Source organism: Arachis hypogaea, chromosome 13 (genome assembly GCF_003086295.3).
Source record: "Arachis hypogaea cultivar Tifrunner chromosome 13, arahy.Tifrunner.gnm2.J5K5, whole genome shotgun sequence".
NCBI classification, from domain to species: Eukaryota; Viridiplantae; Streptophyta; class Magnoliopsida; order Fabales; family Fabaceae; genus Arachis; species Arachis hypogaea.
In genome coordinates, this window is record NC_092048.1 from 33,875,360 (window position 1) to 33,947,448 (window position 72,089).

Sequence of the window (72,089 nt, forward strand, 5' to 3'; positions counted from 1 at the left end):
ATTCAAACTTTGAGTTCTAGAATCATATCTTGTGATTTCTTGTGAATCAAGTCATTAATTGTGATTTTAAAAATCAAATCTTTTTCAAAAACTAATTTCAAAAATATCTTCTTATCTTATCTTTTTCAAAAATTTGATTTCAAAATATCTTTTCTAACTTCCTAACTTCTTATCTTTTCAAAATTTGTTTCAACTAACTAACTAACTTTTTGTTTGTTTCTTACCTTTTTCAAAACTACCTAACTAACTCTCTCTCTCTAATTTTCGAAAATATCTCCCCCCTTTTTTTCAAAATTTCTTTTTAATTATTTTAATTTTTTATTTTTATTTTCGAAAATTACTAACACTTTTCAAAAATTATTTTCGAAAATCACTAACTCTTTTTTCAAAAATTATTTTCGAAAATCCTCTTTCTCCCTCATCTCCTTCTAATTACTTATTCATCTACTAACACTTCTCTTCATCTCACATCACTGCTCCTATCCTTACCCTTGTGTTTGGATTCTTCATTCTTCTTCACCCCTATTCCTTTTCTTCTTCTACTAACAATAAGGAACCTCTTTACTGTGACATAGAGGATTCCTCTTCTTTTCTTGTTCTCTTCTCTTTCTTATGAGCAGGAACAAAGAAAAAGGCATTCTTGTTGAAGCTGATCCAGAACCTGAAAGGACTCTGAAGAGGAAACTAAGAGAAGCTAAATTACAACAATCCAGAGACAACCTTATTGAAAATTTCGAACAAGTAAAGGAGATGGCAGCCGAACCCAACAACAATAATGCAAGGAGAATGCTTGGTGACTTTACTGCACCTAATTCCAATTTACATGGAAGAATCATCTCCATTCCTGCCATTAGAGCAAACAACTTTGAGCTGAAACCTCAGCTAGTTTCTCTGATGCAGCAGAACTGCAAGTTTCATGGACTTCCATCTGAAGATCTTTTTCAGTTCTTAACTAAATTCTTGCAGATCTGTGATACTGTTAAGACTAATAGAGTAGATCCTGAAGTCTACAGGCTCATGCTTTTCCCTTTTGCTGTAAGAGACAGAGCTAGAGTGTGGTTGGACTCTCAACCCAGAGATAGCCTGAACTCTTGGGATAAGCTGGTCACGGCTTTCTTAGCCAAGTTCTTTCCTCCTCAAAAGCTGAGCAAGCTTAGAGCTGATGTTCAAACCTTCAGACAGAAAGAAGGTGAATCCATCTATGAAGCTTGGGAAAGATACAAGCAGCTGACCAAAAAGTGTCCTTCTGACATGCTTTCAGAATGGACCATCCTGAATATATTCTATGATGGTTTATCTGAGCTATCAAAGATGTCATTGGATACTTCTGCAGGTGGATCCATTCACCTAAAGAAAACGCCTGTAGAAGCTCAAGAACTCATTGACATGGTTGCTAATAACCAGTTTATGTACACTTCTGAGAGGAATCCTGTGAGTAACGGGACGCCTATGAAGAAGGGAGTTCTTGAAATTGATACTCTGAATGCCATATTGGCTCAGAATAAAATATTGACTCAGCAAGTCAATATGATTTCTCAGAGTCTGAATGGAATGCAAGCTGCATCCAACAGTACTCAAAAGGCATCTTCTGAGGAGGAAGCTTATGATCCTGAGAACCCTGCAATAGCAGAGTTAAAATACATGGGTGAACCATATGGAAACACCTACAATCCATCATGGAGAAATCACCCAAATCTCTCATGGAAGGATCAAAAGCCTCAACAAGGCTTTAATAATGGTGGAAGAAACATGTTTAGCAATAGCAAGCCTTTTCCATCATCCACTCAGCAACAGACAGAGAATTCTGAGCAGAATCTATCTAGCTTAGCAAATTTAGTCTCTGATCTATCTAAGGCCACTGTGAGTTTCATGAATGAAACAAGGTCTTCCATTAGAAATTTGGAAGCACAAGTGGGCCAGCTGAGTAAAAGGATCACTGAAATCCCTCCTAGTACTCTCCCAAGCAATACAGAAAAGAATCCAAAAGGAGAGTGCAAGGCCATTGAATTAATTACCATGGCCGAATCCACAAGAGAGGAGAAGGACGTGAATCCCAATGAGGAAAACTTCCTGGGACGTCCAGTGATCAATAAGGAGCTTCCCTCTGAGGAACCTAAGGAATCTGAGACTCATCTAGAGACCATAGAGATTCCATTGAACCTTCTTATGCCATTCATGAGCTCTGATGAGTATTCCTCTTCTGAAGAGAATGAGGATGTTACTGAAGAGCAAGCTGCCAAGTTCATTGGTGCAATCATGAAGCTAAATGCCAAATTATTTGGTATTGAAACTTGGGAAGATGAACCTCCCTTGTTCACCAATGAACTAAGTGATCTGGATCAACTGACATTGCCTCAGAAGAGACAGGATCTTGGAAAGTTCATAATACCTTGTACCATAGGCACCATGATCTTTAAGGCTCTGTGTGACCTTGGTTCAGGAATAAACCTCATGTCCCTCTCTGTAATAGAGAAACTGGGAATATATAGGGTGCAAGCTGCTAAAATCTCATTAGAGATGGCAGACAATTCAAGAAAACAGGCTTATGGACAAGTAGAGGACGTGTTAGTAAAGGTTGAAGGCCTTTACATCCCTGCTGATTTCATAGTCCTGGATACTGGAAAGGAAGAGGATGAATCCATCATCCTAGGAAGACCTTTCCTAGCCACAGCAAGAGCTGTGATTGATGTGGATAGAGGAGAATTAATCCTTCAATTAAATAAGGACAACCTTGTGTTTACAACTCAAGGATCTCTCTCTGCATCCATGGAGAGGAAGCAGAAAAAGCTTCTTTCAAAGCAGAGTCAACCAAAGCCCCCACAGTCAAACTCTAAGTTTGGTGTTGGGAGGCCACAACCAAACTCTAAGTTTAGTGTCAAACCCCCATATCCAAACTCTAAGTTTGGTGTTGGGAGGTTTCAACAAAGCTCTGCACATCTGTGAGGCTCCATGAGAGCCCACTGTCAAGCTATTGACATTAAAGAAGCGCTTGTTGGGAGGCAACCCAATGTTTATTTATCTAATTTTATTTTTGTTTTTCATATTTTCTTAGGTTCATGATCATGTGGAGTCACAAAATAAACGAAAAATTTAGAAACAGAATCAAAAACAGCGGAAGAAAAATCGCACCCTGGAGAAGAGCTGGCGCTGAACGCCCAGAACAAGCATGGTTCTGGCGTTCAACGCCAGAAATGGGCAACAAATGGGCGTTGAACGCCCAAAATGGGCACCAACCTGGCGCTGAACGCCCAGAGTTGTGTGCAAGGGCATTTTACATGCCTAATTTGGTGCAAGGTTGTAAATCCTTGAACACCTCAGGATCTGTGGACCCCACAGGATCACCTCAGGATCTGTGGACCCCACAGGATCCCCACTACCTCCACTCACTCTCTTCTCACCCCTCTTTCACACAATCCCATAAACACTCTTCCCCAAAACCCTTCACCTATCACCTCCATCTCTCTTCCCTATTAACCCTTCACCACTCACATCCACCAACTCTTCCCCATAAACCTACCTCATAAACTCCACCTACCTTCAAAATTCAAATCAATTTACCACCCAAACCCACCCATATGGCCGAACCTTAACCCCCCTCCCTTCCCTATATAAAGCCTTCCATTCTTCTTCATTTTCACATAACACAACCCTCTCTTTTCCATCTTGGCCGAAACACACCTCCCCCCTCTTCTCCATATTTTCTTCTTCTTCTTCATCTAATTCTTTCTTTTCTTGCTCGAGGGCGAGCAATATTCTAAGTTTGGTGTGGTAAAAGCATAAGCTTTTTGTTTTTCCATTACCATTGATGGCACCTAAGACCAGAGAATCCTCTAGAAAAGGGAAAGGGAAGACAAAAGCTTCCACCTCCGAGTCATGGGAGATGGAAAGATTCATCTCCAAAGCTCATCAAGACCACTTCTATGATGTTGTGGCCAAGAAGAAGGTGATCCCTGAGGTCCCTTTCAAACTCAAGAGGCGCAGGAAGCTCATCACCATGAGATCCCGGAAATGCCTCATATGCATTTTCCTCCACAAAACTATTGGGAGCAAATCAACACCTCCTTAGGAGAATTAAGTTCCAACATGGGACAACTAAGGGTGGAACATCAAGAGCACTCCATCATCCTTCATGAAATAAGAGAAGATCAAAAAGCAATGAGGGAGGAACAACAAAGACAAGGAAGAGACATAGAAGAGCTCAAGGACATCATTGGTTCCTCAAGAAGGAAACGCCACCCTCACTAAGGTGGATTCATTCCTTGTTCTTATTTCTTCTGTTTTTCGTTTTCTATGTTATGTGCTTATCTATGTTTGTGTCTTCATTACATGATCATTAGTAGTTAGTAACTATGTCTTAAAGTTATGAATGTCCTATGAATCCATCACCTCTCTTAAATGAAAAATGTTTTAATTCAAAAGAACAAGAAGTACATGAGTTTTGAATTTATCCTTGAACTTAGCTTAATTATATTGATGTGGTGACAATGCTTCTTGTTTTCTGAATGTATGCTTGAACAGTGCATATGTCTTTTGAAGTTGTTGTTTAAGAATGTTAAATATGTTGGCTCTTGAAAGAATGATGACCAGGAGACATGTTATTTGATAATCTGAAAAAAATCATAAAAATGATTCTTGAAGCAAGAAAAAGCAGCAAAGAACAAAGCTTGCAGAAAAAAAATAGGCAAAAAAAAATAGAAAGAAAAAGAAAAAGCAAGCAGAAAAAGCCAAAAGCTCTTAAAACCAAGAGGCAAGAGCAAAAAGCCAATAACCCTTAAAACCAAAAGGCAAGGAAAAATAAAAAGGATCCCAAGGCTTTGAGCATCAGTGGATAGGAGGGCCTAAAGGAATAAAATCCTGGTCTAAGCGGCTAAACCAAGTTGTCCCTAACCATGTGCTTGTGGCGTGAAGGTGTCAAGTGAAAACTTGAGACTGAGCAGTTAAAGTCAAGGTCCAAAGCAAAAAAAAAGAGTGTGCTTAAGAACCCTGGACACCTCTAATTGGGGACTTTAGCAAAGCTGAGTCACAATCTGAAAAGGTTCACCCAATTATGTGTCTGTGGCATTTATGTATCCGGTGGTAATACTGGAAAACAAAGTGCTTAGGGCCACGGCCAAGACTCATAAAGAAGCTGTGTTCAAGAATCATCATACTGAACTAGGAGAATCAATAACACTATCTGAACTCTGAGTTCCTATAGAAGCCAATCATTCTGAACTTCAATGGATAAAGTGAGATGCCAAAACTATTCAAGAGGCAAAAAGCTACAAGTCCCGCTCATCTGATTGGAGCTATGTTTCATTGATAGTTTGGAATTTATAGTATATTCTCTTCTTTTTATCCTATTTGATTTTCAGTTGCTTGGGGACAAGCAACAATTTAAGTTTGGTGTTGTGATGAGCGGATAATTTATACGCTTTTTGACATTGTTTTTAGTATGTTTTTAGTAGAATCTAGTTACTTTTAGGAATGTTTTCATTAGTTTTTATGTTAAATTCACATTTCTGGACTTTACTATGAGTTTGTGTGTTATTCTGTGATTTCAGGTATTTTCTGGCTGAAATTGAGGGACTTGAGCAAAAATCAGATTCAGAGGTTGAAGAAGGACTGCTGATGCTGTTGGATTCTGACCTCCCTGCACTCAAAATAGATTTTCTGGCGCTAAAGAACTCAAAATGGCGTGCTTCCAATTGCATTGGAAAGTAGACATCCAGGGCTTTCCAGCAATATATAATAGTCCATACTTTGCCAAATTTTAGATGACGCAAACTGGCGTTCAACGCCAGCTCTCTGCCCAATTCTGCCGTCCAGCGCCAGAAACAAGTTGCAAAGTGGAGTTCAACGCCCAAACTGGCACAAAAGCTGGCGTTCAACTCCAAGAATGACCTCTCCACGTGTAGACTTCAAGCTCAGCCCAAGCATACACCAAGTGGGCCCCGGAAGTGGATTTATGCATCAATTACTTACTTCTGTAAACCCTAGTGACTAGTTTATTATAAATAGAACCTTTTTATCATTGTATTTGGAGTCTTGGTTACTCCGGTTCCCCTCTAGGGCCGAGACCAATGAACTTCATCATTACTTATGTATTTTCAATGGTAGAGTTTCTGCACTCCATAGATTAAGGTGTTGAGCTCTGCTGTTCCTCAAAGATTAATGCAAAGTACTACTGTTTTCTATTCAATTCATCTTATTTCGCTTCTAAGATATTCATTCGCACTTCAACCTGAATGTGATGAACGTGACAATCATCATCATTCCCTATGAACGCGTGCCTGACAACCACTTCCGTTCTACATTAGATTGAATGAGTATCTCTTAGATCTCTTAATCGGAATCTTCGTGGTATAAGCTAGATTGATGGCGGCATTCATGAGAGTCCGAAAAGTCTAAACCTTGTCCGTGGTATTCCGAGTAGGACTCTGGGATTGAATGACTGTGACGAACTCCAAACTCGCGAGTGCTGGGCGTAGTGACAGACGCAAAAGGATAGTAAATTCTATTCCAGTATGATCGAGAACCTCCAAGATGATTAGCCATGCAGTGACAGCGTATCGGACCATTTTCACAGAGAGGAATAGGATGCAACCAACGACAAAAGGTGATGCCTCCAGACGATTAGCCGTGCTGTGACAGAGCATTTGGACCATTTTCCTGAGAGGATTGAAAGTAGCCATTGGTACCGGTGACATCCTTACATAAAGCCAGCCATAGAAAGGAGTAAGACTGACTGGATGAAGACAGCAGGAAAGCGGAGGTTCAGAGGAACGAATGCATCTCCATACGCTTATATGAAATTCTCACCAATGATTTACATAAGTATTTCTATCCTTCTTTTATTATTAAATTTCGAAAACTACATAACTATTTTATACCCGCCTGACTGAGATTTACAAGGAGACCATAGCTTGCTTCATACCAACAATCTCCGTGGGATTCGACCCTTACTCACGTAAGGTATTACTTGGACGACCCAGTGCACTTGCTGGTTAGTTATGCAAAGTTGTGAAGATATGTACTAATTCACAACCTGAGTAACAATTTCGCATACCAGGTTGCGACCTGCATCTGAAAAATAACAACATATGGTATGAGAACCAGAGGTTCTCAGTATGGTAACAGTGCCCAATATATAAGATGTAAGGTTCCGAAATACCAAAGGCAATCCTAGAACTTCACATCAATACAGATATTCAAGCTTAACAAAATAAATAACTTAAACCATAAGCCATAAATAGGGTTATCTAAACTTAGGTGATTTCTAACTAATACCAAATCACACCGCTGTATCCCACAACCTTCGCTAACCTACCCTCCATGCGATCCCATCACCACTTCCTACCTAACCTCCTTAACACCAGTTAATCACAGATAATGCAAGCAAGTAAAACACAAGTAGTATACATATATAGCAGGTAAATCAACCAGCATTTATGCATGTTATTCAAATAGGCATAACTCAAGTAATTAAAGGAAGCAAGCATGTAGAAGATGCATATGATGAATGTCTATCCTATTTCGCTCCGTATATCACTTGTTGGTTCAAAATGCCAACCTGACACATCCCCGGGATGTTGCCTTTCTGCCACGACTAGGGTTATAGTGCCCTGCTTACTCTTTTTAGTGCCTAGCACTTTATCTTGTGCTCCGTGAGTTATAGTTCCCGACACACTCTTTCGGGTTATAGTGCCCGAGTTCACTCTGGCGGCAGAAAGGTTATGTGAGCGGGAGACTGCCACAGCCCTCACATCTCAACATAGGCGGGAGACTGCCTCGGCCCCTACGTCAGCACCGCTACCTTGACAAGCGGGAGACTGCCACAGCTCTTGCCCCAGGTGCATAGTGTCTTACCAAAACAATTCGTATCACGTGAGCGGGAGACTGCCACAGCCCTCACATCCGAACGTAGGCGGGAGACTGTCACAGCCCTACGACGGAGAACAATGCATATTACAATCACATACTCAATCTCAGAGGTCACTGATCATAGCACAAGTCTGCTTATACTCATCTCATTAACCATAATCATTCATGTTTCTCAAGTCATGATCACCTCAACACTCTGCCCAAACACTCCAGCTATTCCATCCATAGAACTTCCCAAACCTAAATCACCGTCTTTTAAACTCAACCAAAAATACCCCTTTTTATTAACTTATTATTTTCTCCCTTGATTCAAAGCCTAAAATACTAGGAAAAATGTTTGGGTGAAAAACAGGGATTGTGCATATGCACAGGGTTGTGTGCGTACGCACGCACCAAAAGGCTTTTCCGACCTGTGCGTATGCGTGATATTGTGTGTACACATAACTTGAAACACCCACTCCGTGATGTGCGTACGCACAGAAGTGTGTGTGGACACACATGACAGATTTTCAAATTTTCTGCAATATCACAGAATTCAAATTTTTTACCCTAACTTTTGACGTTCATAACTTTCTCTACAAAATTCCATTTTTCTCAAACTTTATATCATTTTAAAGATCTTTAAATCATATTTAATTTGAAATAAAAACCACTCAATTTCAAAACTCGAGACTCAAGTTGTGATCTGTCGAAGTTAGTTAAAAACAAGTTTTACCCAAAAAGCACCAACCCTCAAATTATCCAAATTCTTGACCCTAAACCAAGAGTTTATAACCCAAAACAACACTCAAGTCACATCCACACCCTTTCATTCATCTCAACAACATATCACCTCCCTAAACCATCCAAGTATTCCACAATATATTATCAAAACCCATAATCATCATCAACCAACAACAACATCAACAATCAATACAAATCCTCATTAACATCAATAATCATCACCAAACAATATCTAACATTAACCAAATCCATCATAATCTAATATCTAACATTAACCAAGTTCATCATAATCTTTATTCCTCAAATTTAACCTCATAACACTCACATCCTTCACCAATTGTCATCAACATCAACATCAATATTCATACTTCTCATCAATTAACCTTAACATTAACAATCATTATCAATATTCATATTACCACAATCATCATAAACACTTATCAACATTAACTAACATCATAATATATCATTAATTCTATCCTATCCTAAGGTCCACTAGCCTAAGTGTCCAGAAACATTATATATTACATAGAGGAAACCGAAACCATACCTTGGCCGATTCCCTAAAAGCACAAATATCTAAAGCTTGATTCCAACAAGATCAACAAGCCTCAAGCACCAACACCACTTCTAAAACTCACCAACTATCAAGCTATACACATATAATATACCAAAAATCAACACTATGGCTGACCAAAGCATCAAACCACAAGAGTTTGAAGAGACTTACATTATCCAACGATATTAGGAGCAAAATCCAACAATATTCCAATGCTAGATCACCCCTAAACAACTAAAACACAAAAGTCTACTAAAAAACAAAACTCAAAAATGGGAAAATGTTAGGGCAGGAAACTGGAGTGTGAGTTTTGAGTTCCTACCTAAAAATATTAGTTAGAAATGATGGGCTTAGCGAGAGCTTCGCGTGGCCGCAAACGGCTTGTCAATTGGAGCTCCGTAGCTCAAGTTGTGGCCAAATGAAGGAGAAGATGAATAGTAACTTCTCTTCTCTTCTCCCTTCACTTCCAGCGCCCCCTTTCTTTGTTTCTAGGGTAAATTGAGCTGAATGCTCATTAATTGACACTTATATATGTTGGGCTTGGGCCCAATTTAGGCCCGGTCTAACCCGTTAGCATTTTAGGTCTGTTTGGCCCACTTTGGGCCAAAACCTTTAAGATTAGTGCCCGGTTTTCAATTCTAAATTATTTTTGTCCTTTCAAAACTATAAATTGAATTTTCAAATTCTTATTTTTCTCAATACACGGTACCGAACAGACTAGAGCCGATACTGTCGACTTAAGTACTGGTACGCATTTTTACAAAATTTTCCGTAAAAGATACATTTTTCCACTCAGAAAAATTCATTGAATTCAAATTTTACCTTTTTAGTTTCAAAATATCATTTTTATATTTTTGAACCTATTCTAGGCAGTTAAAATTATTGTTTTATTAAAGTGGTTATTCCGGTTCTTACAAAGTGCATCGGGTCGTACCAAATAATACCTCAGGTGAGTGAGGGTCGATCCCACGAGGATTGATGGACTGACCAACGATAGTCGAGTGACTCACTTGGTCAGACAAGCAGAAAATGGTGTTTTGAGGTTCAAAAGCATTAATCATTAATTCAGAGATTAAGTAAGTAGACAATGAATTTAGTGTGAAATATGTGAGCAGGTAGTTAAGGTTTCAGAGATGCTTATTCTTCTGGATTAATATTTCTTACCAACTAATTTAATTCTACAAGATTCATTTCATGAAAAATTGTAATCGACTAAACCCTAATTCCTTAGTGATTTAGTCTCCTCTAACCCAATCAACCACCAATTTCTTAGGTTCAATTCTAGTTTATTAGCCGCAGAAACGCTAATTATCCAAATATTAGAGGATTATATATTACATATCCCGTTAAGTCAAAGCAATTATTAGTTCAGGAGGAATTTACTTTCAAGCTAGTATTCAAGTGAGATAACTTTTCCAAGAATCAACAAGAATTCATGTAGAATACGAGTTATTTTCCAATACACTCAAATTCATAAGATGAAAAACGAAAGTAATCCTTGAATTTAAATCAATACATTAGTTAAAATAGAGTGGCAATAATATTAATCCATAGAATAAACAGAGTTCCTAACCTTAACCAAGGAGGTTTAGTTGCTCATGACACAGAGAGAAAACTAGGGTTCAAAAGTGTGAAAGTATGGAATGAGGTCCAAGAGAAGAGCCCCCGAAGGGCTAAATCTTTTCTCTTTTATATCTAACCTAATTTTATTTCAAAATAAAATAAAATAATCACTACTAAATCCCAAAAAATTGTGTTTGGGAATAAAAATAATTAAAATAAAATAAAATAAGAAAAATATGACCCAAATCTAACTAATGAAGCCCTTTCCTTAAAGTTGGGTCCGCACTACTGGAACTCTGGCGTTTAGTTCCCCTGGAGGCAGTAAGCTTCTAGTTGTTGCTGTCTTCCTGGCGCTAAACGCCGGGTTGGTTACGAGGCACCTGGCGCTAAACACCGAGTCTGGCATTTAACGCCGTGATTTCATAAGAGAAGTATAAACTATTATATATCGTTAGAAAGCTCTGGAAGTTGGCTTTCGAATGTTGCTAAAACGGGGTCAATTGGATCTCTATAACCCAAGTTATGCTCATTGGAGTGCGAGGAGGTCAGGGTTGACAACATCCACTTTCTTCCTTTTTCTTCTGCATGAACTCTGTCAAACTCACCCGAATCTTTTCTGAAATTAATAAAACCACAATGCGCCTTAAAGTAGCATCCAAATAGGCTTCAAACACTAAAATCTAAATAAAACTCAATAAATTCATATCTAAAATAATAAGAAAATACAGAAAAAATGCTCACGCATCACCCTGCCTTGGAGGAGTCTCTAGATGTTTGGCCCAGCGTGTCATGCCCTTGTGTTAAGGTGTTGCATGCCAAGCTTCTTTGGTTTAGGTATGAGGGTGTGTTGCACGCCTAGTGTTCTTCCTCCTAGGAAGTGCTCTTCCATCATGATTCCCTTTGCTTATGCTTTTCTTCTCTTTTTCTATAATTTCCTACACATACCAAAGATCAAAGCAACTTAAAGAAACATTGATTAAAGCAGAAATTTTTTTTAATTATAACAAGAAAATCACTAGCTTTATTCAAGAAAATAACTAAAGATGCTCATGCATCACAACACCAAACTTAAGATCTTACTTTTTTCCAAGCAAGAAAAGAATTATGCACAAAGGAATCTTCTAAATGAAGTGAGTTAAAGAATTGCTTGTGATATTTTAGTGAGTGAAGTGATTAAGTGACAAGGGATAGACTCCGAATTGTGTGATCATGTATGGATTTCAGTGCTTTCTAGGTTTACAATTGAAAGTCTTAGAACTTAGAAATGTCATTCGAATGATATTATAGAGATCTCTTTATAAGTTTTCACCTTGAAAATAGCTTTCCCCCATTTTTTCTTTTATTTTGATAATTATTTTCTTTTCTTAGCTTGCTTCTTTTGGGGGGTTTTATTGCACTTGGCTTTGACTATAAATGTTCTATCTCAAGGCGGCTTTTTAAGATGAGTTTTCAATCGATACTCTCAAACCAGTTAGTTCAAGGTATCGGGTGTTGAAACACCCCTCAAATTTACTTGCTCAAGCCTCTCTCCTTGACACAGTCACACCACAAGCACTTAACTAGGAAAACAACTCTTTGAGTTTTGTTTATTTTTAACCTTCCTAGCCATTGGTGCGCAGAGCCTTGGGCCTTGCTTTTTGATTTTCTTTTCTTGCTGCTTTTTGGTTTTATCGATTTTTGAGAACCTTCATAATACTTCTCTATACTTCATTCCATGTCTTAAAGCTCTCTATGTAAGTTTTCACAAAAATGTAACCTCATGACATATTCACATTATTAGAACCTCCACTTCTCTTAATCTTACTTGCCCCAAAATTTAAAAATTTTCTTCAACTTTTCCATTCAAAAGTTCTTTGATGCATGCTTATAGATATTGGGTACAAGTAATTTCAAACGTAAAGTGAAATGAAGAGGAATAAATCATGATTATTATCTAAGAACAAAAACAGATGCAAGATATGAGAAATAAAAGCTCAAGGATAGAGTTACCTCCCTCTACATAATCTTCTAGGCTATGTAAAGCATAGCCTCCAACACCAAATTTAGAATAGTTACTTGTCCTCAAGCAACAAAAAAAAATAGTGGTGATAGAATTATGAATAATCATGATTATCTAGTGAAAGTAAATAAGTGATGCAAAAGCTTATTCGAAATAAAACAAACAAAATTAAAAACAAAATAAAATTAAAGACAAAATAAAAGGTTACCGATGGTTGGGTTGCCTCCCAACAAGCGCTCTTTTAGTGTCACTAGCTTGACGATTGGTTCTTGCTAAGGTGGAAGATGATCATGGTGCTTCAACTCCTCCCCTCTCACTGTGAATCTTCTCCTTGTATCTTCATCTATGAGCTCAATATGTTCAGAAAAAGAATTTTGTTCACTGTATATGGCTTCAAGGCATGGTGAACTAACATCAGTTTCTCCCCTGGTGAGAAGTCTTCTGTAGGGATCTTCTTGTTTCTCCACCCTCTAGGAACCTTCTTGAGAACTTTCTTCTTGCTTGATGACGCACACCCAATACCTAACTTAGGCTTGGTGCCAGGGGGAGTTTTGTTGATTTCAAAGGGATGCTTAGATTGCAAACTCTTGTTTGCTGCAGCTTTTCTCTTTCTTCTTTTCCTCTCAAGCATGAAAGTAGAACCTTCAGAGTTACTTCATCAGGGGGTTCTTATGGTCTTGGATCAATTGATTCAACCTTCATGCAATTCTCCTTATCACTTGAATGATACATGATTTTAAAAACATGAAAAAGTAAGTGCTCATCATGTATACTCAATATTAATTCACCTTTTTCCACATCTATCAAGGCTCTCCCAGTGGCTAGGAATGGTCTCCCTAGAATGATGGAGGCATTCTCTTCCTTCTCCATGTCAAGAATCACAAAATCTGATGGGAGAAAAAATTTTCCCACTTTGACCAACACATTCTCAACTATTCCATGTGCATACTTCATTGATTTGTCCACTATTTATAGTGCTATCCTTTTTGGTTGCTCTTCTTGGATGTGTAACTTCTTAATCACAAACAAGGGCGTTAATTTGATACTTGCCCTTAAATTACACAAGGCTTTTTCAAAAGTTGTGCTTCCAATGGTGCATGAAATTTGGAAGCTCCCTAGATATTGCATCTTCCTTGACAAATTCCTTTGAATAATTACACTACATTCTTTAGTCATCAGTACAGTTTCATCTCCCTTCAAAAATCTCTTTTTGGATAACAACTCCTTCATGAATTTTACATACAGTGGCATTTATTCTAAAGTTCTATGAATGAAATATAGATGTGAAGCTTTTTGAACACTTCCAAAAAGTTGGAGAATTGTCCATCAAGGTGCTGTTTCGTGAACCTCTGAGGGAAAAAAATTATTAGTTAGTAAGAAGTCATTGTTTCCTTCTCTTTTGGAACTTTAATTATTGGTGTATGAACAATTCCCTCATTCTCTTCTTCTACGTACTCCTTTGGTGTTTCAGTGGGGTTTTCATCCTTTTTGTTAACCACCCTTCCACTCCTCAGGCTAATGGCCTTGCATTCTTCTTTTGGATTGGGTATTGTGTCACTTGAGAAAGTATTGGATGGTCTCTTGGTGAGTTGCTTGACAATTTGTCCCACTTGCTCTTCCAAGTTTTTAATAGATGCACCTTGATTTTGAAAGTTGGCTCTTGTCTCGTCCATGAAACTTTGAGTTTGTTATATGAATGTGGAGGTGGTTTGGGCTATTGTGGTAGTGACTTGAGATAGTTTCTCAATGGTAGTTTCAAGAGAGGAAAATTTAGTTTCTAAAGAAGAAAATTTGGCTTCCACAGAAGAAAGTCTTTGGTGAAGTTGTGGTTGCATGGGCTGGGATTGTTGTTGATGAGGTACAGTGAAGTTCTTTAGCTCTTGATTACCCCAGCTAAAATTGGGATGATTTCTCCATCCAGGATTATAAGTTTTTGAGAAATGGTCATTATGTGGTGGCTTTGAAGAATTTTCCATGTAATTTACTTGTTCCATGGATGCTTGTTCTCCCTGTAGTAACCCACATTCTTCATCCTTGGGAGCTCCTCCACACAAGTTACAACTCACTTATGTAGCCACTACTGAGACTTGCATGTGTCCCAATTACTTTGTGAGTAAGAAAATTTGTTGAGACATCATTTTATTTTGTGCCAAATAGTGTTTAGAGTATCTAACTCCATCACACCTCTCTTCATTATTCTTTCAGAGGAGTACAAATATTGATTGTTAGCCACAATCTCAATCAATTCCAAGGCTTCTTCAATAGTCTTCATATACATGGATCCTCTAGCTGAGGAATCTAATAGATTTTTAGAAGCATGGGTGAGCCCATCATAGAAGATTTGGAGTTGCACCTAATCAACAAACATATTTTGGAAAAACTTTCTCAACATTTCTTTGTACCTTTTCTAAACTTCATAGAAAAATTCTTCATCTTTCTAAATGAAGGTCTAGATATCATGTCTCAACTTTACCAACCTTTATAGTGGGAAAATTTTGTTCAAGAACTTATTGACCAAATTATCGCATGTTGTTATACTCTCCTTTGGTTGAGTTTCGAGTCACTGCTTGACTCGGCCCCTTATAGAGAATGGGAACAACCTCAATCTATAAGCTTCGACAGAGACCCCATTAGATTTGACTGTGTCACATACCTGTAGAAAGTTAGATATGTGCAAATTAGGATCTTCAGAAGGATTCTCACTAAATTGGCAATGTTATTGAACCAAGGAGATGAGTTGAGGCTTCAACTCAAAGTTGTTTGCCTCCATAGTAGGTGCTATAATGCTGCTTCCACAATTTTCAAGAGTAGGTTTTTTGAAAGAGCCAAGAGTTCTTCTAGCATTGATTATGTTGTTGCTATTGTCAGCCATTGTGTCTAACTTCTTAAACTCTTCAATCTCTTCCACTGCCTCAACTTCTTCTCTTTGATCTCTAGATTTTTTCCTTATTCGGAAGAGTGTTCTCTTAATTTCTAGATCAAAGTGGAATGGTTCTTTCTCCTTATTACGTTGCATAAAAACAGAGACAACAAAGAAATTGGAATTTCTAATGCCACAGTGAAAGAAATTCCAGGTGAGGTAAAAATTTAAAAAGACAAAAAAATAAAGGTCTAATATAGGTAATCAATTAACTGGTTTGATGTCAATCTCAGTTAATCCCCGGCAATGGCGCCAAAAACTTGATGCAGAATTTTTCAAAATCACAATTCAGCAAGTGCAATGAATCGTATTAAGTAATACTACGGTGAGTGGGTTATCGTTCCCACGAGGATTAATGGATTAAGAAATAATGATTAATTGACTACTCTAATTACACAAATCAAAATCAGAGGAATGAAGGATTTAAACATGAATAGAGGCAAATAAAATAGAAAACAGTGAGTGAAAACAATAACCGAGAGAATGTTAAGGTTTCAAAGATGTTCACTCTTTAGGAAAACAATCCTTATGCTCATTTATTTGAGGCATGCAGAGATCAATCGCGACAAATCATAAATAGTCAAATTCCAATTTCTTGGCAATTCAATTTCTCTTTAACCTAATTAATCGCTAATTCCTTAGTCAATTATTTAAGTAAAGAGGTGAAGCACAAATCTAATTTAGTTTCAAATAAGATTCAAGAATAATCCTTAGGTTGAATTATATGTCACTTATCCAAACTAGTCCTAAACAATTAAAATTTACAAGAAAGAATTATTTCCAAAAGTTTCTAATCTGAATTTTATATCACTAATTCAAATTAGAGAAATTGAAAATCATAAAGCGCCGCATGCTCTTTGAAATTGCAAGCTTCTCCAAATTCTCTGACTACATCCTTGCAACTTGTTCCTCCCATATCGCAACGACATCGTTAAATTCTCAGCCCATATTGTTGATTGCCTCTCTTTACCTGCATCATTGAGTGTTTATCCACCAACCCTGTTTGCTTCTCCTATTATCTATAGATGCTAGCTTGCATTCCAACTTGCTTCCTCTATTGTCCATCGTTCTATTGTTAATGAAGGGTCATTCGAAAATTACAATTTGGGATAGACTTCCTTTATTGGTAGATGAATTTGTTTGTGTTTGTTGGATGCTTTGGTTTGGATTTAAGCTATTTTGTCAAATAAGTAACTCAACGGTTCAATCAGTAATTCAACGATTGAACCAATAACTCAATAACTCAATATTTTGACCGAATTAATTATCGGTTCGGTTTTAACTTTTAATAACTATAACGTTTCGAAAAGACATGTTCGAAAACCCTATTAATGCTATCACACCCAAAAAACACGCTATCATTACAAACAATTACCACTAGAGGCAGATTTAAAATAAACGAAAATATGCACTTAGAGTTCTGGACGGCATAAAAAAAGAACAAATTTTACAACTTATAAAAAATTACTCAAAATTTAAAATGAGTTCTCGTTCTGACATTAAACCAAAAGACCGTAAACAGTCTATTTAAAAGTTACACATGACTAAATAAAGATCATATCTCTCTAAATAAGGTAAAATCAGATGTATATACTCCCAAATCTCTAGTCATCAAATGTTATAAATATTGATTAAAATCTCAAACTAAAATTTCAAACTTAAAAATTTTAAAACTCATACGAGGATTACTCAGAAAAAACAAGTGAAGGACTCAGGAGAGAGGGAAAAGAAAACACTTTTTATAAAATACTAAAATGATTTTTCTTTTTTTTTTTTTGGTTGTCTTCAATCCATCGCTGTCCATTTGACATTTGTACAGGTTTTCGTTACCATCTTTCAGTTCCACGTTCGCTCTTTCTCTCTCTCTCTCTCTCTCTCTCTCTCTCGCCCCTTTTTCGTTTGTTGTTTCCTATGGTGGTTACTCGCTTTCAAGATTGAACCTTTTTGGGCCCTTTGGACCGTGATCTCTGCCAACAGTTACAGTTACAGTACCCCTGGTTTTTTGTTCTTCTTCTCTTTCTACAGCGCTGGTTAAAGATGACCGTGGAGGACCAAATTGACCGGTTCCCCGTGGGTATGCGTGTTCTCGCTGTGGATGATGACCCAACTTGCCTCAAAGTCTTGGAGAATCTCCTTCGCAAATGCCAATACCAAGGTTCCTTACTTTTGTTCTCTTCTGATTCAGCCAAAACTTCAATTATTGTACTCAAAACTATTTCTTCTGCTTCTTCTTTTTATATCTATATATAATTTTGTGATTAACTCGTTAAATTCGCGGTTAAGTTTGTATTTTAGTAGCTTTTTTGTCTGTGGGCATAAATAATTTGTGTCTTCATCTTGCAATTCAAGATTTTTTGTTTCCTTGCAAGGTGTACTTGTTCTCAATTTTCCCTAAGTTGAAGACTTTAATCTATATTTGAATTGTTTTTATGATTTTATTGGGTTGTTACATTATCTTAGAAGTATTAATGTACCTTTTCGTTGATCTAGTTTGATGGTTTAGGAGTCATTTGGCTTTTAAGAACCTCATATCTTACTTTTGTGGTTGTTCTTGTTGTAGTTACTACAACTAATCAAGCAATTGAGGCGCTGAGAATGTTGAGGGAAAACAGGAACAAGTTTGACCTCGTCATTAGCGATGTGAATATGCCTGACATGGATGGATTTAAGCTCCTTGAGTTGGTGGGGCTTGAAATGGACTTACCTGTGATCAGTAAGCACATTCACCGCTTTGTATTGACTAGAATTTTGCATCTGCTTAATTTGCAGTTGTTAGTTAATAACGGATCAAGATTGTTGCAATGACACTTTTCTTGTTTAGTTTGTTTTCCTTTAAGTTCCTCCCAAAACTGAGGATTAGCTTGACAAAAGAATTTGTCCGTTTCCCCCATAATTATTGCCAGTGGTCTCGAGTTTGAGTTATTGGTGTGGTGGTGACCAGTATTTGGAGAGTCATGTTTGCTGTGGGATCTCTAATGTTAGAACAGTGTCCTGAGATTGATGGATTCAATCAGTTGGGTGATTTGAACATTTTTCCCCCTTGTTTTTTGTAGTGTTGTCTGGACACAGTGACACAAAGCTGGTGATGAAGGGTGTTACACATGGTGCAGTTGACTATTTGCTGAAACCTGTTCGGATTGAAGAGCTGAAGAACATTTGGCAACATGTTGTCCGAAGGAAGAACTTTGATCCCAGGGATCAGAATAAGGGTTCCAATGACAAAAGGGGTCCCAATGCTGCTGGGGAAGGTAATCAAAGTATCATATCAGAAGACGGCAGTGACCAGAATAAAAATCTTGGCAAAAAACGAAAGGACCAGACTGAAGAAGAGGAAGATGATGGTGAAGACAATGGGGAGGATAATGATGACCCTTCATCACAAAAGAAGCCTCGTGTTGTTTGGTCTGTCGAGCTTCATAGAAAATTTGTTGCAGCAGTTAATCAACTTGGCCTTGATAGTGAGTTTCGTACAAATATAACTTCCCCATTTTCTTTGAATTCAGAACAATTCAATTTGCACAATATGGTTTTCTTGATTCCTAATCCAAGGTTTCTTTCTGTTGTTACAGAGGCTGTCCCTAAGAAAATACTTGATCTGATGAATGTTGAAGGACTTACTAGGGAAAATGTGGCAAGCCATCTGCAGGTAGAAATTCTTGTTTTGTAGTTAATAGTTGTGCTATATAGTTGTCAACAACTAGTTAAATGAAAATAGTTTAGATCTTATGATTATTTAATTAAAGTTGTAGTTAACAAAATGAAAGTTTGCATAATGAATTAACAACTCTGGGAGAGTCTATTTCAACATAAGTTTATAAATGTTTAACATCTAATCTAATTGAATAATCTGCCAAGTATAAGATTGTAGATATATCTTTTAATTATTTACTATCTTAATAAACAGGATCTTTTCTATGCAAAAGAATGGCTTGAAACTAATTAGCCTTTTTAAACTTTAAATACGCATATTCAAGTTCCACTACTGCTCATGAGTTGTTTTCTGGATCAACATTTGAGGTTTTTCGATTATTATTTGTCTATTATGGATTAGCAACACTGCACTTCCACTAGTTTGTTAAATTTCTTGGAAATAGTTCTTAGTTTTCCAGGAGAAAATATTATTTGTGATGTTGTGATGATTGTACATAAACTCCCTGTCATTTTTTTTTATTTTCAGAAATATAGGCTTTACCTGAAAAAGGCAACCCAGCAAGCTAGCATGGTTGCTGCATTGGGTAATACCGAATCATACCTGAGGATCGGTTCAATAGATGCATATGCAGAGTTTTGCACCTCTTCTGGTTCAGGAAAGATTCCAAACCCTGCATTGCAATCATATGCCTCGAGTGGTATTTTTGGCAGGCTGAATTCCCCAGCTAGCTTGAGCATGAGAGGCATTAGTGCTTCCACTCTAATTCAGCCTCCTGTTCAGCCTCAAAACCTGAACAGCACCTTGAGCCCTCTGGGTAACATTCAGGCATCAATATTTCCGGCAAATCAAACCTCAAGTTTATTGCAAGGAATTCCAACATCAATTGAGCTTAATCAGTCTAAGCAAAACAACTGTACAACAGGTATAACACAAGTAAATCAAGTTAGTTGTAGTGGATTTACTGCTGCCTCTGGCTTCCGTGACCGTAGGCTTACAGTTGGTACAGCAAGCAATGCTCTACCTTCAGCCGCCTGTAACTCACCACAAACACATAATTCAGGAGCATTTAGAAATCAGCCTCCTGTTAGACCGGCTTCTTTAGGCACGGATTCCTTTGATGCTGGAATTTGTGGGCCTTCTAATATGTTGGATTATAATCGGTGTAACGAAAACTGGCAGAATGCAGAACAGTTGTCTAAACTTCCTGCCAATCCCTTGCCATTGTGTGAGCCGTTCAATAATGATCCACTCCCTCCCACTGGCATAAATGTTGCCAACACAAGTACTCGTATTGGTAACAGTCCTGTTGATTATTCATCCAGAGTCGCGATTTCTGTTCCTTTGGAGGATACAAGAAATGAGCTGCAGCGCCAAGAAGGCTTAATTGAAAATATTGTACAGCCTTCGAGTTATACAACACCATCACAAAGGTGGGAAGAACATAAACTTGAATACAGCCAAAACATGAGCCGTCCCTTCAACTCTGTAAACTCTCATGTTTCTTCAAGTCGAGTAACAAGTTCTTTGGGGCATAATTTAAACCAAACAAATGCAACTTGCAGCAACAGTGTTGATGCCTCATTTGTTGGCCAACTGAGTGGAGCTCCCCCATCAATCATCCAGTGCACTAATGTTGACACAAGATTGAAGTCAAATGATGCCTACATCTTGGAGCTAATGAAGTCCCGGGATGGATTTATTCAGAATAATTTTGGCACCTTGGATGACATAATGGTCCCAATGGTCAAAAGGGTATGATTAGATAGCACACATCGTTCCCATTCTTGAAAAAAGAAAAAAAAACTGTTTACTCCCCCCCCCCCCCCCCCCCGGCGGCCTGGCCCCCTTAATGCTTTTGGGATTTTAATATTATCAAGAAATAATCCATGATATATTACTTTGAATTGCAGCTGTTACATAAATTTCTTTTAGTTGCTTTAAATGTTTATTCACCGGAGTATTGATTGTTGCATTCTATCAACATGTACATGTGGTTTGTGTAGCTTTGGCTTTCCTGAACCTGTTTTTCTGTTATTTTGGTGAAAATCATCAACCTTTTTTTGTTATCAAAATTGTTTCTGTATGAAACTCAAGTTCTAAATATTTTTAACTTACCATGATTTCCTAAGCGTTGATATAACATGATAAAGTTATATAAGTGCAATTTGCTGTTATATTTTGGTGTTGTCATTTCTTTGTATTTTTTATTAACATATGACTGTTTCATTTGAAATAGAATGTGAATGTAATGGCCACATCACATTCACCATGGTATTTTACTGGCAAAAGGTATGAGATTTGAGCATTTTGGAACACTTCTCATCTTCCCTAGTTTGTATCTGAAACGAAGAAATTCAAAATGTGCAACTACTTTTCTTTATGAAGGTTCCTGATGTTTGTGTTGGAATAAATTAATGATTCAAATCTCATAAGTTTTGTATGCAAAATTGCAAATAATGTGAAGTCAGTTAACAGTACCTGATAAGAATTGAAGCCATCACATGGAATGTTACCAAATATAGACGCTGATTCTTCGGTTATGATTATCTTATAATTTGGTCATAGTTTGATATGGATTATTTGCTTTTACTTTTGTCTTTTATATGATTAATCCCCATATACCACAGTAGAGTAGTTTGTACGAACTTAATGTACAAGGTAGAATGAGTACACAGCATTTTTTCCCCTTAATTTTGGCGTGCAATAAAAGGTAATTTGGCATGATGGTTACATGAAAGATAGTTTCTGATGCAGGAACAAAATGAACCGACATTTATAGATGGAGAAATGGGATTTGAGGCTTACCCCGTTGGATCATGTATCTGATTTCTTCTGATTCAGCAAGAATCCCCGAGGAGCATTAAAATCGTGAGACACTTTACTAGTTTACTGTCCGTGGAGCCAGTTTCGTTGTGTAGTTTCTATATGATTAATATTCTCCTCTTTCTTAGGTAACTTGTTTCTCTATGGACATAATTGTTAGGCCATCTGATTCGTTCCCTCTTGTAGTTTACTACCCACATTGAAAGATTTCTGCTGCTTTCTTAGATTGAGGAATTGTAATATGAATGTGTTCCTTGTTAGTTGTTTACTTGTGCCCCTCCCACTAAGTAAAAATGTTTATTGAGCAGGGAAATTTAATGGAATTATGTTTGCACATACCTTATACAAAAATATGTTATTAAGCACCGACTGACTCTCCAAACTTTATGAGGAATACGCTAACTATGGATATGATGCTATGATGCTGGAAATAAACTAATTTATATCCCCTTCAATTCAAATTAGCAAAGCAATGTCTCTTTGTATAATATGAATTTTAGGCATTCATAATCTGGATGTGAATGAGTCAAATTGCTTATTCTTCGGTCTATTAGGGAATTATCTCTTTCGAGATTGTGAAGGATATTGCACTAAAATTATTTTTGTTATTGTTTCGACTTATATTTTCCAAAATGGATTCCACTCTACTAGCTCTAAATAAATAAAATATATGCATTAAGATACGAAGACTTTTTATTCCACAACAATGAAAATATTTTTTTACTATTTCACATATTAAGGGATTTTACGTGGAAAAGAGAATGTTATATACTAATAGACTTGGATGCATAACTATAACTATGGGTTTCAATGTACAAGATTTTGTAGCTCTTACCAACGAGGCTCTATATTGGGATAAATGCGGATTGAATCGGATATGACCAAAATCTCGATCCGATCCGCACTAATTATTGGATCGGATTCAATATCCGTGTTTTTTAAGCTCGAATCTGATCCACACATTGCACATCGGATTAGATTAGATCTCGTATATATCCGTAAGATATAAAAATATTTTAAAATATTTATTTTTATTAAAAAATATCAATAAAATCTCTTTTTTCACTCTTTTAAACATGTTTACTCTTAAAATATTATTAAACATATTTTTCTTAAATAAAAAATTAAAATAATACAATATATACGATAATTATTAGTTGAAATAAATCATAAAAAGTATATTTACTTATTTATTTATTTATTTTTTGCGGATCTGCGGGCATGCGAATTGAATATGCAGATACCTACTTGAAATCCACAATCCAATCCTATTATTGTGCGGATCAAATCAGATCCGATAATCTTGTCGATTGGATCAATATCCACAATTTTCGGATCGGATTCGGATAAACACCGCAAATACGCGGATCCGATCCGATCCATGAACACCCCTCTATATTTGTGATCTTAGTTAAGATTGGTTCAGAATTATGGGATCCTTTTCTACTAGATAGGAAGGGTTATTTTAAAAAATGTACTTTTAAGTAATTGCTCTAAAGATTCTATATCTATTTTTATGAAAAAAAAATCTTGTAACGAAGACGATTGTACAAATGGCACTTCAAACTTGGAATGGACATGAAGGAATTAACGATACTTCTTTATTTTTTGAGTTGTTTTACTAGATCGGTCGCTCAAGTCTTTGTTATGTATTTGGAGCTGATGAAAATAATGGGATCACTCCTTATAGACTCGTTGAGAATGATTATGATCTAACTCATTACCTATTAGAAGTAAAAGATGGTGGGAACTTCATGGACAGAAAAATATTACTGTCAGTTTGATAATGATCAAATGACATTATTTTTTCGGTCTGAACCAAGGAATCCCTTAAATAGAAGGAAGGGGAGGGAGATATTTAATAAAGTAATAAGTAAAATAAAATAATAAAGACAAAGGTGGATAGTGTAACACCCTTACTATTAGAATGTCACACTTCCGGCTGCGCTACTTTGATAGCGAAGATATTATGATAACTTCTATATACTTAATAACAAAATGGGAGCCTTTAACTCGAAACCATATAAACTTTTTTGTGAAAACCGAAAATACTTTTTCTTGAAAACATACGTACACACATACAAAACCAATCACATCACTTCATATATATAATAATAATAGTTCTTTAGACAAATAACTTATAAACATGACATGTCATTACAATCACGACTCCTATCACTCTTTACAAAAACATAATATACATAGCAAGGAAAAATAATAACTAAATTAATACAACAATATTGCATAAGCAAAAGCGCAAATATCTCTTCATAAGCTACCTCGTCCGTCCTAGAAAGAGAAGTCTGTAAGGGGTGAGAACCTAACCACACGGTCTCACCATAAGAGTTTCAAAATTGTCATAAGAAGATATATAAAAGAAAATTGTTTTCAACCACAGTGATCATCACTAGTCTTATGAATCTTTTTGAAAACTAATGGTTAATTATTTGAAAATCCAAAATTATATTTCCATTATGAAAATTTTAAAAGTTACGTAAACTGTATGAACAACCAACCTGTTCCAAGTATAGGTTTATTAAGTCTATGCTGAACCAGCTTGATTTTTCATACTTTACTAAACCTTAAACATAAATCAATCACGGTCTTCGGCCCAAGTATAATCAATCAGCACTCAATCCACCACAATCCAACTAACCAATCACAATTACAAGTAATGAAGTTCAAACACAATCAAGAGCAATTGCAGCAAGTATAGCAATTAGTAATCAAACATAAATATTCATATAAGCAAACCAAATACAATATGCACACCCAAACGATGTCACATAGATGCACATGATGCATGCCTGTCCTATTAGCCATGAGCTCACGTGTCAGTTAAACTGCCAGAATCCGACACATCCGGTAGCTAACCTAGACATTGTATCTCTGTTGCGCACTAATATTTCAGCATATCGGCTGGCCGTTAGAGGGAGAGTGCCATGTCACCGTTAGAGGGAGAGTGCCCTGTTACCTTGCAACCAGAGAGAATCGCGAGAGTAAGCAAAATTAACCACCGTCCTTACCCGGGATCTCAAGCAAGCGGGACTAACCGCTGTACCTGCTCGGAATCGCGAACAAGCAGGATTGACCACCATCTTTGTTCGGAGCAAAACTCGAATCAATATGCAAGAGGGATAACACCCAGACCTTGCCAAAATACATATCAGTTCAGTATGCAAGCGAGATTAACCTCAGCCCTTGCCAGCGTAGTGAATCAGATCACAATCAGACTCAATTCATAATCATAATCAAAACAAAGTATTTATACTCATCTTTATCCCAATTCAAAATCATTCTTGACCCATTTACTTTCAATATCAATATCCATTTAATTTAAATCACGCCAAGAATAATCTTTTTCTCAAATCATTTTTCTTTAAAATCAATACCACTTTTTGTAACATTTTACAAAACCTTCAAAGTAACTTCACTTAAAAAAATGTAAATTGTAACTTCTCAAAAAAGAAATTTTTTTATTTTTCTAGTACTTTTACTTTTACTACTAAAAATTTGCCAAATACACAAAAAAAATAAAAAATATATTTTTCATTGAAAAAAGATCTTTTTTTATCAAAATAATGACACTCAAACAAGCACTTAAAACTAGTTCTTCTTCTATAAAATTCAATTTTCACTTAACCAAAATTTTTCAAGCTAACTTCAAAACCATTTCAAGTTTAAACCTCTTTTAAAAGACTAAAAGAAATCATTTATTCTTAAATCAATCACTTAATTAATTTAAATCAGGATTTATTAATTAAATCCCATGACAAGGTCTCTAAAATTTAGGAGAGTGAGAACCAATCTTATTTTAAACCAAAATTATAAAATTTTCCCAAAATGATTTTCAGCTTCACTTTTAAGTTGATACATTTCCAAAAAGTCTTGAAATCAATTTCATTTTCACCAAATCAAATTCAAATATTTTAACTCCTTTAAACTTCTCAAAATAGAATGTATCAGTCAAATTAACCAACTTCAACTTCTTTTCAAGTTCAAATTTTTTTCTCAAAGACTCGAAAATTGTTTATTCTTAAATACACACTTATATTACTCTTTTTTTTCCCTAAAACTCCTCAAAAACATAATCTTTAAACCAAAATTAATCAAACAAAAACTCATTTCTTTAGTTCAAGACTTCCCCACCCCCCCCCCCAAAAAGAGACTTAAAGATCATTTCATTTCACCAATCAATCCCAATTATTTAAATTCACTTAAATACTTATAAAAATTTCGACAGCACCTCTCCTAAAATCCGGACGTTACCACCCTTCAAGGGTTCTGTAAAACAGGAGAAATTAATGAATAATTAGCAAATAAATTAATTATTAATCTAAAAAATTAGAAAATAAAATTTTATAGTTTAATGAGGTATAATTAATTAAAATAAAAATTTTGATACTAATTTCAAAGAATTTGACCAAAAATCGAGCCAAACGGACCAAACCGAACGAACTGGAACCGTATTGGGCCTAAGGCCAACCAAATCTCATTAAACAAAAGGAGCTCAGCATCCTCTTCTCCCACTCATAAGCAATTCACGCTAAAATGGGAAGGAAACAATGTACACAAAACCTAACCCTTGTTCTTACTTCAAATCAAGATAACTTTTGATCCGGAACTCCGATCGCCACACCGTTTGCGGCCACACGACTAGCGCGTCGAGCTCTACAAAGGCCAGTCATTAATTAGGTATGGAATCCACTTCCCAATTTCAGATTCTCTCCTTCCCAATTTCGAAATTCAATGTGTATCCATGTTGAATCTTGTTTAATTTCGGTGATTAGGTTCGAGTTAGCTTACGAGTTTTGTTGGATTTAGCTCACTTGAGCTGTGGACAAGGTAAAATTCCTCAATTTTCTTATAAAATGTTGAGTTAGAGAATTTTATGTTAATTATAGTTGTAATTATCTTGTTAGATTGGAAATTGGTTGAGAAGTGGAATTAATTTGAGGATATGGGAGCTTGAGATCGATTTTGGAAGCTAGGTTCTTCGGTGAGGGGCTGTGTTGATAAGCTTGTGGTGCGGAAATGCTTGAAGTGTTCTGGGTTTATCGAAAAATTGGCCAAAGTATGGTTTTGATTTCTTGTATCTAAAATATAATATATTGTGAAAACCTAGGCTAGAGACCCTAAGATAGAAAATGAATCATTGATGTTGTTGTTGGTTGGGATTGAGTATTATGAATGTGATTATTGAGTTGGAGGCTGTGATTGAGATTCCTATGAATAATGCGTGTGTACCCTTATGTGTTATATTGGTTGATATGCATATTGATTAGTGAATTTGAAGTTGTTGTTGGTACTATGTTGGTGATGAAGTTGACGTTGTGTTGATAATGATGAATGATGAGGTATATTTGATATTGTTTGGACTTGAATCATTGAATGGAGATTGATGAAAAGGGAGAGTTTTGATGCTGTTGTGGTGAGGATGGGTTAGTTTTGAAATGGTTTGAAAATGGTAGGTTTTTGAAAGTAGAGGTTTGTAATTTAATGAAATTTATGATTTTTGGCCAAATTTGATGTTGTATAAATTGGCCTCTGGACTCTCGATTTTTATCAAACTTATTTAGAAAGAAAATTGGATTCGAGAGGTTTACACCGTTCAAAGAACGGAGGAAAATTAATTTAAAACGAGAAAGTTATGCGCGTTCAAAGTTTGGTGTGCAAAACAGGCATTTTGGGACTTAGCAGCTTTTTGCTTTTGCTGCTAAGCCCACATACGCGGAGCCCCTCTATACGCGGATGGTGGTCTCTGTCCAAAGCCTCCGCGTACGTGGCTGAGTGGCGCGTACGCAGAATGGGCGACTTTTTAAATGATGCATAAGCGGGCGTAGTGATGCGTACGCGAGTCCCCTGTTTCTTCAAACTTCAATTTTTTTTTTTATTTTTAATGCATTCCTCCAGCTTTCAAAACCCTTTTTACTCTTGTTTAAAGGCTAAATGATGAATTATGGGTAGCGAAGTATGGTTAGGCCTATGAGGGAGATGACTTGTTGGTGAAGGAAGAAGTAAAGTGAGTTAATGACATGTGAGTATTTGAGAGGGGGTATAAAGGTGGTAATGAGATATAATGGGTGTGATTGGAGAGTGTGCTGGACACTATATCCCTGGTAGACAGTGACTGTGGCTATGGTTGGCTAATTGAGGAAGCATAATGATATTGAATGTATGAATGTGAATGATTATGAAAGAATATGATATTGAAGTCTGATTGAGATTGTTGATCATGAGTATGTTGAGTTTTCTCTCTGTTGTAAGGTGTGTCGGATACTATATTCCATGAGTGTGACGGGAAATATATCCCAAGAGTGTGGGAGCACCTTACCTTGGGAAGTGTGTCGGGTACTATATCCCATGAGTGTGACGGGCACTATATCCCGAGAGCGTGGCGGGCACTATATCCCAAGAGTATGGGAATACTTTGTCCCAGGAAATGCGATGAGCACTATATCCCATGAGTGTGACGGACACTATATCCCGAGAGTGTGACGGGTATTATATCCCAAGAGTGTGGAGGCATGTCAGAGAGAGAATATCTGAGTTAGCTACCGGGTGTGTTAGGTTTTGGGAAGGTAACCGACACGTGAGCTCACGGCCAATAGGAAAGTCATGCATCATATGTATTTTTCTAATTGCTTTGGTTTTCTTTCTTGGGATTGCCTTCTTGTTATTTCATGCTTAACTGTTATGTGTTCTGTTTGCTGTAACTGTGAACTACTTGTATTTTCTTTGTGTGCATTGTTTGTGTGTGTATCGGCTTCGAAGGATTGGAGGAAAGGTGATGAACTTAGGGGTTAAGTTAGAAATTGAGATAAAATTAAGAACCTTAGATAGTCTACCCTGTTTACGGTTTTAAATTTTAGTTTTAAGTCTGAATCTGTTGTTGGGAGTTCTAGGATCGCCTTCGGCTTTCCTGGGACATTATATGTTAGAGATGTGGGCATTGTTACTATGCTGAAAACCTCTGATTCTCATTCCATAATGTATTGTTATTTTTTAGATGCAGGTCGGGAGGCACCCTTGTGAGCATTTGGGACTCGGGCAAGCAAAGCATATTTTTGGGACTTATGTTTTATATTGTATCTTGTACTTCTACCCTAGATTTCTCCTATATGTATATATACTGGTGTGTCCCTCTTAGAGGTTGATGTGGAGAAACAGGCTGTTATATTTTATCTTTTGGGTTGATATGGGTATGTATATATATGTATATATGCTCTGGCCGGTTTTAACTTCGCAAGCCGGGTCAAAAGCTTTGCTATCTGTACCTTAGAACTCTTTTGTATATACCAATGATTAGTGTAGTCATATCTTGCTTCGTTTATGTTAACCTTTACGTGAGTATTGTGCTTTTCGATTTAACGCTTTTGTTTAATATCTTCCTTCAAAAGGCTCCTAGATAGAAATTATTTTCAACTATTACATATATATAATTTTACTTTTAGAGGTCGTAGCACCTCACCACTTCTGTTTTACATCCTAGGTGTAAAGTTTTGTGTGGTAGGGTGTTACATTATGATATCAGAGTAGTTCGTTCCTGTAGAGCCTGGAGAATAGACTAACTATGCTTCTGAGTATTCTCTGGCTGTGTGTACATGCTATTTAGGATGTCTGCTTAACATATATAGCATAAATGTTCATGAACATTACCTTTGGAGATTCGAAGCACTAGACTTTAGATATTAAGACTGATCACCTTAATATCAATTGGTCGATGTGGACAAGACCCAAACGGTGTCTCGTGGACGCGAGCGAGGTTATCCGGTTGATTCTTATGGCCGCTCTAGAGAAGATGGCTACCATTACGTGAGCTACTACTGAGAGGATGACACATCCAAACTGGGAACAGTGATGAAGGCGGTAATGGACCTGACGGAGATTGATAGTTTCGAGGGTGAGGTATTCGGAGAGTGCTTCCATCTACTTTCTTTAGTAACCAAAATTTTCGAGGGGCAAAAATTTCTGTTAGGGGGGTAGGATGTAAAATATGAGAAATTAATGAATAATTATCAAATAAATCAATTATTAATGCAAGAAATAGAAAATAAAATTTTATAATTTAATGAGGTAGAATTAATTAAAATAGAAATTTTGACACTAGTTTCAAAGAATTTGGCCAAAGATTAGGCCGAACAGGTCAAATCGAACGAACCGGACCCGTATTAGGCTCAAGGCCCAACCAAGCCTCATTAAACAAAAAGAGCTCAGCATCCTCTTCTCCCCCTCATACGCAATTCATGCTGAAATGGGAAAGGGAACAATGAACACAAAACCTAACCCTTATTCTTACTTCAAATCAAGATAACTTTTGATTCAGAACTCTGATTGCTGCACCGTTTGCGGCCACGCGATCAGGGCGTCGAGCTCTACAAAGCCCAATCATTAATTAGATATAGAATCCAATTCCCAATTTCAGATTCTCTCCTTCCCAATTTCGAAATTCAATGTGTATCCATTTTGAATCTTGTTTAATTTTGGTGTTTAGGTTCAAGTTAACTTGCGAGTTTTGTTGGGTTTAGCTCACTTGAGTTGTGGACAAGGTAAGCTTCCTCAATTTCCTTGTGAAATATTGAGTTAGAGAATTCTATGTTAATTATAGTTGTAATTATGTTGTTAGATTGGAAATTGGTTGAGAAGTGGAATTAATTTGAGGATATGGGAGCTTGAGATCGATTTTGGAAGCTAGGTTCCTCGGTGAGGGGCTGTGTTGATAAGCTTGTGGTGCAGGAACACTTGAAGTGTTCCAGGTTTATAGCAAAATTGGCCAAGGTATGGTTTCGGTTTCTCGTATCTAAAATATAATGTATTGTGAAAACTTAAGCTAGAGACCTTAAGATAGGAAATGAACCGTTGATGTTGTTGTTGGTTGGGATTAAGTATTATGAATGTGATTATTGATGTGGTATATTGGATATTATTTGGACTTGAATCATCGAATGGAGATTGATGACAAGGGAGAGTTTTGATGCTGTTGTGGTGAGGATGGGTTAGTTTTGAAATGGTTTGGAAATCGTAGGTTTTTGAAAGTGGAGGTTTGTAATTTAATGAAAGTTATGATTTTATACCAACTTTGACGGAGTATAACTTGGCCTTCGAACTCCTGATTTTTTCCAAACTTGTTAGAAAGAAAATTGGATCCGAGAGGTTTACACAGTTCGTAGAACGGAGGAAAAATGTTTTAAAACGAGAAAGTGATGCGCGTTCAAAATTTGGTGTACAAAACAGGAATTTTGGGACTTAGCAGCTTTTTGCTTTTGCTGCTAAGCCCGCGTACAGGAGCCCCCTCTATACACGGATGGTGGTCTCTACCCATAGCTTCCACGTATGCAGCTGAGTGGCGCGTATGCAGAATGGGCGACTTTTTAAATGATGCATAAGCGGGCGTAGTGATGTGTACGCGAACCCCCTGTTTCTTCAAACTTTAATTTTTTATTTTTAATGCATTTCTCCAACTTTCAAAACCATTTTTACTCTTGTTTAAAGCCTAAATGATGAATTATGGGTAGCGAAGTATGGTTAGGCCTATGAGGGAGATGACTTGCTGGTGAAGGAAGAAGTAAAGTGAGTTGATGAAATGTGAATATATGAGAGAGGGTATAAGGGTGGTAATGAGATATAATGGGTGTGATTAGAAAGTGTGTCGAGCACTATATCCCTGGTAGACAGTGATTGTGGCTATGGTTGGCTAATTGAGGAAGTATAATGATATTAAATGTATGAATGTGGATGATTATGAATGAATATGACATTAAAATCTGATTGAGATTGTTGATCATGAGTATGTTGAGTTTTCTCTCTGTTGTAAGGTGTGTCGGACACTATATCCCATGAGTGTGACGGGCACTATATCCCGAGAGCATGGCGGGAGTTATATCCCAAGAGTGTGGGAGCACCTTACCCTGGGAAGTGTGTCGGACACTATATCCCATGAGTGTGATGGGTATTATATCCCGAGAGCGTGATGGGCATTATATCCCGAGAGCGTGGCGGGCACTATATCTCAAGAGTGTGGGAACACTTTGTCCCAGGAAATGCGAAGGACACTATATCTCATGAGTATGACGGATACTATATCCCGAGAGTGTGACGGGCACTATATCTTAAGAGTGTGGAGGCTTGTCAAAGAGACAATATCCGAGTTAGCTACCGGGTATATTAGGTTTTGGCAAAGTAACTGACACGTAAGCTCACCACCAGTAGAAAAGGCATACATCATATGCATTTGTCAGTTTGCTTTGGTTTGCTTTCTTGTGATTGCCTACTTGTTATTTCATGCTTAACTGTTATGTGTTCTGTTTGCTGTAACTATGAACTACTTGTGTTTTCTTTGTGTGCATTGTTTGTCTGTGTATCGACGTTCAGAGGATTGGAAGAAAGGTGATGAATTTAGGGGTTAAGTAGAAATTGAAGAATAGCTCTCACCATCTCAATTATTTATTTATTTATTATTATTATAATTTCTTTTGATTATTATAATTATTATTGATAAACATCTCTTAAGACCTTATGAACAACTAAACAAATCCTAAGCTTTTTTATATGAAGAAGAAATTAAATTAAATTTGTTGCTAAAATATCGATATTAAATATAAATCTTTCGAGAAATAATCAGTAACTTATACAAGGAAAGAATTAATTATATTTTTTATATGATCTCATCTCATCTTGTATTATAGATAGACTACTTTTCTTTTTATAATTTTGAATTTATTTTATTTAATTTATATATTAGCGGTCAATCAATTAAATTACAAATTTTTTTATAAAAATCATATATTTTAGAATTCAATACTATTTTTGTTTCAATTGCAAAATTTTATACATTTAAATTTTGTACGAATCGATTCAGATTCTCTCCAAATTCTTTTTCAAAAATTATAAATGAAGAGTTTAATATATATTTAAACTATACTATCTAATCATAATTTTTATACTGCTTAAGCTTTGGTTGACTTAAGCGAAAAAAATCTTTTGTAAGTTAACCTAGCTAAGAATCTACATCTAAAGTTAGCACCTCTTTAACACAATTGTTGGTAAACAAAGAAAAAATATTTTAATATTTAGATTCAATGAATCATATGAGAAAATAGTTAGTAGAATACACCTAAGCTTGGATTACTGACCAGGAAAATCTGAATTACGTTTCTATCATTTGAAAATAAAATATTCTCTAATTTTCTCCATTACAGATCAACTTATTACATTATGTGACGAGCTTACAAATACTTCAAGATAAAACTATGAGATAACAAATAGACTAAAACAAACATTAAAACACTGAATACAAGTTTCCGATAAATAAAAGTAAAAGTAAAGAATGAAAATATAAATCATAATTAAATTACACAATAAAAATGCAAAAATCCACAAAATACTATTAGATGCTGCTGCCTAACATTTAGCCTCAGTGAAAAGTAAAGGTTGTTCCATCAGTAATAAGCATGTTCTGGATCGCACTTCAGAATTTTGCACATTATTCCGCGGTGGTACTACCACCTTCAACCCACTGTTGAAACCCTGAAACAGAATTTTTTTACACTTTTTCTCAAGCCTTCAAAGCAATGAAATAGGTTGCTTTTGTAAAATTCCAAGAACCACATAACCAAGCACCTTGCTTAAAATGAGTTGAAAATATCCCACTTTCAAATATTTTAACTCAATTCAACTCAGTGAGCTGTGCTCTCCTTTCAGCAGCTTTTTTCCTGATAAATATGCCCCATCTCAATGCTGCTTTGAGCTTAAGCCATCCAACAACAGCTTTCCCTGATGACTTTCCCTGATCCTCGGCAAACGAATGATACATTTGAGGCTCATACTGCAGGCTGTAGGTGTATGAACCTTCATTAGACTGACTGAAATTGGTCGACATACTGACTCCAGCATTAATAGTCTTCAGCAACCTCTGCATATCATCACTCTCCAACATCTCTGAACTCCTAAGACGGAGTTCTTCGGCAACAATGTCTTCCAGTCCTTGTGAATTTCTCGGCCTAGACCAATCTCCCGAGAAATATGTACCTTCAACTTCAGGATTTTCGCCCGGTAGGTAGTTCATGATGCCAGAAAATGCTAGTTGAGAGTTATTCACTGATGTCCCTACCATGTCATTATTGGATCTTTCAAACTGGTAATCAGTTAAATCAGAACTTGAGGAGTAGTTATTCGCTATTTGCAAAGGTTGATTTTGTAAAGAGGGTACATATGGCAGCCTATTCTTTGCAGATGTGTGCGGTTGCTGCCCTGTGACATCATTATGATTAATTATAGAAGATACAGATCTTGATCCCTTTCTGGAATTCATAAGAGAATTTAAGACTTTTCCATCATATTCAATAACTTGGTTCCAATTGTCATATGCTTTCTTCACCAAGGAATCCACAGACATCTGTAATAGAAATTATATATAATTGAGTGAATTTAGTTACCAGTCAGATAAATGATCAAATTAAATGCTTTCAAATTTTAATTAGTACAGAAAACTGACCTTCTGATTTGGAGTAAGTGATTCCAAAGTGCAGAATTGCCCCTCAGCAATGAGGCCTCTCAACTCATATATATGGTTGAACACAATGCCAGTGCTGTGGGTTTCATCAGTGTAGTAAACGAAAAGCTTACCACCCAAGACACATGTCTTGGCATGCTCCACAGTATTCTCCCACATCCTGTTCGACATTCCGCTTCCGAGTGTCTGTAGCAAAAGGTGCCAAATAAGGAAATTTCTAGAAAGAAGTTTCAGGAGTAAATAAAGGGGAAAAAAACTGTCTAAGAGATGATATGGATGTTTAGAACATATGTCATTGAATTCTTACGCTTCTTAACCTCTGTGGATCCCGAACAAGAAGACGCAGGAAATCTTCTACAGTTACTATTTTTGCTTGAATCAATTTTTTGTGAAGTGCACCGTCCTTAGCTATGCGATCCAGTCGCCAAACTTCATCATGCAAAGCAGGTGGATAGTGTTTCTTGTACACTGCAAGTTACAGAAAATGATTTGCTTAGAGAAATTTTAAGGAAACAAGACTTGTCCAAAGCCTAAATACTGAAAAACTTTACCATACCAATCAGAAGTTCAGAAGGTTGTAGTCATACATCAAATCAAAGAAGAAACAGTTTAGAAAAGGAAGAGTTCAATTATGTAGAGTATCTTTGCATCATTTTTCATCTCCAGGTTGTTTTTCTACAGTTAGATTGTAGGATATTGCTTGCTGATTTAATAAAATGCAAAGGAAACATGCCAACTACAGATAGAATTTTACATCTTCCATATTCTTATGTCTGTGGTTTGAGATACAGATCGTTTATTATATTTTACATGTTATCTGCTATATGGTGTACACACACACCTGCAAATTTTTCCGCATATAATGAAAATCCATTAATTTTAAAAAATCAGAGTAAGATGCAAAAGTCAATTTTTGTTTTCTTTTACGAGTTTTGCAATCCATGCCTTGCAATTGCAGTTTTAATTATCAAATTTCTCCAAGCTGGACAGGCACAAAATTTATTTTATCATCAAAAGAACAAAGGAAAAACATTCGAAAAACTCACATTCTCCTCTATGATCTTTAACAGCAAAGGCTTCAGTCTTTCCCTCGCGAACACGGATTCCCTCACAATACCCAGGAGCTACTTTAACACCAAGCCTGAATTTTCTACTTCTAATCCAGCTAGAATTGTCAGTGAAAGTAAGATCACCTAAGGTTCCTACGCCTTCCTTTAGGCTAACTTGCAAATCTCCAGTGAGAAGTGGCCTTTTCCCTTCACGTTCCTTCACTTCGTGGCTTTCAAAGTGCTCTATTGTCCATTCATCATCACTTTCCTCATTAAAGTCACCCTCAAGAACCACAACATTCAACTTGGCGACTGATTCTGGTCCAACTTGAACCACATTGCCCGTGTTGGGATCTAGCAGCACAACATGGATGGCTGCTCCTTGCTCTCCATCCACCTTCCCACCTGTGAACAAGTGAGGTGGCATTCTTGTTCGGAAATGAAGCTGCAAATTCTTTGCCTTTGGACCTTCAATTCTTGATGGAAAAGATCTAATGCAAGCTAAATGTAAGTAATTCATGCTTAACAGAAAATTCATCAAAATAAATTGCTTATCATAACCTGCAGAAAAGTATTACAAAAAGTGGAGAAGTTTGACTTAGAAATTTGAATATGAGGCTGGAACACACCTTTCAGCCAGTTTAGCAGGGCCTAGTTTTGCCAAAGCACGCTCCACTTCTTCACTGACCTATATAGTTCATAAGAGTTAGAAGAATTAAAACGGTACCTTACAAAACATCATAAGGACTGAAGATCTTGATTACTTTAAATGATTCTTCCATATACAGCTACGTCCAAATAAAACAATAAATTTAATATTGAATTCTTTAGATCAAACAAAAAACCAATAATGCTTCAAATCAAGTGAAGAGTGTTAGCCTCAATTTGTTCTGAAAACTATTATAAACTCAATTCTGTTTTAAACAAGTATTCATGCATTGTGGGAGTGGTCTAGTGGGGAGGGGTTTGGTTAGTATGCAACGCACAACATTAAATATTTTTGTAGGTGTGATTAATTGCAGATTATATATATATATATATATATATATTGACAAATATGCAAGATTTAATACAAAGGAAGAAACTATAACTCACAATTTTTCTGAGTAGAGGTTCCAGAGATGAGCAAAGTCTCTGCAGACTATCTACCTTCAAAGCTTCCACAATCACACTATAAATTTTAAGTAAATCAATGGAGTTAGTTCGAGGAAGCATGAATTATGGAACATATACGGAATTAAAATTAACATGTTTAAATTGAAATAATCAACCAATGAGATTTATTATCTTGTCAAAATATCCAACATACAGGGTTGTTCCGAAAGTTCAAATTGCTACTTTTGCATTAGATTAGAGAGTTCAACAATCAAGCCTCACGAAAAAATGATCAGACAACTGCTTTAGTGTTATCAAGATCCATTAGACACAAGTCAACATCAATAGCAATGTATATCATACACACAAAAAATGTAATTAGATTGTTAATAAACAACACAAGAAAAATCCGGGTCTATTAACAAGTGGATATAGAAAAGCTTTAAAATTCTGGGAGGAGTTTACAAGCCAACATGAGATTAGACACCGTATTTGACGGTGCATATCCGATCGTATAGCCTCCTCCCGAAAAAATAAAAGGAAAAAAACATAATAAGAAGTTTGATAATACAGTTTAGGTTCTTAACCAATAATAATTAAATTAATTAACAACTTAGCCAAGAGCAGAGACTGAAACACTTGAATTTGTATTGCAACATAGAGTACCTTGCTAAACCAGGTAGTTTAGGCTTCTTTGGCTGTGTTAATCGATCATCACCCTCCTCAACCAAGTCATACCCTCTCTTCTCCACTCTATTGTTCTTGGAACTTTCCATTTCTAGAACTTATCCAATTCCGATAATATCTTTGAATGATTTCTAAATTTGGAAACTTACTAGTCTTTCTTTGTCTTAGTGATCCGTATAGAAGAACATGTGTACCTAAGAAGCTTCCCAGAAGCACAACAGTGGAGGAAGTAAAACTAAAAATCTTGTTAGGGCTAATTGCTAAACCTTAACACTTTTTGAGTTCTGAAACCGATCCAAAAAAGAAAAGAAACAAGGAGGGCAAGATTGTTGCCTTGGCAATAGCTTAGTGGGATCTAGGATTAGGACATAAAAGGTAAAATACCTATGGTGGGTCACTGTAGCATGGATCTAACAATGAATAAATCTTTAATCTACACATAGTGCTCGTATTTTAATTAATTAATTAATTTAAAGTGTCTTTCTTTATTGGAATTTCATAATACATTATTCATAATTGATATGATTGCAGGTCACAGCTGGGTTGGGGTCTTGTGTGTGCATGAACGTTGAAAAAAAAAAATACTGAAAGCGCGTTTCGCGGTGTCTCACTTGTGTCATTGACTTCGTCATTTGCTAGTGTTAGGTTGAATAGACATAATTACCCACGCATGTTTTCCTTAATTACGTTTATCTATTCAGCGTCGCCTGTCATTTACGTTTTATAATAAAATATTATTTTACTCTCTAATCTTTTGACATAAATTATAATTTGGTTCTTAATATTTTAAATGTCATATTTAAAAAAAAAAATTAAGTAGATTTAATATTATTTTATCGTTAAATTTGACACGAATAATTTATAAAATGATTAACGTAGATATTAACAATGTTATTGTTAAGTCATATATTCTTTCGTATATTAGAAAAACATAATCAAAATATTCTTGTAACATTTTTTTATGTCAATCTCTTTTTTGTAAAAAAAATTTCAAATCCAATCAATTAATCATTAGCACTCTAGAATAAAAAAAAAAAACAATTACGTTGGTGATCGTTTGTGGATTGATTTACTTATGTACCGAAATTAAACGTTATTTGCTCTTTAATATGCTAATTGTTTGTTCAAATTTAATTGTGGGACAATATTGAATATATTTAAAACTTTTTGAGACTAAAATAAAAAATTTAAATTTTTTTAGGACTGAAATAAGACATCTAAAATGTTAGGCACCATATTAAGACTTGATCTAAATGCTAGGAACCAAAATAATATTTTACTCTAAAAAATATTGATGTTATTCGTACAATAATTCATTTAAGGAAAAAGAGTCAACGTCATTCATTGGTTATTCTAAGACCATGGATGATCCATCCAATAATGCTTTTTTTGAGACACATTAATCCATAATTTCATATAAGGCGTAATATGGATCATATATTAGCTGAATTTTGCCTAAATCTAGATGAAATCTATTCAAATTATGTAAGATTTTCTATAACGCTGTTAAAAAAAAAGGCTTATTATACACTTATATATGCTATCATCTAACTCTAATCATATACTTGATCCAACGCTCATTTTAGCGTCAAATTCCTTACAAGTAACCCCACCATTGGTTCATTGGATGGTCGTCAATTAGAAGTTTGTCATTCTCCTTCGAGATAACCTAGTCAACATCCAAGTTAACAATTATGCTATTTGTCGAAACTTGCACTAGTGATTCCAAAATCACCACCTACTATCACTAATATGATTATAAATCTCTCATGTCAACTTACACAAGTATGGTAGGACGTGTCAGTGACAAGCCTCAAAACCAAAACCTTAAACCACCTCGTTGTCTTAGAACCAGTGACAGCCATCATAACATTTTACAAAACCAACAATGAGACTCCCAAATCCAATCACAAGTAGTACAAAAAGTTGAGGACCAAGCTTGAAAGCATGTGTGGGTCTTGGAAAATATCATGCGCGAGGAGCATGAACTCTAAGAACACTCCCCAATGGACGATTAGGGAAGAGTTTCCTAAGGGGAAGCCTCATAAGCAAGCAGTGGACTAAGGGGAAGGGTCTCCTTCCCATTTTTTGGGGAGATCTTTGTTGACGAAATCCTAAAAAATTCTACCACCCTACTACATGAATGCTTACGATGGAATCACCAACCCACAACACTAAAAGCTGACCGTAATTGTAGAATACTCCCGGAAGATTCCCTCTATAGAAGAATAGTCAAGGCATGACTAACGCCCCACTAAAGACACTCGAAGCACTTGCTACACACTATTGAATATTCATTAGCCCTGCTATACAGCAAAGGGCACTAGACAGAGTGAATCCTAACTCTTTACCCTTTGTTGTGCTCTAGAGCTTCTTAAGTCAAGATTTTAGTGCAAGTATTACCAAACCGATGGGCATGACGCAAAGGATTGCAAAGACTTTTCCTGATGGGTTGAATAAGGGCTTAAGAATGAAGAATTTCAGGAATATCTCGCTAGACATAGTAAACACGAAAAAAAATACTAAGAAAAGATAAGACGATAAGGAAGACTCATTTTCCATAGATGACAAAGAGCCCAAAATCAAAATTGGCCAAAAAGAGATTGACATGATCTCTAAAGGCTTCTTGGGAGAAGGAAATCCAACCTCAAATAAACCAACAAGAAAAGACAATCTCACTGCCTCCACATTGAACCTATGCCCAAAGCACTCCATTCCAAACCCCATCTAGCATTTGAGCTAATCGAGGGTCCCAGATTCGCCAATGAGCACCTTGTAATCTCAGGCTCTCAGCCGTTGTTGAAAACACCAAGATGCACATATTGTTCATTGTTCAATGAAGCTTGGCAAACATAAATTTTACCGGTGCTTTAACTCTCCATGCTTATCTGATAGTGAGTTGGAACTCCATAATGACAAACTCATTGGAATTTTGGGACAAAGAATAATTACGGATGTGTATATCCCTTTGTGGACCACACTTAGAAGTTTACACTACATAATAAAAGTCAAGAATGAAATTGTAAGTTGTCAATTATGACTTAGGATACAACGTCATTATGAGAGTTCTAAAATCTTCAACTAGTTCTGCATAAGAATGGCCACATCCCTGCTCAGCATAAAATTCTTCATTAACGAAATATTAATGGAAATCATCAAAAGGGATATAATAATTAGAGGGACGTGTCATAACGCTATCCTCCTTAGAAAATGAAAAATGCCAATCTAGAAGCTAGAAAGACCTAAATTTGTGGTCGTACTCAAGTTAGCAGAGCTTGGTATACCAGAACGAAAAATAGCAGAGCGCCTAGAGCTAGAGGGAGAATTAGAAACTATCCAAGTTGAAAAATAAAAGGAGGAAACAAACATGATCTCAAAACACCACCCACATGAGAGTATTAATTGTAATCATCTACTCTTTCATGAGAGTTTTAATTTTTGTTCTTGTAAGTGTCACAAATTGTAAGGAAATAGTTGAGACTTTGATGCAATTCCAACATATAATCTTGAACTTTTCATATTGGACATTCTCATAACCAAGTACAGTCTCTCTGGCAACCTTAAGAGCTCTATTTATCATCTTCGGATGAACCTGAACATTCAAATCCTGCTTGAGGTGTTCCATGGCCTCCCTTGGTGTCAAATTGTGTTGAGTTGCTAGACGTTTAACTAACTTGTCAGTCACCCACACCCTATCATCCAAATTACTCCCATAATTCCTTCCACAATTATGTTCATCATGAAAAGTCTTAACCTCAAAAGACAGTGTAGCAGAATTCTTAGCAATATATCAACCAAGAATATGTCTCTTTGGCACACCTAGCTCTAACCCTCTCTTTTTCATTCTTAATGTACATGCAGTCCCTGCTTTTTCACACAAAAATATTCTTCAAAGCCATCTTAAACCTCTCTATTGTTGCAAATTGAATTTTCATATCAAACCTCACATTTCCATATTCATTCTCCTCATTAAAATCAGAACCAACAACAACCTTTTCATCCTATGAAGACACAAGGGTAGTAATAAATTATCTCCTCCTCAGACTCATTACCACTATTCGGTTCTCTAACACCTGCCCTTACTGGCCCATTATGTATGCCCACATCCTCAGTAGCCCCTTTTGAGACATGAGACCTAACTCCTGCACCAGGTTCAACTCCACTTGCACTTGACCCATTAAGTCATGTTCCATTATTTCCTAAACTATTTGCACTTGACTTACTTGCACCTCACCCACTATCCATAGCCCTCCTTAAAACATGTCTCTTTCTCCTCTTTCCATCATACTTCTTTGAGGATTTTCATGATGACTACTTCTTTTTCAGTGAGACCTTGGTCTTCTTTGGTGTACTAATCTTTTTCTTTTTCTTTCTATTTTCTCTTAATGATTTTGAATCACTGTTCTCACTCAAGAGCTAGGTGGGAGGGAGATTTGTATGCTTCATTCTCTGTACTTTCATAACTAACATATGAAGAAGAAGATGACTCTGTCTCTACAATCACATGTTCTTCACTAACAAGATGCTCAAAAACATATAAAACTCCTTTGTATCCTCATTGTTCAGGGTGCAATCACACATGTCGTTAATCTCCTTGTCACCCTTCAAAATGTGCAATCCAAGCTCTATGTTAGAGCAACTAGGGTCCAACTAATAAATAGTCTTATATTCCAAAATACCTTAAGCTCTTAAGTAATTCTTCTATGTCCTTCTTATTCACAAAATCAATATCCATGGGAGAAAATATTCTCACCTTTCCATTTCTGTAATGTAAAACTCCACTTCCATGTCTAACAAATCTACCACCATGATGAAACACATGTACAACAACACAAACATCTACATCACATTCAAAACTGACATTATATAACATTCATAATATGGACCAACAAAAATTTGAAACTTCAACATACAAAATGCAGTCGCCTCTGGAAGCTTACTCTTTCAAACCTTAACTCGCAAGTCATCAACATCAGGTGTGTTTTTGGAAGGAATGAAGATGAAGAGTTTCTCTTGGTTAGGGTAAAGTATAAATGATGAAAGCAAATGATGGATTTTATGAAAATATAACCAAGCAAGACAATGCCATTTTTGAACTCTAGGGGGTCGATTTGTCCCAGTTAGGTGTTAATAATATCCATGTGATTAAAAACTTAACATGTCATTATTCCACTGTCTCCCAACCAGTTTCAGGGTCTGTCATAACCATTTCCATGTCTAGTTGGGGTTCGATTGGTCAATTTCCAATCTTCAGGGGGCACTTTGTCTGGCAAACAAATGATTGGAGACCAGAATGGGCATTTACTTTTTAATTTTTTAAAAACATATATACAGGATATTCGGTCCTTAACTATTTATTTGAATACCTATTATATGATTAAATTTTAATATATGTATTAAATGATATAAAAGAGTTTTTATTCAAACTAAAATTGAAGTAATAGTAATTAAATTTGTAGGATTATTTCAAACTAAAATACAGTAAAAAAATAAAAATAGAAAAATATCGTCAAAATTGAAAATACAAGTATACTACATGTAATCATATGAGGTGAAGCCGTCACCATCGTTGTCAGCTCCATCTTGAGGTCCTAGGGTGGTGGTGCTGGTGGTAGAATTAGCGGCCAAAGACTTGTTGATGTTACTGGAGGACATCTAGGTAGAAAAAGAGGCGACATGGCTGATGCACTGCTGGACAAGTTGCTCCCCAACTTCTTCCGCATGAAAGAGTATATCTTTGTGACTGTATTCTTCCACTGGTCTAGACCGAACTGATGGTGGACGATGGTCTCCTGGGGACTTCTGATATCCCCTTCGTATCTCTGGTGAGCATGCCCCCACTCGTCCCGCTTTTTCTGGTAGTGTGCCTCCAGCTCTGTGTATCTTGTCCAATATTGCTGAAACTCTCACTCCATGTCTTGTTGCAACTCTCTGTTAAGCAGTGTAACCAGCTCTCTGATATCTACACCTCCACTGGTAGTGAACTCAACATCAAAGAATCGCAGAGAAGTCATGATGGATTGATATCCCATGCCGTAGTCCCTGTTTCGCTTGCGGCTGCCAACTGTCTGCATCCATATCTCATCCTTATATATGGGTGGTGGCTCAGGGCCCTTGTGCAATCTGAGTCGCACTCTCTTCTTGGGCCTTGGCCAGTCAAAAGTTAAACTCAATCTGAAATCGAATAAAATTGAACACAATTTAAATAAACAAATGAATATAATTTATTGAGATATATTTCAGTTTACTAAACTTGCAGAAGCTTTCTCAGATCTCTTGTCAACCCACTTGGTACGGTCATCCTTCCTCGTGTGCATCCTTTGAAAGACCTCACTTTGACGAGGTTTGCAACCCAGCTCGATCTCCTATCCATTGGGTTTAGAATTTTAAGAAGTCATTATATTAGTTTCAACTTTATTAATAATAAAGTAAACATATTAAGTTAATAACTAAAATTTTAAATGATACGAACCATCTTCTTTCCTGTTGCGTTGTAGGTGGTAGACCTTTCGGTGTTCATGGATCCACTGGTCTTGGATGCTTGACTAGCTCGGGCATTAGCCCGGATCGCCCAATAATTCCTTATGTGCTAATACTCCTTTAGCTCGGCGAGAATATCGTCCAGGATTTAGTCTGCAGGAGCACCCTTGTTGTGGATGTCTTCTAGCATCTCCCAGATGCAATTGGTGGCTTTCACCCGCCAAGCATTGTACATCTTCTGCTCCTCTTTGTGGATGAACTCAAAGTGATCCTACAATATTAAACACAAGTGAATCAGAATAATATAAGTTTATAATTTGAAGTTAAAAAAAAAAACAGTTATTACCTTAAAAATTTGCCACCAAAGATGGCAAACGTGATCTTGAAAACCCAAGTAATCTTCTCTGTTCCCAATTTCGAAGGTCCCAACTGTTATTAAGCGAATAATTTTTACTACATATGCATATTAAATTATAAAATTAATTAAACCTATAAATATAAAATATACCAATCACCCCCATCCCACATTAGCCTTTGTCTAACAGGCTCTGTAGATGGGGCACCCTCTCCTGAGGCTCCAGTTGTCGACAATGTCGGTTGTGACTGCGGATTAGACAATGCCTGTGCCTGGGGTGGTGCCTGGGTCTGAATTGTAGCTATGGATGAGGCTGTGTCTGAGACTACGGCTGTGGAGGCATCTGGTGTATGTCACCCGCTGATGCCAAGGTATCTTTTGTTATTTTTAGGTTTCTTTTTATTTAGTTTTCTTAGAATTAAATAAAAGTTCTTATATTTTTTGTGGAGTTTTGACGACTAATCGTATGTTTGGAGTTGTTTTAAATCAGGATGAAATTAATAAGAAAACACAAGTGAACTTCAAATGAAGTTGGCGTCATGCTTCAAGAGGCCAAGCCCAGCGCCGAATCTCTGAGCTAGGCGCCCAAAATTGCAAGCCCAGTGCCCAGGACAGGTGCCCAGCACGCAGAACAGGCCCCCAGCGCCCTTGCTCCAAGTTGGGCACCCAACCACCAAGCCCAGCGCCAAGACTTGGCTGGGCGCCCAATTCTTCAAGCCCAACGCCCAAATCCGAAGCCAGTACCAAGCCCAACTTCAACTCCCAAGAAGCTATAAAATCAACCCAAGATTCAAGATTTAAATAATTAGTTAGCATTCACTTCTTTTAGAACGATGAGGTTTGGTAGTTATAATTTAGTTTAGGTTAGATTTGAATTATTGTATCGAATTTGAATAAGTAGTTATCTTATCCTTCAGATGTATAGAAGATAAGATTAGTTTTTGAATTTTAAATAGTTAGGAAATTAGATTATAAATAACTGAACAAGGTTCACATCTAGAGGGAATTAAGGAGATCTTGAAGTCTACGGATCAAGAAACTCTTTAGTTTTAGGTTATTTTTTTTTCAACCATGAGTAACTAAACATTCTTTTGTTAAATGTTAGGAGATCTATTTGATTTTATGGATTAGTAATGCAAGTGTTTTCTTTATTTTGATTCATGCTTTTCTATTTTTTCAAGATTGGGTCTCGTTCTTCATCTTTAATGGTTAGAAGTATTGGTAAATATTCTAATTCTGTCTTAGATTCTTTTATTACTTTGAAAAATTTAATATCGAAATTAGCTTGAAACGCTTTCTCATGATTTTTAACTTGACTAGGAATAGTATTTTAAAAGTTGTGTAGCTTTAAATCAAAATCGTTCTTAACTTTTTCTCTTAATTAGTTGACTAAAGAATTGGTGATTCATTAAGTTAAGAGAAATTAGATTGCCAAGGAATTAGAATTTAAGTATAAATGATTTGCTGTGAAAAGATTTTTGTATGAGTCAAAGTAGGAAAACACAAGTATTGCTCTTTCCAAGAATTAAACACCTCTAAAGCCTTTAACATTCATATTATTGATTACTTCTCCAAAGTTTCTAAGCCTTCTGATCTCTCATTCACAATCAACAATCTTCTTTACCCTTTTTTCTTCTATTTCAAGATTCACAATCCTCTTCCCAAGGTTTGATCAATCTAATTAGAGATTCAATTAGACATTGCTTGATTCAATTCGTTAATGGCCGTGGGAACAATATCCACTCACCGTTGTATTACTTAAAGTAATTTGGTGCACTTGCCAATATACGTGCGTATCAGTTTTGCCTCATCAAGTTTTTGGCGTCGTTGCCAGGAATTAATTGATATTGACAACATACTTCCAATTAAATCACTAACTTAGATCTTGTCTTATTTTATTTGCCTTTATTTTTCTTTTTTTCTGTGTAATCCTTCTTTTCTTCTTTATTCCACACGGTACAGTTGATTTCTTGCTATTTTTGTGCAGAGAATTGCATTCTCTTCCATCCAAAAATTGAGAAAATGCTTGCACAAATAAGGAAGAGATCAAGAGCTAGGAGAGAAGAGGTAAAAAGAATGGAATAAGAGAATAATAATGTGAGAAGGACCCTTGGTGATTATACTATACCTACTATTGATAGCTACAGAAGAAGCATAGTGATGCCCACAGTTCAAGCAAATAACTTTGAACTAAAGCCATCACTAATCCAATTGGTATAGCGAGACCAATTTGGTGGTAGCCCGCAAGAGGATCCAAACAAACACATAGCTAGTTTTATGCAGCTATGTAACACAATGAAGAGTAATGGAATTAGCCCCAAAGCCATCTGGCTAAGGCTATTTACATTCTCTTTAAGAGATAGAGCCACACAATGGTTCCAAGCTCAACCATTGGGTAGTATTACTTCTTGGGAGGATTAAGTTAGCAAATTTCTAACTAAGTACTTCCCTCCCAAAAGTTAGTCTGGTTTAGAAATGATATTAATTCCTTTTCCTAAATGGAGGGGAATCGCTCTATGAAGTTTAAAAAAAGTACAAAGAGATACATAGAAAATGTCTACACCATGCCTTTCCCAAGTGGCTTCAAATCCAAACCTTTTATGATGGGATCTCTCAAACCTCAAAAACGATGATTGATTTATCGACTGGAGGTTTTCTACATAGAAAGACCCCTGAAGAGGCATTGGAATTGATAGAAACTGATGACATGTCATCTTAAGTGATTTTTAATTTTTTTTATTATTTATTTTTTTAGGTTTCAATTAGATTTCTTATGTTTTCTAATATAATTTAATAAATAATCAAATATTTTGAGTTTGGATAGTATTTTTATATTTTCAGAAATTTTGGTCTTAAATAGTAGCAAAAATCAAGGTTTTTTTAGGAGAAAAGCACAAAGAAAATTAAAGCATAGCCCAAGAAGTGTAGCAAAAAAAAAAAAAAAACGAAGCTACGGTGCAAGAGGCACGCCTGCGTGAACCATTACCATGCAAGCCACACCCGGCGGATGGTTGGTACACGAAATCGTGATCGCACACTTTTCACACAACTCCATGCAGCTGACCACCAAGTGCACTGGGTCGTCCAAGTAATACCTTACGTGAGTAAGGGTCGATCCCACGGAGATTGTCGGCTTGAAGCAGCTATGGTTATCCTTGTAAATCTCAGTCAGGCGGATTCAAATGGTTGTGAGGTTTTAATAATTAAAATGTAATTAAAACAGAAAATAAGATAGAAATACTTATGTAATTCATTGGTAAGAGTTTCAGATAAGCGTATGAAGATGCTTTGTTCCTTCTGAATCTCTGCTTTCCTATAGCCCTCATTCAATCATTCATACTCCTTTCCATGGCAAGCTGTATGTTGGGGGATCACCGTTATCAATGGCTACCGTTCGTCCTCTCAGTGAAAATGGTCCAAATGTGCTGTCACCGCACGGCTAATCATCTGTCGGTTCTCACTCATGTTGGAATAGGATCCATTGATCCTTTTGCGTCTGTCACTACGCCCAACACTCGCGAGTTTGAAGCTTGTCACAGTCATCCCATCCTAAATCCTACTCGAAATACCACAGTCAAGGTTTAGACTTTTTGGATCTCAAGAATGCTGCCAATTGATTCTAGCCTATACCACGAAGAATCTGATCTCACGGAATGGAGGGCTCTGTTGTCAGGAGAGGCAACCATGCATCGTGAACCATGAGGCTAAGAGATACACACTCAAGCTATTGCAGATAGAATGGAAGTGGTTGTCAGGCACGCGTTCATAGGTGAGAATGATGATGAGTGTCACGGATCATCACATTCATTAGGTTGAAGTGCGAGTGAATATCTTAGAATAAGAAGTAGAGGTGAATTGAATGGAAAAACAATAGTACTTTGCATTAATTCATGAGGAACAGCAGAGCTCCACACCTTAATCTATGGGGTGTAGAAACTCCACCGTTGAAAATACAAAAGTGAAAAAGGTCTAGGCATGGCCGAATGGCCAGCCTCCAAACGTATACAAAAGCATAAAGGTCTAAGGACTAAACATCCAAAGATCAGATTGATAGATTAAAATACAATAGCAAAAGGTCCTATTTATAATGAACTAGTAGCCTAGGGTTTACAGAAATAAGTAAATGATGCATAAATCCACTTCCGGGCCCCACTTGGTGTGTGCTTGGGCTGACCATTGAAGCTTTCACATGTAGAGACTTTTCTTGGAGTTAAACGCCAGCTCTGGTGCCAGTTTGGGCGTTAAACTCCAGCTTTTATGCCAGTTCTGGCGTTTAACGCCAGAATAGGGTAGAAAGTTGGCGTTTAAACGCCAATTTGCGTTATCAAAACTCAGGAAAAGTATGAACTATTATATATTGCTGGAAAGCCCAGGATGTCTACTTTCTAACGCAATTAAGAGCGCACCAATTGGGCTTCTGTAGCTCCAAAAAATCTATTTCCAGTGTAGGGAGGTCAGAATCCAACAGCATCTGCAGTCCTTTTTCAGCCTCTGAATCAGATTTTTGCTCAGGTCCCTCAATTTCAGCCAGAAAATACATGAAATCACAGAAAAACACACAAACTCATAGTAAAGTCCAGAAATGTGATTTTTATTTAAAAACTAATAAAAATATAATAAAAGTAACTAAAACATACTAAAAACTGCCTAAAAACAATGCCAAAAAGCGTACAAATTATCCGCTCGTCACAACACCAAACTTAAATTGTTGCTTGTCCCCAAGCAACTAAAAATAAAGTAGGATAAAAAGAAGAGAATATACAATAAATTTCGAAAACATCTATGAAGATCAGTTTTAATTAGATGAGCGGGGCTAGTAGCTTTTTGCTTCTGAACAGTTTTGGCATCTCACTTTATCCTTTGAAGCTCAGAATGATTGGCATCAATAGGAACTCAGAATTCAGATAGTGTTATTGATTCTCCTAGTTCAGTATGTTGATTCTTGAACACAGTTACTTTATGAGTCTTGGCCGTGACCCTAAGCATTTTGTTTTCCAGTATTACCACCGAATACATAAATGCCACAGACATATAACTGGGTGAACCTTTTCAGATTGTGACTCAGCTTTGCTAGAGTCCCCAATTAGAGGTGTCTAGAGCTCTTAAGCACACTCTTTTTGCTTTGGACCACGAATTTAACCGCTCAGTCTCAAGCTTTTCACTTGATACCTTCACGCCACAAGCACATGGTTAGGGACAGCTTGGTTTAGCTGCTTAGGCCAGGATTTTATTCCTTTAGTCCCTCCTATCCATTAATGCTCAAAGCCTTGGATCCTTATTTTTATTTTACCCTTGCCTTTTGGTTTAAATGACTATTGGCTTTTTCTGCTTGCTTTTTCTTTTTCTTTCTTTTTCTTTTATTTTCCGCCAATTTTTTATTTTTTTTTTCCGCAAGCTTTGTATTCACTGCTTTTTCTTGCTTCAAGAATCAATTTTATGATTTTTCAGATTATCAATAACATTTCTCCTTTTTCATTATTCTTTCAAGAGCCAACAAATTTAACATTCATAAACTTCACTATAAAAAATATGCACTGTTCAAGCATTCATTCAGAAAAAAAAGTATTGCCACCACATCAAAATAATTAAACTATTTTAAAATTCGAAATTCATATACTTCTTTTTCTTTTTCAGAAAACATTTTTTTCATTTAAGAAAGGTGAAGGATTCATAGGACATTCATAGCTTTAAGGCATAGACACTTAGACACTAGTGATCATGTAATAGGACACAAACATAAATAAAACATAAAGCATAATTTTCAAAAAACGGAAAAATAAGAACAAGGAAATTAAAGAACGGGTCCACCTTAGTGATGGCGGCTTGTTCTTCCTCTTGAAGATCTTATGGAGTGCTTTAGCTCCTCAATGTCTCTTCCTTGCCTTTGTTGCTCCTCCCTCATGACTCTTTGGTCTTCTCTAATTTCATGGAGGAGGATGGAATGCTCTTGGTGCTCCACCCTTAGTTGTCCCATATTGGAACTTAATTCTCCTAGGGAGGTATTAATTTGCTCCCAATAGTTTTGTAGAGGAAAGTGCATCCCTTGAGGCATCTCAGGATTTTCATGATAAGGAATTTCCTTATGCTCTTGTTGAGGTCCATGAGTGGGCTCTCTTTCTTGCTCCATCCTTTTCTTAGTGATGGGCTTCTCCACATCAATGAGGATGTCTTCCTCTTTGTCAATTCCAGCTGAATTGCAGAGGTGACAAATGAGATGAGGGAAGGCTAACCTTGCCAAAGTAGAGGACTTGTCTACCACCTTGTAGAGTTCTAAGGATATAACCTCATGAACTTCTACTTCCTCTCCATTCATGATGCTATGGATCATGATAGCCCGGTCTATAGTACTTCAGACCGGTTGCTAGTAGGAATGATTGAGCGTTGGATGAACTCCAACCATCCCCTAGCCACGGGCTTGAGCTCAAGCCTTCTTAGTTGAACCGGCTTCCCTCTTGAATCTCTCTTCCATTGACCGCCTTCCACACAAATGTCTAAGAGAACTTGGTCTAACCTTTGATCAAAGTTGACCCTTCTAGTGTAGGGGCGTGCATCTCCTTGCATCATTGGCAAGTTGAATGCCAACCTTACATTTTCCGGACTGAAATCTAAGTATTTCCCCCGGACCATTGTAAGCCAATTCTTTGGGTCCGGGTTCACACTTTGATCATGGTTTTTGGTGATCCATGCATTAGCATAGAACTCTTGAACCATTAAGATCCCGACTTGTTGAATGGGGTTGGTGAGAATTTCCCAACCTCTTCTTCGAATCTCACGTCAGATCTCCGGATATTCACTCTTTTTGAGCTTAAAGGGGACCTCAAGGATCACCTTCTTCTTAGCCACAACTTCATAGAAGTGGTCTTGATGGACCTTTGAGATGAATCTCTCCATCTCTCATGACTCGAAAGTAGAAGCTTTTGCCTTCCCTTTCCTCTTTCTAGAGGTTTCTCCGGCCTTTGGTGCCATAAATGGTTATGGAAAAACAAAAAGCAACGCTTTTACCACACCAAATTTAGAAGGTTTGCTCGTCCTCGAGCAAAAAAAAAAAAGAAGAGAGTAGAAGAAGAAGAAGAATAGAGGAGATGTAAGGGGTTTAGTGGTTCGGCCAAGGGGGAGAAGTAGTGTTTGTGATATGTGGAAATGAATGAGTGAAGAGGGGTTTATATAGGAGTGGAAAGAGAGGGTAGGGTTTATGTATTAGGGGTTGGGTTTGGGAGGAAAATGGTTTGAATTTAAATTGTGAGGTGGGTGGGGTTTTCGGGGAAGAGTGGGTGGAGGTGATTGGTGAAAAGGTGATGGGGAAGAGAAATGGAGGTGATTGGTAAGGGGTATTTGGAAAAGGGTGTTATGGAAAGGTGTGAAGGAGAGAGAGAGTTGAGGAAGGTGGGGATCCTGTAGGATTCACAGATCCTGAGGTGTCAAGGATTTCTCATCCCTGCACCATGTTGGCGTGTAAACGCCCCTTGGAGTGCCAATCCTGGCGTTAAACGCCAGGTTGCTGTCCATTTCTGGCGTTTAACGCCATCTTTTCTTTCCTTTCTGGCATTAAACGCCAGCTTGTTGCCCTTTTCTGGCGTTAAACGCCAGTCTGGTGCCCTTTTCTAGCGTTAAACGCCCATTATGGTGCCAGACTGGGCGTTTAACGCCCATTCTGCTACCCTTATTGGTGTTTAAACACCAGTAAGATCATCCTCCAGGGTGTGCTATTTTTAATGCTATTTTTCCATTCTGTTTTTACTTTTTCAGTTGTTTTTGTGACTTCACATGATCATCAACCTAAGAAAAACATAAAATAACAATGGAAAATAAATAGATATAATTAAATAAAATTGGGTTACCTCCCAACAAGCACTTCTTTAATGTCAATAGCTTGACAGTGAGCTCTCTTGGAGCCTCACAGATACTCAGAGCATGATGATGGCCTCCCAACACCAAACTTAGAGTTTGAAAGTGGGGGCTCTGTTTGACTCTGCATTGAGAGAAGCTTGTCATGCTTCTTCTCCATGTGTGCAGAAGGAGATCCTTGAGCCTTAAACACAAGGCAGTCCTCATTCACTTGAATGACCAGCTCTCCTCTGTCAACATCAATCACAGCTTTTGCTGTGGCTAGGAAGGGTCTACTGAGGATGATGGATTCATCCTCACTCTTCTCAGTGTCCAGGATTATGAAGTCAACAGGAATGTAAAAGCCTTCAACCTTTACCAGGACATCCTCTACAAGTCCATAAGCCTGTTTCCTTGAATTGTCTGCCATCTCTAGTAAGATTCTTGCAGCTTGCACCTCAAGGATCCCTAGTTTCTCCATTACAGAGAGGGACATGAGGTTTATACTTGACCCTAGGTCACACAGAGCCTTCTCAAAGGTCATGGTGCCTATGGTACAAGGTATTGAGAATTTTCCAGGATCCTGTCTCTTCTGAGGTAATTTCAGTTGAACCAGATCATTCAATTCATTGATGAGCAATGGAGGTCATCCTCCCAAGTCTCATTACCAAATAACTTGGTATTTAGCTTCATGATTGCTTCAAGGTATTTAGCAACTTGCTCTTCAGCAATATCTTCATCCTCTTCAGAGGAAGAATACTCATCAGAGCTCATGAATGGTAGAAGGAAGTTTAATGGAATCTCTATGGTCTCTATATGAGCCTCAGATTCCTTTGGTTCCTCAAAGGGAAACTCCCTTTTGTCCAGAGGACGTCCCATGAGATTTTTCTCACTGGGACTCACGTCCTCCTCACTCTTTCTAGGTTCGGCCATGTTGGTCATGATTATGGCCTTGCACTCTCTCTTGGGATTTTCTTCTGTATTGCTTGGAAGAGTGCTAGGAGGAGTTTTAGTAATTCTCTTACTCAGCTGACCTACTTGTGCCTCCAAATTTCTAATGGAGGATCTTGTTTCATTCATGAAACTTAGTGTGGTCTTAGATAAATCAGAGACTATGGTTACTAAGCCAGAACGACTTTGCTCAGAGTTCTCTGTCTGTTGCTGAGAAGATGATGGAAAAGGCTTGCTATTGCTAAACCTATTTCTTCCACCATTATTGTTGTTGAAGCCTTGTTGAGGCTTCTGTTGGTCCTTCCATGAGAGATTTGGATGATTTCTCCATAAAGGATTATAGGTGTTTCCATAGGGTTCTCCCATGTAATTCACCTCTTCCATTGCAGGGTTCTCAGGATCATAAGCTTCTTCTTCAGAAGATGCTTCTTTAATACTGCTGGATGTAGCTTGCATTCCAGTCAGACTCTGAGAAATCATATTGACTTGCTGAGTCAATATTTTATTCAGAGCCAAAATGGCATTCAGAGTATCAATCTCAAGAACTCCTTTCTTCTGAGTTATCCCATTATTCACAGGATTCCTTTCAGAAGTGTACATGAATTGGTTATTTGCAACCATTTCAATGAGTTCCTAGGCTTCTTCAGGCATCTTCTTCAGATGAAGAGATCCACCAGTAGAGTTGTCCAATGACATCTTGGACAGTTCAGACAGACCATCATAGAATATGCATATGATGCTTCATTTTGAAAGCATGCCAGAAGGACACCTTCTGATCAATTGCTTGTATCTTTCCCAAGCTTCATAGAGGGATTCGCCTTCCTTCTGTCTGAAGGTTTGGACTTCCACTCTAAGCTTACTCAATTTTTGAGGTGGAAAGAACTTTGCCAAGAAGGCATTGACCAGCTTTACCCAAGAGTTCAGGCTTTCTTTAGGTTGTGAGTCCAACCATGTCCTAGCTCTGTCTCTTACAGCAAAAGGGAAGAGCATAAGTCTGTAGACCTCAGGGTCAACCCCATGGGTCTTGACAGTGTCACAGATTTGCAAGAATTCAGCTAAAATCTGATGAGGATCTTCCAATGGAAGTTCATGATACTTGCAATTCTGCTGCATTAGAGAAACTAATTGAGGCTTAAGCTCAAAGTTGTTTGCTCCAATTGCAGGAATTGAGATGCTCCTTCCACAGAAGTCAGAAGAAGGTGCAATGAAGTCACCCAGCATCTTCCTTGCATTGTTGGCATTGTTGTTATTTTCGGCTGCCATGTCTTCTTCTTTTTCAAAAATTTCTGTTAGGTCCTCTCCAGAGAGTTGTGCTTTAGCTTCTCTTAGCTTTCTCTTCAAGGTCCTTTCAGTTTCAGGATCAGCTTCAACAAGAATGCCTTTGTCCTTGTTCCTACTCATAAGAAAGAGAAGAGAACAAAAAAATATGGAATCCTCTATATCACAGTATAGAGATTCCTTGAGGTGTCAGAGAAAAATACGAATAAAGGGATGAGGTAGATAGAGAAGAATTCGAACATATAAAGAAGGAGAGAGTCCGAATTGCTAATAGAGGAAAAGTGTTAGTCCTTAAATAGAAGGAGATGAGAAAGGGGGAAATTTTTTCGAAAACAAATTTTGAAATAATTAAAAGAAATTTTGAAAAAGTGGTTAAGTAATTTTGAAAAAGATTTTGAAATTAGTAATAAAAAAGATATGATTGAAAACTATTTTGAAAAAGATGTGGTTGAAAAGATATGATTCAGAAGATTTTATTGAAAAGTAATTTAAAAAGATTTGATTTTAAAATTAATGACTTGGCTAACAAGAAATTCAAAAGATATGATTCTAAAATTCAAATTTTGACCCTTTCTTAACAAGGAAGTAACAAACTTGAAATTTTTGAATCAAATCATTAATTGGTAGCAAGGATTTTCGAAAATAGTGAAAGGAAAATGGAAAAAGATTTGATTTTGAAAAAGATATGATTGAAAAAGATTTGATTTTGAAAAATTATGAAGATTTGAAAAAGATTTGAATTAAAAACTAACTTACCTCCCTTGTGTTGTCCTGGCGTTAAACGCCCAGAATGGTGTCCATTCTGGCATTTAACGCCCAAAATACTACCCTTTTGGGCGTTTAACGCCTAGCCAGGCACCCTGGCTAGCGTTTAAACGCCAGAATTCCTTCTTCACTGGGCGTTTTGAACGCCCAGCTTTTTCTCTGTAATTCCTCTGCTGCATGTTTTGAATCTTCAATTCTCTGTATTATTGACTTGAAAAGACATAATTTTAAAAAAAATTTGAATTTTTAATGATGAGAAACAACAAAATGAAGCTAATCATGGAAAACTAAAATCAAATAAACAATGCATGCAAGACACCAAACTTAGAAATTTTCATATTAGAGATACTAACAAATTGAGAATGCACATGAGAAACAACAAAAGACACAAAACAAGAGAATTTAAAGATCAGACAAAGACAATCATCAAGTACAGCTTGAAGATCAATGAAGAACATAATGTATATATTCGAAAAATGCAAGAAGATTAAAAATATGCAAGACACCAAACTTAAAAATAGACACTAGACTCAAACAAAAAATATAAATTATTTTTTATTTTTATGATTTTATAATTTTTTTTTTTGTATTTTTTTTCGAAAATTATTTGGAAAAAGAAAATAAGGGATTCAAAATTCTTAATGAGAATTCCAGGAATCATGCAATGCTAGTCTAAAACTCCGTTCCAGGAATTAGACATGGCTTACTAGCCAGCCAAGCTTTCAGTGAAAGCTTCGGTTCAAAACACTAGACATGGCCAATGGCCAGCCAAGCTTTAGCAGATCATTACATACAACAGCTAAATTGATGAGAAAGACAAAGAAGCTCTTCTAAGGATAAGTGAAACCTCGGTCCAAAAGATTAGACATGGCTTAACAGCCAGCCAGGATTCAACATATCTCATGAAACTCTAGAATTCATTCTTAAAAATTTTGATGAATTTAATAGAAATTTTTTTTTGAAATTTTTTTCGAAAATAAAAAGAATAAAAAGCTTAAAAATAAAATAAAATTACCTAATCTGAGTAACAAGATGAACCGTCAGTTGTCCAAACTCGAACAATCCCCGGCAACGGCGCCAAAAACTTGGTACACGAAATCGTGATCGCACACTTTTCATACAACTCCGTGCAGCTGACCAGCAAGTGCACTGGGTCGTCCAAGTAATACCTTACGTGAGTAAGGGTCGATCTCACGGAGATTGTCAGCTTGAAGTAGCTATGGTTATCCTTGTAAATCTTAGTAAGGCGGATTCAAATGGTTATGAGGTTTTAATAATTAAAATGTAATTAAAACAGAAAATAAGATAGAAATACTTATGTAATTCATTGGTAGGAGTTTCAGATAAGCGTATGAAGATACTTTGTTCCTTCTGAATCTATGCTTTCCTATAGCCTTCATCCAATCATTCATACTCCTTTCCATGGCAAGCTGTATGTTGGGGGATCACCGTTCTCAATGGCTACCGTCCGTCCTCTCAGGGAAAATGGTCAAAATGCGCTGTCACCGCACGGCTAATCATCTGTCGGTTCTCACTCATATTGGAATAGGATCCATTGATCCTTTTGCGTCTGTCACTATGCCCAACACTCGCGAGTTTGAAGCTCGTCACAGTCATCCCATCCCAGATCCTACTCGAAATACCACAGACAAGGTTTAGACTTTCCGGATCTCAAGAATGCTGCCAATTGATTCTAGCCTATACCACGAAGACTCTGATCTCACGGAATGGAGGGCTCTGTTGTCAGGAGAGACAACCATGCATCGTGAACCAGGAGGCTAAGAGATACACACTCAAGCTATTGCAGATAGAACGGAAGTGGTTGTCAGGCACGCGTTCATAGGTGAGAATGATGATGAGTGTCACGGATCATCACATTCATCAGGTTGAAGTGCGAGTGAATATCTTAGAATAAGAAGTAGAGGTGAATTGAATGGAAAAACAATAGTACTTTGCATTAATTCATGAGGAACAGCAGAGCTCCACACCTTAATCTATGGGGTGTAGAAACTCCACCGTTGAAAATACAAAAGTGAAAAAGGTCTAGGCATGGCCGATTGGCCAGCCTCTAAACGTATACAAAAGCATAAAGGTCTAAGGACTAAACATCCAAAGATCATATTGATAGATTAAAATACAATAGCAAAAGGTCCTATTTATAATGCACTAGTAGCCTAGGGTTTACAGAAATAAGTAAATGATGCAGAAATTCACTTCCGGGGCCCACTTGGTGTGTGCTTAGGCTGAGCATTGAAGTTTTCACATGTAGAGACTTTTCTTGGAGTTAAACGCCAGCTCTGGTGCCAGTTTGGGTGTTTAACTCCAGCTTTTATGCCAGTTCTAGCATTTAACACCAGAATAAGATAGAAAGTTGGTAATTAAACACCAGTTTGCATTATCAAAACTCGGGAAAAGTATGAACTATTATATATTGCTGGAAAGCCCAGGATGTCTACTTTCTAACACAGTTGAGAGCACGCCAATTGGGCTTCTATAGCTCCAAAAAATCCATTTCGAGTGCATGGAGGTCAGAATCCAACAGCATCTGCAGTCCTTTTTTAGCCTCTGAATCATATTTTTTCTCAGGTCCCTCAATTTCAGCCAGAAAATATCTAAAATCACAGAAAAATATACAAACTCATTGTAAAGTCCAGAAATGTGATTTTTATTTAAAAACTAATAAAAATATAATAAACAGTAACTAAAACATACTAAAAACTACCTAAAAACAATGCAAAAAAGCGTATAAATTATCCGCTCATCAATGGTTCCCACGCCCAGCGCCCCTCCTAGCATGCCCTGCAGACTCCCTTGCAAGCTCCTGCACGCCTGGCGGACCTGATACTCCTGGAGGATGAAATATTGGGCTTTTGCCCAATTTCTCTTAATACAAGCTTGGTTTGAAGGCAATTACAACTCTTGGATTCAATCATTAAGGCCCAAGACTAATTATCCACATCATTAGAAGCCTTAATCATGTTCAGAACATTGAATATTCTAGAAGATTAGTTATTAATTATTTCTAGAAATATAAGAAGTTTGGTCGTTTAGATTTGATTTAAATTATCCATTTTTGAATTTGAATAAGAGTCAGTAAGCAGTTTTCTTGTTTTCCTCTCCAAAAGATAAGTGATTATCTTATCGTTTCTATCCGAAGGATAAGATTAGCTTAGTTTTGAATTTTAATTTTAGAATTCAGGCTATAAATAAGTGAGCATAACTTACAGAGAAGATCATTAAGTCCTCGGACTACTTCTCTTCTTCTTATTTTTCTTACTTCTTCATGGGTTACTAATTCCTTGTCAAAGGATTAGGAGTTCTGTTTATGTTTTGTATAGATAATTAATCTACGTTTATTTTATTTCGAAGTCTTGCATTAATCTACTTCATGATTGAGTTATTCGTTCTTCATTCGAATTGGATCGAAAGGTAAGCTAATTCTTTTTTGATTCTTTTATTATAATTGGAAAATTTGATATTTGAATTAAAACTTGAAAACTCTTTCACATAACTATTTGAATTCGGCTAGGAATAATGGTTCAATTAGTGTGTAACACATATATAATTTTCAACCACTCTAATTTTGAATAAGCGACATATAATTCAGATTAGAACAACTTTTGAAAATTATGTTTTCTTTTAATATTTAACAGGACAGGACTAGCTTGAATACGTGACATATAATTCGACCTAAGTACTATTTTTAAATCTTATTTGAATCTAGAATCAGTTTTTGTGCTTAATCTCTTGATTAATTAATTGATGTCTAATTAATGTTTGAGAAACTGAGGAGCCAAAAAATTGAAAATCAGTTACTAAAAGTTTTGTTGTGAAAGATCTTTATAAACTTTACGATAAATAAACAAGATTGGTTTTCCTAAAGTATATGCATCTCCAAAGTCCTTGACTCGCATCATTACTGTCTCCTCTCAATTCATTACTCAAGTTCACTATCTGTGGCATCCAAAGATTCAGCACTCGAGATTCCCAATGCTCCCAACAAGATACTCTCTTGTCCTCTTTGATCATCAATCAAGTTTTATTAATCTAATCAGGCTTTTTAATCGAAAATTTGCTTGTTCAATTCTTTAATCCTCATGGGAATGATATCCACTCACCGAGGTATTACTTGTGCAATCTGGTGCACTTGTCGGTATCCGTGAGCTTTAATTTTTGCTCATCAAAAATAGTGGCGGCTAATAATTTCATGTACTCATCTGAAAGGTCCACTAAAAAGAGGGTGATGGCATTGGACACTATGGATGCAATTCTAGCTCAAAATAGACTAATGACTCAACAACTCTCCTCACTTATAAAACAACTCAGACATAGGCAATTTGTAGCCATTGGAACTCAAGCCTTATGTGATATATGTGGAGGTTCACACCCGAGCAAGGAGTGTGAATTGAGCAAAAAATACTATTTGTAAGAACCTGAATTAATTAATATTTTAATTAAAATAAAATAAAAATATAATTTAATTATCCAAAATAGCTTTAAAATGATAAGAAATATTAAAATAGAATATTCAATGAAGACAATAGAATTTAGCGTAAAAATCTTATTTATCGCGTAAAAGCGCGTACCGGCTCTGATTGGAACGGTACAGTAAGTGAGAAAACAAATTAGATTATGAGTGAATAAATTTAGAAAATTGAATTTATTAATTTAGAAATATAAAAATAATTTATAATTGAAAACCAGACAACAATTTTAATGGTTTTGTCCCGAAATTGGACCAACAGACCTAAAACGCTAACCGGTTGGATTGGATCCAAATCGGGTCCAAGCCCAACCGATATATAAGTTCATTAAGAGGCATTCAGCCTCATTATTCAGAAAAAAGAGAGTGGGAGGCACTGAAATGGAAAAGGAAGAAGAGAGGAGAAGTTACTATTTACTCTAACGTTAAATCGCTCATAACTTGAGCTATGGTGCTCCAATTTGTGTGCCCTTTGTGGCCACGTAAAGCTCTCTCTAGGTCCGTCATTTCTATCTAAACAAAGTGGTAAGATTCTCGAAATCCATGCTCCATTTCCCTACCCTAACAGATTTTGCATTTTTGGATTTGATTTGAGTGGGTTTTGTGATTTTGGTTGTTTAGGTGGTGATTAATCTTGGGTGATTAGTGTGTTTCACCCCAAGTTTCATTGGATTAGGTAAGGTTTTACTAAACCCTTGTATTTAGTTTATTATTGTGAATTCTAAGTTGATTTTAGTGAAATTGCATGATATTAAATTGAGAATTGGTGTTTGTTGGAGTTAAATTATCTATTTGGAGCATTTAGATTGAGTTTGGTGGCTGTTTGGACTTGGAAGCTTAGTTGGAGGTCATTTGGTGATTTGGAGCTTGTGCAGAAATCGGTCAAGTATAGTTTCGGTTAGGTAATATATAATGTTTCGTGAAAATTAGGCTAGTGGACCTTAGGATAGGATTGAATTGATTGTTGATAATTATTGAATTGATGATGTATGTTGTTGATCATTAATGTGGTGATTAATTTGGATGAAAATGGATGTTAAAGAGTATTAGTGATGATAAATAATGAATGATGTTTATGAAGAGTTAAAATGTGCAAAATTGTTGATATTGTAATCTTGATTTGGAAACTGTAGATTTGGTTGAACTATGAAGAGAAGAGATGGAAAATTGAGTAAAATAGGTGTGAAAATACTTGAGGTGTAATGAAATAGTAAATTATAGTGTGTGATAGTGATTTGATGATGATTTTGATTATGTTAAAGTTTGGTTTGAATTGAAGTTTTGAAAACTAGAGAACTTTGTTAAATTTTGTAAAATCTTGTTTTTGATTAACTTTGACGAGGCATAACTTGGCCTCCAGAATTTTTTTTTATGAAAGTTGGGTCCGAGGGCTTTAAGACGTTTGAAAAATGGGCAAAAATATTTTAAAACAAAAAAGTTATGCGCATTTGAAGTTCGACACTAAATCTGAATTCTGCAGCTTTCTAAAGTTTCTAAGATTTTCAAACCATGTGTATGCGGATAGTGCACGCGATGTAGGGATTGGGTGCTATAAGGCACCCATGCGTACGCGGCACTGGCATGCGTACGCGGCACTGGCATGCGTACGCGAAAGTGTCACTTTTACAGGCATGTGTGCGCGGCATGTTGCACGCGACATAAGTCTCCCTTACTGTTTTGAGGACTCACGTACGCGAGTGTAGAATGCGTACGCAAGTTGGGCGTTTTGACACCCATGCGTACGCGGACCGGGACATGCGTACACATGACCTCTGTTTTGCTGAAAACTTATTTTTCTTCATTCCAATGATTTCTCTAGCTTTCTAAACTTTCTTAACTACTATTTAAGACTTATAACAAGTGATTAGGCCTTGAGACTAGTGAGGATGAGTTAAGTAACTAAAATTAGATATTATCTGTTAATAAGATTAGAAGACGGTGACTTAGACTTGGGAAGTTTCTATGGATGGTATGACTTGAGTGAATTGGTAGAGTGTTGAATTGTTGATGAAATGAGGAATATGAGAAAACTGAAGTTGCTGAGATTGAGGAAATGAAAGTTATTTTGGACCTGTGATATTTGAGCTGTGATCACTAAGATTGATTCTGTATTACTGATACGCTGAGATTTGGTAAGTCGCTATGCGCCTAGCAAGGACAGTGGTTAATCCTGCTTGTCAAGGTAGCGGCGCCGGCATAAGGGTCGTGATAGTCTCTTGCCTACATTTAGATGTGAGGGTTGTGGCAGTCTCTCGCTCACATAACCTTCTCTGCTGCAAGAGTGAACTCTGACACTATAACCCGAAAGAGTGTAACAGGCACTATATCCGGAGGGGGCGCAAGAAAAAGTGCTAGACATTATACACCAGGAAGCGCAAAAAAAAAGTGAGTAGGGCACTATATCCCTGAGCGTGGAAGAAAGGCTACATCCAAAAGGATGTGTCGGGTTACAAGTGATATCACGAGCCAAATAGGATAGACATTCATCATATGTATCTTTTACATGCTTGCCTGCTTTGATTACTTGAGTTATGCTTAATTGAATAACATGCCTAGTTACTATTTGCTTTTCTTGCTATGTATGTATGTTACTTGCTGTATGTGTATGTTACTTGTGCTTTACTTGCTGTGGGATAATGGTGTTTATGTTAGTTAGAAATTCCTTAAGATAGATAACCTTTTTATGGTTTAAGTTACTTTAAGTTTGAATCTTATACTTGATGTGAAGTTCTAAGATTGTCTCTGGTATCTCGGAACCTTATATCTTATCTATTAGGCACTGTTACCATACTGAGAGCCTTCAGTTCTCATACTATATGTTATTATTTTTCAGATGTAGATTGCAATCCACCTCAATGAGTTTGCGGATTTGGTGACAGAGCGGAGGATGGCTTCTCTTTTGTTTTATTTTTGTTGTAGTTATTCTCTCATCTTTTGTATATATAACTTTGATGTCTTAGAGGCTTTATTTCTAAAAGCCTTGAGAGATAGGACGTAAGCTGTTTTATTATAAAAACTCTATTGTATCAGGTTTAAACTAATCGGCCTAAACTTCGCGGGCTGCGGCCAGTTTCCTTTTGTATATCGTATATTAACTTGTTCTTATTATCTATTACCTCGTGTATCCTAGAACTATCTATAAGGTTTTATTTATGTTTTGTATCTTTCGTGCCAACACGTTTAGTTATCGTGTGTGAAGCTTTGCCCTTGTAACTCTATTGTATCTCATTTATTCCTTCATCGGGTTTCTAGTCATATTAATTCTATATATATAGACACTATATTTTTTTGAATTTTAGAATTGTCGTGATGCTTTGTCACCCTTTATTTTACAGCATGAGGTAAGGTTTAGTGTGATAGAGTGTTACACCATTCATTCACTGAGTAAGTGAACTTCATGGGACATTCCTCAAGGCCATCTTAGCCATGCAACATAATTCACAAACATGTTTTTTATTGATGTTAGATGGTAAATTGACATTACATGTTTTCAATACAGAGTGAACAATTTTGGGTGCACAATGCCCAAGTCTATTGTGGCATAAAGTGTAAGAATCAAAAGAGGCTATAAAAATTTTAGGTTGTACATGAAGGAAATTTAAAGCAAATTGATCTTTTTGTCTAGGTAATCTTGAGACAGCAACTCTATTAAACTCATATCTGCCTTTCTTAGGAGTTTTTTGAAGAAGAATCTCTTTAATGGTGTTGGTGGATCCCCAACTAAAAAGGACTTACAAGTTAAAAAAAAAAGAAAAAAATAATTAAAAAATAAAAGAAAGTGGCTTTTAGCCACTGATGAGAGAACTTTCGCGTGGTCTAGAAATTGCGGATAAATCATCGTTGCAAGTATAGTTTCTAAAACTTCAAAAGTCCTTTCATACAAACGTTTTGGTTGTCACAAGTAACAAATCCTTTTTAAAATTGATAACCGAGTATTTAAACCTCGGATTGTCTTCTCAAGGAATTGCAGGGAGGTATGCTCTTATTATTGGTTATGAGTTTGTAAACTGGGGAATGTTGAGTTTGGGCAATGGGCACAGGTATATTCAAATGACAAATAAAATAAGTAAATAACTGTAAAATAAACTTTTGGCAAGGTATGAGAAATTGGAAGTCCAGTCTACTTATCCTTATCAATGATGATGAAAATTGAATCTTAATTCCACTTAGTTAACCTTTACTAAAGCAAAGGAAAGTCAAGGGACAATTTGGTTTGATCTTCGAATCCTATTTATTTCCTAAGAAAAGATTGGGATTATTGAAGTTAAACTCAATTGGCAAGATAACAATTAATAATTATACTATTGAGTTGGATAATTCCTGAGTTACTGATTTCTTAACCAAGACCAAAAGGGAAAAAGTAAATCTACTGGTATAAAAATGGCTTCAGATGGGAAGCAATAATCATGTAAATAAAAGAAAGCAATAATAACTGAAATACCTCAAATAATATTAATTCAAAGAAAATCATATGTAACATGGAAGAGTTCATGAATTAAATTGGAAAAATAAATAAAAATAAAGAACCTGGGATTGAGAGTTACTCCTAAAACTAAGAGAAGTCCTAAATCCTAATCCTAAGAGAGAGGAGAGAACCTCTCTTTCTAAAAACTACATCTAAAATATAAAAAGTGAATTATGAGAGCCTTCCTATGAATGGATGCACTCCCCCACTTTATAGCCTCTAATCTGTGTTTTCTGGGCCGCAAACTGGGTCAGAAACAGCCCAGAAATCGCTGGAGAAGAATTCAAGCACGCTGATTTCTGTCACTGCAACGCGGCCGCATGGATCACGCGGTCGCGTCGCCTAGAGTCAGGGAAACTATGGCATATTATATATCAAATCGAAGCCCCAGATGTTAGCTTTCCAACGCAACTGGAACCGCGTAGTTTGGATCTCTATAGCTAAAGTTATAGCCGTTTGAGTGCGAAGAGGTCAGGCTAGACAGCTTAACGATTTCTCCAACTTCTTGTATTCCTTCCAATTTTGCATGCTTCCTTTCTACCCTCTGAGCCATTCCTACCATGTAATCTCTGAAATCACTTAACACACATATCAAGGAATCTAATGGTAATAAGAGAGGATTAATAATAAGCAAATATAAGATCAAAGAAGCATGTTTTCAATCATAGCACAAAATCAAGAAGGAAATATAAAACCATGCAAATAGTATGAATAAGTGGGTAAAGAGTAGATAAAAACCACTCAATTGAGCACAAGATAAACCATAAAATAGTGGTTTATCAACCACCGAGAGAGGGAGAGACAGTGCGTTAAGCTTCATTTACTTTTGAATGAAAGAAAACGAATCAGCGTGGTTTCGATGAAGAGAAGAAGAATTGGGAAAAAATGATTTTGATTTCATTGACCTGGTAAACTCGCTCTATTTTTATGAAATTTTAGTATGTTATTCTTGGTGTAGAGATGAACATTAGGATATAACTTGCTAATTGTATTGGCTTCTCTTTTGTCTGATTTGAGATATCCACTTCGTGGAGGGTTTATGTTAGTTCCATCAGTTTTGATGATATATTTTGTTGATTGTTGAGATGCCCTAGTGCCACTAGAAAAACTAATTCTGTACCCATTATTTTGATAGTGAAAGATTTTACTGGACTAGGTTCCGTGAGTTTTTTGTCCCTCTTTTGGGATTTTTTTAACGATAAAATTATGGTGTTTGATTATTTGATTTCTGCCATTATATTTGTTGCTTGGAGTATCTTTAGAGTTGCCTATTTAATCGCATAACCGAAAAATTATTTTTGATGCTTCTGCTGTTAGATAGGTTCTTTTTTTAACTTTTATTGAATTTTTCCAACAAAGTGGTATCTAGAGCCTTGGTTGTTTATCTCTGTGCTGATTAAATGGAAGAAAATACTCATGGACCAAATATGGTCAAATTGAATTCCCAAAATTATTCAATTTGGAAGACCCTCATAGAAGATATGTTGTATAACAAGGACTTGTATGATCCTGTAGAAGGGGATAAATCCATAGGTACCAAATCTGATGCTGAATGGAAGAAGCTGAATCGGAAGGCAGTTGCTTTGATTAGGCAATGACTCGATCTTAGCGTGTATCCACATGTTGACACTGAAACGAATGCCGTTGTGGAAGAAATTGAAGGAGTTATATGAGAGGAAGAATATGCAAAACAAAGCATTTTTTATTAGGAAGCTTGTCAATATGAAGTATATTTGAAGGTAAATCAATGCCGGAACACTTGAGCATTTTTCAGGAGACAGTAAACCAACTAACAAATAATAAAATTACTTTGAATGATGAGTTGCAAGCCTTGTTGTTGTTGAGCTCTTTGCTTGATAATTAGAAAGTTTTGATTGTGACACTGACTAACTCAGCTCCAAAAAAAATAGTTGACGTTAGCTATGGTTAAAGAGATCATGTTGAATGAAGAAGTCAGAACAAGAGAGCGATGTTTGATTAATGCCTCCTCCCAGTCAGAAGCACTTGTTTCAGAGTCACGGGAAAAAAGTCAAAGTAGAAAACCTCATAGTTCTGACAAGTCAGAGAATCAAAGCAAGTTAAGAGGAAAGTACAAGCCAAGAAAAGAGTTCATTTGTCACTATTGTAGCAAGTCCGGGCATATCAAGAGGTATTATAGGTTCTTGAAAAGAGAACAATTAAGGGAAAGAAACGAAGACAAAGGTAAAGATAGTGATAAAGAAACTGTTGTTATTGTTTTTTAAGATGTTCTTATCACATATGATGAAAATTATGTGAATCTTATATGTGATGATTCCACTTGAATTATGAACTCTGGTGCCTCATGTCATGTCACTCCGAGGCATAAATTTTTCATGAGCCAGCAAGAGTGCTTCTGCCTCAATTAGTATAATGGTGTCTGATTTGGTCATGACAGAAGAGATATAGATAGCATATTCTTCAAAAAGTCCATCATTTATGGCAGTGATGTGGTCTTCTAAAGACAAAGTGTAACCTATTGCAATTAAAGAATCTACAACTTTCTGATTTTGTTCAAGTACTCAGCAGCAAATGTACCTTTCTTCTTGATGGATTTGAGTTGTGCCTTCAATTGTTGAACTTTGATCTTGGAGATTTTAGAGAAATAATCTTGAATATTGAAGCAAACTTCATGTGCAAAACCATAATCTAGCATACGGTTCTTGAAGCTTGAATCAATTGAAGAAAGTAACCAAGTCATAAGGTAGTCGTCCTTATTCTTCCATTGCTTGTATGTTTCAAATTCTGTCCATGAAGCTTTGGCTGCATCATCTTCAAACTGTTATGGAATTTTTTCTGGAATTAAATGATCTACAAGCTGATTCGCATTTATGACATGTAGAGCCAATTGTTGCCAAGTCTTGAATGTGTTCACATTCAATTTATCAAGAAGAGGAGCAGTAAAGGTATTGGTGTTAGAAGATGGAGATGATGAAATTGGAACAATCGAAGCTATTGATCGTAACACGTAGCTCATGATACCATGAAAGAATCTTAATATGATTGAGCTAATGCAAAAGCATTATGCAGATACAATACAGTGATGATGAAATGAGTATGAAAAATTTGCTGAATGATTATCAATTGACGAATAGAGAGTGAATAAGAATTAGTTTACTTTACAATGCAGATACATTTTATATAGTGCACCTAGTTGCATTAACTAAAAGAAAGAATTAACTTACTCTAATAAATTTTGTTTCGAACAGAATAACAGAATTTTTATTTATTAGCTAACTTCATTTTCATTATTTATTTTTTTAACTCTATTAACCTGTAACAAATAGTTTTGACAAAATAGTACATTTTCTTCAAACTTGCATCATATATAAGTGATGGTTTTCAGTGACTAAGAGAAGGGGGGTTGAATCTTAGCCCCTTTTTCACTTAATAACACTTGTTGGTCTTTGAAACAACTTCTGGAGACTTTCTGATTTTTGTCTCGTACCAAGTCACGAGACTTTTTCTTTTTATCTCGTCACTCGGCAGGAGATATTTTTTCATTTTTATCTCCTGGGCAGTAGAAACAGAAATGGAGTAGAAGAGAGAGAGAATTACGCCAAGATATATCCTGGTTCAGCTGCTAAGTGCAAGGCAGCCTACATCCAGTCTCCATCACAACAATGATGGAATTTCACTATAATCATTCTTGATTACAAACACCAATTCTCCCTAGGAACTACCCTTCCTATCCGGGACAAGTCCAGAATCTAAACCCCAATCCTAAACTTGACTTGGTCACTGCCAAGCTTTCAACTGCTAAGTGCTAACCCAACTTGCAAGGGGATTCTCACAGAATCATAAAACACAACACAGATGTACAAAGGACCTCTAAGGACATCTATGGTTTTTTCTTTTAATTTTACACTCTCTGCCTTTTTCCACTCTATGGCTTTTTCTTTACAAACCTCACTGTTTGCCTTTTTTCCATGAGACTTAATACAGACAAAATTAAACAGAAAAATACAAAATAGAGAACATTGAAGGAGAAGAACTTCTGTTAGCTTAGGTAGCTATGAGAACTCTGTGCCTTGCACTCTCACTCCTTGCTTCAAGTCCTGGCTGTTCACCCTTATATATAGGGAGAAGCCTCCACGGTTGAAACAAAACAAACCAAGCTAATATTCTTCTTCTTCATGCAAACCGGTTCGGCCAGAGAGAGAGAAGAGAAAACTGAATGTAAAACCCAACATGCAATTACCTCTGATCCTTCCTTGGTCACTAATCTTCATCAATCCGAGCCCTCCATCTTGCCTTGCATTCCAAGATGGACTCCTAGCCCTTGATGCTTCATGATGATGACAGCTTCATCTGCTCCAACTTCTGCCTCTTCCATCACGTAGCCACTGTAGCTACCTTCTGTGGTGGTTGAGCAAAATCAGAGTCAAGCCATCCCTCCAAGGATCTTCCTCTACTGACCGAAATCTTCTTCATCCATTTTTGGGTATGGACAAGCCAAGATCTCTTCACCAAATCTTACCATAAGTGATAAGAATATCAGCTACAGCATACTTTTTGTTTTCTTTTTCTTGCCATCATTGTGATGGTCTTGTAACTTGCTTCTCCTTCTTTTCGGTAGCTAGGCTTAACTTCCATGATTTTTGTGATATGACCGAAAGAATAAGAAAGAGTAGAGAGAGAGGAAAGAGAAAGAAAAGCAAAGCTATGAGTGTTAGATAAATTAATTAGGTGCAACTCTCCATGCTTTGTGTAGTAGCGTGTAAGCTACTCTTAATTTCCATCAAATCACTTTGACATTTTCTCTTTCATGTTTCCAAGGTAATTAACTCAAGCAAAGAAAATTTAAAATCCACCACATGATGGAAATGGAACCCGTTGGAAGCATGAAGCAAAAAAAAATTTTTCTCTCTCAATTGGTTTTGGACCAAGCAAGCAAAACAATTTGGGCTCATAGTAATGATTGTATTCATGCCCAACTAAACAATTCAGCCAACTTTTGTATTACAATTTTGCATAAGGCTGATTGTTAATTTTAATTTGGGCTTGCTTAAATCAATCTGACCCAATAATCAAAAATTGTTTCAGCCACAACATTTAACAAATTTTATAACCAAGGCTGATTTACTTCCAATATCTTGGGCTTGCTATTTTTCCGGTCCAATTGCAAAATCTACACCAACAAAAATTATTAATTAAACAGGTATGAATTAGGATCAAATTAATAATTTTGTAAATAATTATATTAATAATGTTTAGTCATCACTAATATTAGTTTAGATTTTTTCAAACTCATCAATCTCCCCCTTGATGACAAACACTATTAAAAATTGAAATGAAAAGAAATTAGAGATTAGAGTATTGAGTACTCCCTTTGAAGATTAGTATTTCTCCCCTTTTTCAATTGTCACAAGGCTCTCCTTAATGTATGCTATTTCACCAAGGGAAGCTTTATACCTGTAACAATTTGTATCAAGCTTAAGGCAACAATGTTATTCAATATATTTTATGTAAGATGTTGAATGGCTTGATTTATGAGCAGATTTGGAGTGATAAGCAAAACTTATTTGTTATCATAAATTGATTTTCTGCTCAAACATACAAAGCAATTGAGAACATAAAAATTTGATATTTCAAGAAGCTGCTGTTCAAGATATTTTGAAAAAGTTTTCCAATTAACAAAGCAGAGCAAAATAATCATAGCAAGGAAAATATTTCTGATCGAGCATGATCATCTCAAACCATAGCAACTATCAAAATTTATTTTCATATCACAGCTTAAAGGAACTGCCAAAAATAAAATATTCAGCAAGCATATTTACCAAGGTAAATCAAATGTATATTCTTAATCCAAAGCAACAAACATATTCACCAAGGTAACATACTTCTAATTCAAAACCCAACAGGCATATATATAAAACAAAGCAAATGCATCACAAGCATCAAGCAGCAGCAAACATTTTTACCAAGATAGAACAGATGCATTATTAACATCAAACATATCACCACAACAAAAGATTGAAGCAAAGGTGATCATGAATCCACAAAAGGATTTGATCCCCTGTTTTTTTAATTTCAATTTTTTCATTCATTTCTCCCCCTTTTGGCATCAAGGGGCACCTGCAAAAGATGACATAGAAAAAAAAATATCCAAAATATACCCAAAATATCAAGAGTGTATCACAGTGTCATAGGTCTAAAGTATCAAGGCAAACTACTACAGTATCAGATTAAGCCGAAACAAGCCAAATATCAACAAAAGAAAAAACAGTGATTAATCATCAGATAAGTGGAACTCAGATTCATCCGCCTCTTCTTCACTAGCAGTACCCAACTCCTCCTCAAAACTCTGCAACATCAGACTCACCCTGTCTTTGCACCTCATCTAAGCCCTCTAATGTTCAAAGGCTTGCTTGCGGGGTGCCTTATAGGATTGTACCATTAGCTCCGACATGTTGGTGAATTCGGTGAGGATTTCTTTGATTGATTCTGTTGTCTTGGAAAACTCAGGCCGACTCTCAAACTCACTATCCGAGGCTACTGACTTCTTCTCCTTGGTTCCCTTCATAGCTCCTCCTTATTTAATCATTGAGACCTTATTTCTTACAGCTTCATTTGTTAGATCAATTTTAAAATATTCAAAAATACTTGTGAGAAACATGCCATAAGGCAGATTTGCCTTTTTGGTACTCTTAACTGATTCCCACATGTGCCTTATCATAAGGTATCCAAATGAGATAGGAGTAGAAGTAACAAGAGCAAAAAGTATAAGAGAGTCAGAAACAGTTACTGTGTTATGTGAACCACTTTGAGGGATTAGGATATGAGTGATGATCCTGTGGAGCAGGGAGTTTGTAGGGCCGAGTGCCTTGTGAGTCGGGATGGTGCCGTCCAAGCCAGATAAGTTTTCACAAATATGTTGCAAGGCAATCTTGTATGTGACTCCAACCTGGGGGTCCAACTTCTCAGTCATATACGCTCTTGGCCCCTCATCTGTATAGCCTAGGACAGTCCCGATTGTCTCAAAGTTCAGAGTTATGTATACCCTCTTGACATAGGAGTGAATGATGCCATTGATCAGCCGTATGTTTGCATAAAACTCACGTACCAATCCGGGATAGACAGGTTTCTGAATATGGAGCAGTGGTGTCTATTGTAGAAGTTCAAACAGAGGAGAAATGTTGATCCCTTTGTTTGTGAGTGAGTCGAGATTCACTAAGTATGTGGCGCATAAGTGGCGTTTTTCCAATACTTCCTTGTGAAACTCATAGGATGCACATGAATTGAACCTGGCCGGATCAAAGTGTGAATATGATTTGTTGAACTTGTTTTTGAAATCCAATGACTCCAAGTTTACTGGCTCCCTGGTGTTGTGCAACACGAAGCTTTTTGTCTTCTGGGAACTGCGTCTGGGGGTGGTCTTCTTTGGTGGTGATGGCGGCGGTGATGGAAGAGGTGAAGTGTGGGATTCTTCTTCTTCAGCCACGGGTACCTTCTCCTTCTTTTTCCTTGAAGACGTCTTCGTTGCTATTACTTTTCTCCTCATGGTGTCTGTGTGTTTGGATGGTGGTGAGGGAGAAGATGAAGATGTAAAATGAATGTGTATATGGGTGTGGGTTTGAGGTGTGGAAGGTTTTTGGGAGAATAGAATTCGCTCACTTTTTCTTGGAGCAGTTTTCTTTTTCATGATAATGAAAATGAAGAATTGGAAGAGAGAAGATGAAGAGAACCGAATTGAGTGGAGAGAAGAGGGAGGTTAGGGACGCATTAAATGTGGAGTGGAGAGAGAATTGGAGGGAATTAATACTCATTAATGGGCGGTTATTAACCAGGGGAGTTTCCTTTTATTTGAAATGAAAACTGAAAAGTGGTTTCCTAGAATCAAAGGATGAGAAGAGGGAAAGGATTTGATTTGACAATAACCTCTTCCAACAAGATTTGATGAGACAACAAAAAGAGATTGTGATTTACACAAAGAAAAACAAACAAAACGGTCAGAGTGGATTCAAAGAAGTTTGGTGGGGCCCAAAAGAATTAATGTCTGCGCAGTCTCCCCCTTGATCATAGC

General features: G+C 36.6%; 3 protein-coding genes and 2 non-coding genes across 6 annotated transcripts; 2 read left to right on the plus strand and 3 right to left on the minus strand.

Moving 5' to 3' along the window:
* Nucleotides 1–1,149: 1,149 nt before the first annotated feature.
* Nucleotides 1,150–1,257, minus strand: LOC112738954 (small nucleolar RNA R71). The gene has a single exon (XR_003169900.1). It is a non-coding gene; the product is annotated as a small nucleolar RNA R71 (small nucleolar RNA).
* Nucleotides 1,258–17,208: 15,951 nt separating this feature from the next.
* On the plus strand, nt 17,209–22,453 carry LOC112738003 (two-component response regulator ARR12). Of its 2 annotated transcripts, none has more exons than XM_025788214.3 (6): nt 17,209–17,782; nt 18,188–18,340; nt 18,681–19,085; nt 19,197–19,273; nt 19,805–21,031; nt 22,022–22,453. In XM_025788214.3, the coding sequence occupies exons 1-6, from the start codon at nt 17,665–17,667 to the stop codon at nt 22,103–22,105; spliced, it is 2,064 nt and encodes a 687-aa protein (XP_025643999.1). In that variant the 5' UTR covers nt 17,209–17,664; the 3' UTR covers nt 22,106–22,453. The 2 variants fall into 2 exon arrangements, with proteins under 2 accessions (XP_025643999.1, XP_025644000.1); XM_025788215.3 differs by having other exon boundaries at nt 22,034–22,453.
* Nucleotides 22,454–33,262: 10,809 nt separating this feature from the next.
* LOC112738004 (calmodulin-binding protein 60 E) lies at nt 33,263–38,062 on the minus strand. The gene is made up of 7 exons (XM_025788217.3): nt 37,424–38,062; nt 36,758–36,833; nt 36,292–36,350; nt 35,660–36,153; nt 34,921–35,081; nt 34,596–34,799; nt 33,263–34,496 (listed from the first exon to the last, which is right to left on the minus strand). Exons 1-7 carry the CDS (start codon nt 37,531–37,533, stop codon nt 33,768–33,770), a joined length of 1,833 nt encoding a protein of 610 aa, XP_025644002.1. The 5' UTR covers nt 37,534–38,062; the 3' UTR covers nt 33,263–33,767.
* A 4,843-nt stretch (nt 38,063–42,905) lies between these two features.
* LOC112735875 (uncharacterized) lies at nt 42,906–44,712 on the minus strand. The gene is made up of 5 exons (XM_072213384.1): nt 44,433–44,712; nt 44,271–44,353; nt 43,917–44,195; nt 43,733–43,809; nt 42,906–43,618 (listed from the first exon to the last, which is right to left on the minus strand). The coding sequence occupies exons 3-5, from the start codon at nt 43,962–43,964 to the stop codon at nt 43,351–43,353; spliced, it is 393 nt and encodes a 130-aa protein (XP_072069485.1). The 5' UTR covers nt 43,965–44,195; nt 44,271–44,353; nt 44,433–44,712; the 3' UTR covers nt 42,906–43,350.
* A 9,096-nt stretch (nt 44,713–53,808) lies between these two features.
* On the plus strand, nt 53,809–53,912 carry LOC112739281 (small nucleolar RNA R71). The gene has a single exon (XR_003170214.1). It is a non-coding gene; the product is annotated as a small nucleolar RNA R71 (small nucleolar RNA).
* The last annotated feature ends 18,177 nt before the right edge of the window (nt 53,913–72,089 follow it).

Bases quoted from the DNA above. Each gene is read 5' to 3' on its own strand.
- LOC112738003 (XM_025788214.3), top strand. From the start codon at position 17,665: ATGACCGTGGAGGACCAAATTGACCGGTTCCCCGTGGGTATGCGTGTT. The intron at 18,341-18,680 runs GTAAGCACATTC...TGTTTTTTGTAG, and splicing joins AATGGACTTACCTGTGATCA to TGTTGTCTGGACACAGTGAC. The intron at 21,032-22,021 runs GTATGATTAGAT...CATGAAAGATAG, and splicing joins TGGTCCCAATGGTCAAAAGG to TTTCTGATGCAGGAACAAAA.
- LOC112738004 (XM_025788217.3), bottom strand. From the start codon at position 37,533: ATGGAAAGTTCCAAGAACAATAGAGTGGAGAAGAGAGGGTATGACTTG. The intron at 36,154-36,291 runs GTGTGTTCCAGC...AGCTTGCATTAG, and splicing joins CCTGCTAAACTGGCTGAAAG to ATCTTTTCCATCAAGAATTG. The intron at 35,082-35,659 runs GTGAGTTTTTCG...TGTAACTTGCAG, and splicing joins TAAAGATCATAGAGGAGAAT to TGTACAAGAAACACTATCCA.
- LOC112735875 (XM_072213384.1), bottom strand. From the start codon at position 43,964: ATGAACACCGAAAGGTCTACCACCTACAACGCAACAGGAAAGAAGATG. The intron at 43,810-43,916 runs GTTCGTATCATT...CCCAATGGATAG, and splicing joins ACGCAACAGGAAAGAAGATG to GAGATCGAGCTGGGTTGCAA. The intron at 43,619-43,732 runs GTGGGTTGACAA...ATTCGATTTCAG, and splicing joins AGGAAGGATGACCGTACCAA to ATTGAGTTTAACTTTTGACT.